The 71,111-nt window shown below is 43.9% G+C and overlaps 3 protein-coding genes across 4 annotated transcripts; 1 reads left to right on the plus strand and 2 right to left on the minus strand.

Annotated features, from left to right (window-relative positions):
- Window positions 1-8,928: 8,928 nt before the first annotated feature.
- On the minus strand, window positions 8,929-26,313 carry Erp27 (endoplasmic reticulum protein 27). The gene is made up of 7 exons (XM_051155507.1): window positions 26,015-26,313; window positions 25,736-25,836; window positions 22,575-22,712; window positions 14,049-14,165; window positions 11,344-11,469; window positions 9,458-9,655; window positions 8,929-9,013 (listed from the first exon to the last, which is right to left on the minus strand). The coding sequence occupies exons 1-7, from the start codon at window positions 26,106-26,108 to the stop codon at window positions 8,969-8,971; spliced, it is 819 nt and encodes a 272-aa protein (XP_051011464.1). The 5' UTR covers window positions 26,109-26,313; the 3' UTR covers window positions 8,929-8,968.
- A 1,552-nt stretch (window positions 26,314-27,865) lies between these two features.
- On the minus strand, window positions 27,866-44,899 carry Arhgdib (Rho GDP dissociation inhibitor beta). 2 transcript variants are annotated; one of them, XM_051155501.1, is made up of 6 exons: window positions 44,762-44,899; window positions 37,155-37,342; window positions 35,866-35,949; window positions 33,139-33,215; window positions 30,259-30,322; window positions 27,866-28,181 (listed from the first exon to the last, which is right to left on the minus strand). In XM_051155501.1, the coding sequence occupies exons 2-6, from the start codon at window positions 37,330-37,332 to the stop codon at window positions 27,982-27,984; spliced, it is 603 nt and encodes a 200-aa protein (XP_051011458.1). In that variant the 5' UTR covers window positions 37,333-37,342; window positions 44,762-44,899; the 3' UTR covers window positions 27,866-27,981. The 2 variants fall into 2 exon arrangements, with proteins under 2 accessions (XP_051011458.1, XP_051011459.1); XM_051155502.1 differs by lacking the exon at window positions 44,762-44,899 and adding an exon at window positions 44,623-44,749.
- A 19,289-nt stretch (window positions 44,900-64,188) lies between these two features.
- Pde6h (phosphodiesterase 6H) lies at window positions 64,189-68,311 on the plus strand. The gene is made up of 3 exons (XM_051154626.1): window positions 64,189-64,492; window positions 66,042-66,082; window positions 68,046-68,311. The coding sequence occupies exons 1-3, from the start codon at window positions 64,359-64,361 to the stop codon at window positions 68,120-68,122; spliced, it is 252 nt and encodes an 83-aa protein (XP_051010583.1). The 5' UTR covers window positions 64,189-64,358; the 3' UTR covers window positions 68,123-68,311.
- The last annotated feature ends 2,800 nt before the right edge of the window (window positions 68,312-71,111 follow it).

The raw sequence follows: 71,111 nt of genomic DNA on the forward strand, positions 1-71,111 counted from the left end.
CCACACACACACACAATAGTCTTTGCTGTGGTTTGGATTCAGCTCTGGTGACTAAGACTATTGTTTACTGATACATGCCCTTTCCCAACCATGGTCCTTCCGGGACCCTGTCTGGTAGTTATCCCAGCTTCTCAAATACAGTCCTCCGGTACCAAGGCACAAACTTCTTTTACTTTTTCTCCTACAACTTCTCTCTCTGCTCAGAAGTTGGAAACACTGTACTTAAACCAGACACTTTGAAAGCTAAGCACTTAGTGACCTAACTTTTTAGAAATGACCGCACGAAGAAGCCAAGCCGTGATTAAAGTCCCTCAGTTTGGAGAGGGACGGCTTTCTCCTTGAGGCATCCCAGGAGAGCTTGAGCGTTCTCTAATTTCATAATTAGAAGATGAAAGGTAGAAGCAGAGAGTTGTAACCTGATGACAGTTCTCAAAAGATAGCTTCAGAAAATGAACATTTAGTGCATGGAGCCTCGCTGTCAGCCATTTTCCCCTAGTTACCAGCTGGATCAGGAAAAACAGCAGTTCCTGATCCTCTGACTCCCACGTTACAAATCAACAACACCTCATTGGCATTTCTTCTTGCATTTCACAAACTTGTAAGAGCCTTACCACAAACCACCGTGCCCTTCCGCAAGCCCCACCCACTTCCACTGTTGACTGACAGCCCCCCTTTCCTTCCCCAGCTCTGCTGTGTCATTAGCGGTCTTCACAAACAGTATGCGAGGTAAAAGAATGGGTCGATACAAGAGAGGCTTCGCCTCTGAAGGATTAGATCACAAGTATCAATGTCTCACTCTCACGGTGACGTGTTGCCCAAGCGTGGTAGAGTGTCTGCTACACACTCCGCACAGGTAGTCCCTTGGGGGCCAGTGTGATTCTAATGACCATGGAAGTTGCAGAACAACCCAGGACCTTTTATGCACTGTTTAGTGTGAGGTATTTCCTTTTGGATATTTTGACTCTTAACTACTCTTCTCTGTGCTCAGCCATGATGCTCTCACTTCACTTACCAGAACCTCTTGGAGCTACTGTGAGGGATGAAGTTATGTTTTAAGTGTAAATTACTGTGTTTAAGAGACCTATGAAACAAATGTCTCTAACCTGTAAGACCCACCTGCCAAGGACAGGTGAACCTGTAAGACCCACCTGCCAAGGACAGGTGAACCTGTAAGACCCACCTGCCAAGGACAGGTGAACCTGTAAGACCCACCTGCCAAGGACAGGTGAACCTGTAAGACCCACCTGCCAAGGACAGGTGAACCTGTAAGACCCACCTGCCAAGGACAGGTGAACCTGTAAGACCCACCTGCCAAGGACAGGTGAACCTGTAAGACCCACCTGCCAAGGACAGGTGAACCTGTAAGACCCACCTGCCAAGGACAGGTGAACCTGTAAGACCCACCTGCCAAGGACAGGTGAACCTGTAAGACCCACCTGCCAAGGACAGGTGAACCTGTAAGACCCACCTGCCAAGGACAGGTGAACCTGTAAGACCCACCTGCCAAGGACAGGTGAACCTGTAAGACCCACCTGCCCAAGGACAGATAACTTCGTAGAATGCTGGGGTCTGTTGTTCATGTAAGATAATAAGCCACATGTGTTCACGTCAGTAAACAAGCTTGGTGGCCCCACCTGCACAGGATGTGCTTGATCGCACATAAGCAGGGATTATATCAGGATGTACGCCTTCCCCCTTTGGACGAAGGCGAGATATAAGTAGCCCTGTGGGATGTGCCTTTATAGACACCTGACTGACACAATTCACAGACATTCTCTGGGAATCAAGCGTAAGCATCTGGCCAGTGTCCATTGTACTGTCAGGCTTTTAATAAAGCTTGACTCAAATTTGGCTCAAAAGCTGTGGTAGTGGTCTTATCCTCACCCAGTGGGATTAACAGCACATCCTAGGGAGAGGAGATGAAGAGAGGCAGAAATAGAGGCTGTGAAATGTTAGGAGAAAGTAGGAAAGGATGAGCTGTGGGTTAGATAACTATCAACAGGACGGGTGACATTTGAGAAGGACCAGGGGCTGGAAGCAGATTCAGGAAGTTGTTATTGTCACCTCTTGATATCCAAGGAAAGCATATTAAGAAATTACAAGAGACTTTCAGATATTTAGTTGGTATACATCAGCGTTATGGGCTGTCTACAGCCAAATCTAACACCAGTGCTTGCTAACTTGCAATTTACTGTCCAAGTCTCTGTTTTCTCCTTATTACCTTTTGTCATTATCAAGACATATGACTGCTTGTTAGGTACATTAGAAATTCAGAGTCCCCCTCAAATTTCAGACGATCAAGGGGAGATGCTGACTTGGATTTTATTTATTTCCTCCTATATCTTTCCCTGTGGTAGCTGTTCAAGAAATGCTTGATGAAGAGGTGAGTGAAAACCCTCATCCTGCCATTAGAGATTTGTTCCAGTTCTTTCCTGCTTGTTTGTTTGCTTTGGGGGAACAGGTCTCATGGTGTCTCAAGGATCCCAGATTGGCCCAGCGCTCCTTAGGCAGCTGGGGATGATCTTGAACTTCTGGATCTTCTGTCTCTACCTCCTGAAGTTACAGGGGTGAGCCACCACACTGAATGTGGGGTTGGTGATCAAACCCAAGGTATTTCATGATGATAAGACATGTACCCTACTGATTAAGCTGCACCCCCGGCCCTATTCCAGTCCTTTCCATCATTATAGCAAAGGCATGTTCTCCTCCAACCACAATCAATGTGGTATTCTATATTCTCTGTTCTTTAAAAGACATAAATAAATTCATCCTGTCCTCAGGAATTGCACGGCACCTACAGGTGATGATCAGTACTGGGGTAGTAAGGCCTGGCTCCATTTTCCAACATGGGACAGTTTTTACAAGACATCAGAGCATAAAGACACCCATGGGACTGTCTAAGACATTATTATGTTTTTTCCTCCTTCTGTCTAGTCCCACTCCCATTTCAGTACAACTCCCAAGAGCTTGCCCCAGTAAACTTCCTGCAAGGGAGTTTAGTCTCTTAACCTTCTCCCTGGGGAATATGAGCTGTTTTATTTATTATTTTTAAAACTCTCACTTACCCACCACTTGAATTACATCAAATGTGTTCTTGCTTCTCTTCCTTAAACCTAGGTTAACACTATGTTGCCATACCAAGACCAGTGGGTCTAATGCAAAAGTTGAATCCAGCCATAAAGACTTGAGTAATTATTTGGACTGTTAAATATTAACATGTTGTTTCCACATGATTTTTTTTTTATATCCTGCAGAGGTAGCCTGGCCCTGCCTAGCTCCTCTCTCACCCACTCCTTCCCACCATGACTCAACTTTTTCATGGTCAAGTTCATAACAATACTAAACTCTAGTTCCATAACAGGAAATGCCTTGTCTTGGAAACAATTTGAAGGGGCTAAGTCTTTCACATTTGCAGGTATGCTTATTAAAATTTGTTAATTTTTTTTGGTTTCTTTCTATAGGTCTTTTTCTCCAGGATTCAGATCCCATTGGACCTTAGCCGCGTCCTTTTGATGTTCTCCATTTCTTCCTCTCTCCATGCAAGTTTGAACTTGGGGCTCAGGCCCACCCCACTTCCTGTCTTACTTCTTTCTCTGCTTTAGAGCCCTGGTATTTTTAGAAAGGTGGAATAAACAGGGTTGGCGCCAAGTTCAGTTTTGAAATATGTTTGGTCCATGGTGAACGTCTTTCCTGTCCTGCTAGACTTTTCATTGTGGCTTCTCCTCCATCTCTGGGGACTCCTCGGTCCATTGCCAGCTTCCTGTTAATTGCTCCCCACAGCCTACCTCTTTTTCTTTCTCCAGCTTATCTGTTCTGCTGATCTCTGTCCATGGCCCAGAGACAGTCTGATGATGTCTGTGTCCCTCTGAAATGGAAAGCTCTGTGCTCTATGGCTGTTCATCTAAGGCCAAGCCTTCAGGAGGCAACCCTGTTTGACACCCTCATAGCCAGTTGATAAGTATTTAAATGAATGATTGAGTATACGAATAAATGATGTGTTCTCACACTGACTAATACATATCCTACCCTTTATCTACCCAAAACATGTTTATTAATACAGGTTTAATAAACACAGTTTTCCTTTGAGCCCTGACCCAATGAGGAGGGATAGGAGCTCCAAGGCAAGTACATGACAGAATAACTGAAAACCATGTGTTTCTGGTGCTTCAACTTCTGAGACATCACTGGTCCTACAAAATCTGCCCTTCCCAGTAACCTGAGCAGGTGGAGAGATCAAGAGCAGTGAGATACAAATGTAGCCTGATTGTTAAGGCTTCGTCTCAGTGTAGGATAATGAGCAATGTAGTGTATCCTAAGCCCTTTACAATGTCCTGCTGGTTCACGCAGCTCTCTCTGGGAGAGGGTGATGGCTATTCTTGCCTGTCAACTTGACTGTATCTGGAAATGGAGGGCATACTTGCAAGAGATATCTTGCTTGATTTGAAGTGGATGAATCCACTCAAGTCCGGATGTTTGAGGTAGGAAGTCACACACCTATGATCTGGATCTTGAGGCAGGAACATGCATGTCTTTGATTCAGATCTTCAGGTGGAAAACAGGCCTTTAAGGTGGGCCATGCCTTCTGCTGGAAGCTGATATAAGGACTTGGGAGAAGGAAGATTTTGCTCTTTGTCTGTTTGCTCTTGCCTTGCTGGCATGTCCATTTCTTCCCTGGCAGGAGAGCCTACTACTTTGGGGGTTCCAGTGTTCCTGAAGACCAGCTGAGACATCCAGCCTTACGAACTGATCAACTTCTAGATTCTTGGACTTTCTGTTCATAGGCTGCCATTGCTGTATTAGTTGGACCATAATCTGTGATTTTAATCATTCTGTGAGTTCTGCTACTCTAGAGAACCCTGACAAGCACAAAGAGTTTCCTCTGGCCTCCAGGGATGGTGAGGTTGATCACCCGTATGACCACAAATTATTGTTTTGCTTTAGAAAGTACCATATTTGGTGAAACCACTCCTTTTCCCCTGGATCCTAGAAATAACCTTTTAGTTTTCAGGGTATTCCACGTTAACGTGCATGAGGTTAACATAAGTTTTCCTTCCACCTGCGAGATCTCTCTATTCCAACCCCAGAGAGCCAGGGACACCTGGCTCCTTGGCAGATGCTCTGTCCTCCTTGAGAGGGCAGCTATTACCTTTGCTCCAACAGGTCAGCTCCTATTAACTCTCGGTGCTGGGATACAAAGGGCACTAGGGCTAGCTAGTTCCTAGAGACAGCAAGCAAATCACCTGCCATTCATGTTTCAGATGCAAACTGACTCATACGGAGTCCTTACTCCACTTACCTTCCTGGTGGGATCTTATGCCTTAGCCGCTGTCCTGTTGTCCTACTCACGCAGGGCCAAGGTCTAGGCAACCAAGGACAGCCCTGACACCTGTGAGCCTGGGCATGTTGTTCAGCTCAGCTTCTCATCCTCCTTCACCCTCACCCCTCCTAGCCAGTTCAGCTCACTCTGCCACATCAACGGCGGAGATGCTTCACCTGTATACCCTGCCGCATGGCATACTGAGCTCTTACTTCTTGCAAATTCTGCATAACCAATATTTTTAACACCAGCAACGGTTTCCCGATCTGTGGACTCACTACGCTGAGTAATGATAAAAGAGGGATAAAGACAGTTATCTACAGAATTTCCCCCTGGGCAGGCTTATGTGTTTAAGGAAGTCAGTAAGCGGGATGGGGTGGTAGGTGGTGGGTGGTGGGTGGGTCTCTGTTTCTACAAGTTGCAACAATTGGAGAAATGACATGATGAGGAGAAGGAATATGGTGTGACGATTTTTAGCCTTCCCTTGATATGTATCATCACCCTGGAATCTCAAAACGTCCTATGTAAACTATTTCATTGTCCTAAATAGGCTTTACATTACTCTTCAGAGACACAAACTGGTTCTAAAGTTTAGAAAGGAAGCGAATCCACATTTTTCTATCATGCCTGGTTCTGCCCATGTACACTCCTTCTATAACAGTCTTCCAAATCTTCCAACATCTTCCTAGTGCTATGGGATAGCAGCACTCATCACAACTTAGAGAAAGGGCGTGGCTTTACCAATGAGAGCTAATGAATGAATCCATGAGCAAAACATCTTACCTGCCCCCAGATATTCTAACAAGAGCATAGCCTCATGGAATGAACATAGAGTCTTAGGAAATAATTAGCCAAAGACAAAGAAGCATCTAGAAATGGCAGAAGTTTTAGCAGGCGGCATCTTTGGCCAACAGAAATCTCTTCTTTTGCCATCTTCGGTTTCACACACTTATAATCCCAGCACTTGGGAGGCAGAGGCAGGACAGTCTTGAGTGTGAGGCCAACTGTTTACATAGAGGGAAACCATAAAGGCCTCATATAAACACACAAGCAACCCTACATCTCTTTTCCCTAAAGAAATTTCATTCTTCGATTTTGAGTCCTCAAAGCTAATTAGCATTGACAAAGACATGGATAATTCCTGGCAGCTTTGAAGAGCCATGAGCTGATAATAAATAATTCAGCTCAACAGTATAAAGATACAAACACAAGCGTACAAGATAATATATGACAAATTTGTTTGTTGTAGCAGGACTTTTCCATGCTCCTGGGGTAATAACTCATGAGATTTAATTATTACTTACAAACACCTAAGCATATAGCTAAGGTCTTCTATGACTACCTCATAACTTAAAATAACCCGTTTATACTAATCCTCATTCTGCTACGTGGATGGTTATCTGAGCTCAGGTACAGTACATCCACTCTCCTCACATCTTGTCAGCTGGAATCACATGAGCCTGGCTCTATCCCAGAATCCCTTCTGCATGCCGGATGTGTCCCGCCTACTTCCTGCCTTAGCCTTTGGCCATAGTTTTTTTTCTTTTTAATTGAAAGGGTGTTGTATCCATAAAATACACAAGAGATTCCTTCTACAATTGCTACAAAATATCATCAGCCAGTTGCTGTTTTGTAGCATCTATGGAGTCTGGGCTGGCCACCAGCATGTGGGGAAGAGTGTATTAGGATAAAATGGTAAAATTAAGCCACTGTTATAAATGACATAATTTGGGGGCGTTACTAAAGTTTAAGGTACTCTCATTTTAAGCAGGAAACAGGGAAAGTTGAGGAAAAAGAAAGAGAGAACATGGTTAAGTGATAAATACATTGGAAATGAAAATAATGAAAGGTTGGATTGTATGGAGGACCAGAAACCATGTAGATGGTTACTTTGAAAAGGGTTTTTTAAAAAAGGGTTACTTTAAAGTAGACAGGAGATGGCTGAGAATGTAGCTAAGTGGTAGAACATTCACCTAGTGTGCCTAAGGCTTCAAGTTCAATTCCTAATAGCACCAAAAAGAAAAACAAACAAAAGCATGGAGTTGAAGCTAGACTTAGGGCAGTTATTCTCAACCTGTGGGTCAGGACCACTTTGGGGGTGTTGAATTACCTTTTCACAGGGGTCACATATCAGATGTCCTGTATATCAAATGTTAGCATCATGATTCATGGTGGTAGCAAAATTGCAGTTATGAATTAGCAATGAAACAATTTTATGATTGGGGTCATTGCAACATGAGGAACTGTATTAAAGGGTCACAGAATTAGGAACGTTGAGAAGCACTAATTTAGGGGATGGTGACAAAGCAGCTTCAGGATTTTCATTCTGGGTTAAGTCATCCTGTGAGGCAGGCACCAGAAAGAATTGAGTCTAAGTGTCAAAAATGTCAAGAAGGCATTCTGGGATTGTGTTGTGTTGGGCTCCTGGGATTGTGTAGCTCTGGGTTGGCCTTGATGACCCCTCGGCTCCTGGTTCCTGTGTCACTGCAGGAGTTGCTTTCCCAGTCTCCTTTCCAGCCACTGACCACGCCCAGGGGTTGTGGGCTTGGCCCACAGAAAGGAACAAGCAAGCCTTTCACTCCTCGTCCCTCACTTGGAGCTGTCCTACAGTACATCTGTGGTTTTTCAGCACTTAGGCACTTTTCTTTAGAGCCAAGGGCCAGGAGGGGGTGGGAGGGCTATGACAAAGTAGCATCTGTGTGTAGATAGTAACAGCCTGTGGGCCAGGGACCCACAGTCAAACTCCCCTGCTACCCGGGTGTGCTGGACCCTGGACCGCACACCTTACTGGCAGTAACCGTGGTTAGGCCCGGTGTGCCCTGGCGCCAAATGCGCCTCTTCAGTCACTTCCCAACCTTTTACCTAATTGACTCCCTGGCTCCTTTGCCACTTTTGTACCAATCCTCACGCAGGATGGTCTTGTCCCACCACCCATCCCACCCACGCAGGGGACAACACATCAATAGGTCATGACCTGAAAGGAAATAGAGCCCTGGGGCATGTACTGCTGAGCTGGGCAGCTGTGCTCCTTCCAAAGGAGTTGGATTGCTGAGGTGTCACTCTTTTCCTTTAATGGCATTGGATTTTATTTATTCCATGGGTCTCTGTTTACATGGGGAGCTGCAATCACTAAATGAACGTAGCCTTTAACATGTTCTGTTTCTGATGTGTTAAGAAAATTGGAGACATCGTTTAACTTTTGAGGGGGGAAAAAAGAAAACCAAAAATATGTTTTTTGTTCTTGGCCCAGAATCAGAGAAGGCTATGTGCTTATGAAGGAGGGTGGGGTTTTTTATCCTTGGATGACCCCAAAGGAACAGGAACTGTTGTGTAAGGGTACCAATTCGATGTCAGTAACATACCAGAACATTCTCTCTCTAGGAACGCTTGTCTTTCACAAAGATGCCTGCTTTTGAAGGCCCTGTCTCCCCAGTACTCACACACAGTAAGAAAGTAGGTTGTGGAGAGAGGGAGGTTGAAAACAGAAGAGTCAAGTTAGATGTTCAGACACAAACGATTAGGATCCTCCTGCCCCATGTTAGAATGCCCTGATGATCCTGTTTAGTGTTGCAGAGATACAAACTGCCGCATTTTATTCAGCACAGAATAGACACGGAGCAGTAAGCGTAAGTTCCAGGGAACAGTCAGAGGTCAGAGCTCCTCCTTCACGGCATCTTCTTCGGCTCTGTGATCTCTCTGAAAAACATAGCAAAGAGTGCATACTTTACCCTTGGAAAAACCTTAAATCCACCTTCCCGTTGAACCGCCGAACTCTTCTGTTGTTGAAGCTGTGTTTGTATTTTTAAGATGTCTCAGTACGCAGCTCTGGCTGAACTTAAACTTACTATATGCCCCAAGCTGGCTTCAAAAGGTGGCCATCAACCTGTGTCAGCCAGCACAGTTCTCGGCCTGAGCCACCACACGCTAACATGTGAGCTCTTTATCTGGGATTTAAGTTATTTCCCGTGGGAGAAACCCCATTAATTATGCATTCACAGTCACTCTGCTCTGGCCACTCCATCTGCACCACCTCTGTCCTTCTGTTCTCACATCCAACAAGGCCAAAGGCCTCTGATACCGCAAGAAAGGAAATGCACAGAGATGAACAACACATGTTTTATCCAAAGGCCCCACACTCACCAGCAATGCCCCCTTTAGGAATTCATTGCAGAAGCCCTGGACTTGCTCCACTGTAACCTCTGTGATGGGCAGTGTGTCCCACTTGTCATCCACAGTTTCATAAATGGCCAAAGCTGGCAGCTGAGACTCCTTGAGTTTAAAATAGGATATCACCTTTCCGTATTCCCTTATGCCGCTGTCCACCAGAACAAAGAGAATCTGTAGTTGGGAAGAGTTGGATGAAAAAGGTTCAGCTAAGATCCTGGGGCACAGAGACACTTGTAATTGTTGTCACTGTGCAGATTGAATTTATGGTTCACGTCACATAATTTGAGTCTGTTAAAGCTGGACATGCTGAAGCACTCTTGTAATTCTAGCACTTGGGAGACAGAGGAAGTAGGGCCACAAGTTCAAGTCATCCATAGTTACAGCAAGTTTGAGGCTAGCCTGGGTGCTCGCTCTCTGTCTCTGTCTCTGTCTCTGTCTCTCTGTCTCTGTCTCTGTGTCTCTGTCTCTGTCTCTCTCTCTCTCCCTCCTCCTTCCCCCTCTGTCACACACCCACACACATCTTGATTGAATTTAAATGAATCTAAAATTTATTTTTGTTGCTTTGGTATTTTGTTCCTTTAGTCAAATTTAACTACAAGAATTTGGCATATGGAGTTAGACCAACGATTCTTAACCTTCCTAATGCAGTGACCCTTTAATACAGTTCCTCATGTTGTGGTGACACCCCCCCACACCATAAAATTATTCTCATTTCTACTTTGTAACTGTAATTTTGCTAGTATTATGAATTATAAAGTAAGTATCTGTACTTTCGGATGGTCTTAGGTAACCTCTGTGAAAGGGTCATTTGACCCTCAAAAGGTTGTGACCCAAAGGCTGAGAAGCACTGGGTTAGAGATGGCTTGGAGGCCAAGAGTTTATGCTGCTCTAGTGAGGACCTGATGTGGCCCTCAGCACACCACACCAGGGAGTTCATAGCTCCCTGTAAGAGCTTCAGCAGATCTGACACTCTTACAGTCTCTCTGGACATCATCACCCACCTCCACAACCTGATTGAAAATAAAAGTAATCTTTCAAAAAAGAATTTGGACTTTGAAGACACTTTGATGATTCCCTGAGCAAGAAAGTATAGCCAGAGGATTAAAGGCAGAGAGTGAGGTAAAGTTGCCCCCATCTTCCTGGCTGTCTCCCGTGGTTTCCTTGAGGTGCAGTTCTCTTATTTGTAAAGTGTACTGGTCAGGGCAGGGATGAAGCAAGATGGTGCATTTAGTAACTGTGGTGTGCAGTGCGTACATGTTGTTTGGTGAATATTATTTTCTTGACCTATCCCATGAACGCCTGCTCTGGTAGCTCCCCAGAGTCATGGGCAGTGCTCTTTCTTGTTGAGCCTACATACTTTGGATATAATAGCTGGTAACAAAACAAAACCACTGAAATAACATGGGGCAGAGAAAGCTCTTTAAAGCATCTGAGTTGCTTATGTCTAGACTTCTCCATTTACTATTTTGAATTAATAGGATAACTGGGGACATGTGAAATGTAGAAACAAAACTAAAAATGAGCTGGGAAGCGGGGTGGATGTTCTGTAGGTACTCCTGTGAGAGGCACACCCTGGCACCTGTATCAGACTTAGAGGTTCTAATGAGAAGTAAACACATTGTGACCAGGTGACTTGGTTTCAGTATATATGCCTATTGTCTCCCCACATGTCAGTGTGATGCAAACAACCACATCACCCCAGTCAGAAGATGGATCACACTGGTTTACAAAACAAAGTATCATTAGTTTTAATTGTTTTCATTTCTTACATCTGACTTTTTACTCCATACCCTCAAAACCATATTATTTTTCTTCTTCTCAGACCCGTCTTCCTTGTGGTGGTGACCACTCCGACTCACCTGTCCCTGGAAGAGCTTAGCTGCCTTCTGGTATCTGCGCATGCTCTCTTCATACTCTGGGGAAGCCTTGCTCATCATCAGGAGAAGATGAACCTGAACCTTGGTGTTAAACAAGCCAGCCGCATTCTGGAAGATGGACATTTGTTTTAAAAGAAGGTAAGGAAGTGGGAGGAGGGAGGCACAGAGAGGCAGACAAACAGAGATTTGCCAGTGCAAGGAACAGGAAAACACACAAAAAAAGAGCCCCTGAGATGGGTCTTAAGAGCTTCACCACCTTGAATGTGCTCCAAACACATTGTATTTGTGTATAGAATTAGTAAGTAATAAATACAAATATACTTGACAAGTAAAATCATCTGGGAATTGAGAAAATGGCTCATGGGTTAAGAGCATATTAATCCTGCTAGTAGCAGACATTGGCTTGGCTCCCAGTACTTGTGTGGTGGCTGACAATTGCCTGTAACTCCAGTTCCAGAGGATCTATTACCCTCTTCTGGCATCCTCTGGTTTGTGCACATATGTAGAGTACACATACATTTACTCAAGCACATACAATAAATAAATAAGTCATTTTAAAAGTACAGTTATCTGGAGGTGGGGCTGGAGAGACAGCCGAGGGGTTAAGATTGTGTGTTACCTTTGCACAGGACCTAAATCTAGCTTCTTCCACCATTCTGGCTGGCTCACAACTGCCCCCAACTCCTCCAGATTGAAGGAATTTGACGCCCTCTTCTGGCCTCTGCAGCACCTGCATACATGTGGCGCCCTTGCTCGCAACCAGACAAACAACTTAGACATAACTAAAAAATAATGAAAATGCATCTTAAAACTAAGCACAACCATTTCAGGCAATTGTGTAGACACCTCCATCCCCCACCCCCAAATAAACACAACCAAACTGAGTAGCTAAGAGGACATTGTGGAGATGATGGCAGTCCAGGGCTAAGCCGTAAAATATCCCACTCTTTGTTATACCAGTTACTGTAGTGGTAGCCAGCCCAGTATGGGGCTGTCAAGCAGCCCTAAGTGTGTGTGTGTGTGTGTGTGTGTGTGTGTGTGTGTGTGTGTGTGTGTGTGTAGACAATGGGAACAGGTTTGCTGACCATATGAGTGGACCTTCTTGCATCTAAATCCTGCAGCACTGGTGGTGCCTGCAGATGTTTTTGGCCTGGCCCATGTCTATATTCAGTCCAGAGACCCTAAAGCAGAAATATCCAACTGTGCCATGCCCACTGGCTGTCCCCTGGAAACTGTGTGAGACTTTCTTCTGCAACTGGTCATGGAAGGACCATGGGCAGGCAAGCATAAGCAGATAAGGGTTTCCTAAAGACTTTCTCTTGGACTTTAGCAACACTTTCAGTTTTCATTGATGATGCTGGGTGGCAAATAATTAATTCTTGTTATAACGATATGTGTAATTAAAGTAACTGATTGATGCTGCCTAAATTCAAAGTGGCGTCCACTCTTCTAAAGCAGAGAGAATTCTTAGGAAGAGTGAAGAGATGAGAGCCAAGGAGCCAAAAGGTGAAGTTATCTTTAGTGCAGAAATAACTGGTTTAATCAACAGACAACAGTCTGGCTTGCACAGCAAAGCCACACACAGAATGTGTACATACAAATGTTTGCACCAGAATGCCCAAGAAATAGCAGCTGTTGAATGGGCAGCTTTTCAAAGGAGAAGGGATTATTTGAGATATGTGAGAGTCCAAGGAAAATTAAACATGCTTCTCTGAAGAGATTCTTTCCTGACTTTCTCTTGGAGTGATTTGCTTTCCCTAATAGTGGGAAATATACATAGGACACACCACTCTTCTGTACAGTGGGAGCTCGGCCAGGCCTAACAGCTCAGGAAGATGTGTCCCTGCCCTGTTTGTCTGGCACCCAGGACACTATGGCACCAGGGTCATGTGCACAGCGTACACTACACAGTCTTTTCTGATCCCACATGTAGTTCTGTGGATTCAGTAGAGACAACAATGATGCTCTAAGTAAGGAAAGCTATAGTGGCCTACTCTTGTGCTCAGCTTGATCGGATTGAGAACCACCGAGGAGGTACACTTCTGGTCACGTCTGGGAGGGTAGTTCTAGAGGAGTTTCAAGAAAGAAGAGCCACCATTAAGGTGGGTAGAGCAATCCAATGGGTTTCAGTCCTGGGCAAAAGAAAAAGAAAAGGAAGGAGACAGTATCTGTCTCTTTGTGCTTCTTGGTTATGGATGCTCTGTGACCAGCCTCACATTCCTACCTCCACACCATGATGGACTGCGTCCCTCAAACAGTGAGCCAAAATAAGCCCTTCCTCCCTTAAGTGGCCTTTGTCACAGCAACAAGAAAAGCAAGGAATAAAAATAAGCCTTGATCACAGTGTGACAAAGGTGGTTTAGTGACTGTCTCAGAGCACACTTACAGCAAAACTCCTGATCCTGCAGGTTTTGATCCAGGTACTTTAACTTTGCATTTTGTTTCTGTTTGTTTGTTTGTTTTCTCTTATGAGTTGTGCCATTTAACTTTTTGAAGTCTGTTTCTCTCTTTGTCCAATGGGGAGGGAGGACCCCATCAAAGGATTAGTAAAGACATTAACATAAACAATATGCTAGGTGTGCAGTGAGGGGCAATTACTAACAGTGGATAGAGCATCTCTGCTGTGGGAGCAAGACTCCTCCAAGACACAGGAGCATAAAAGGCTGATCACAGGGGCCAGTGTTTACCCTGGGGCTGTACTCTGTCACCCAGCGAAGGTTGTTCATCTGAATGAAACGGCTCAGTTTGGCAGCATCTAAATCTTCAATGTCTTTACCATCCAAATGCAGTTGTTCATTATCAACCTGAATAAAGAAAACAAGACACAGTGAAGGATGAAGGACGGAGTGGCCCCTGTTGTGCGGCATCTTTTGATTATGAGGATGAGATGGACTCTGAGCTCGGCTCGATGACAGGAAGTGAGTTTTCGACTCTCAGGGATGCTTTTCTCCACTTGTCTTTTAAGGGCTATTTTTATGTAATATAATCACTGATGTACTGAATTCTGCATTTTCCACTGGTGCAGCTGTTCTGAATTCCATTTTTCTTAACTTCTGGCCTATTTCTCATGCAGTTACTCCCCATTATTCCTTCTTGTCTTCCTTTGGTTGGGAAGTTACTCAAACTTTATTTATCCCTTTAAGGACTGCCAGCATGCATTATGTAACATGTAGCTTTTAATTTACTAGAATCTAGCATCATTTTTCATCTGTCTCTCCCTGTTGAACATTAGAAGATACACACAAAGTTAAAAAACTAAACAAACAAACCAAAAACCAAAAAAAAAAAAAAACTTAAAAGATTATCTTAATAAATTAGATTTAGAAAATAATAAATGGTATAGAAATAAATAAAAGGTGTAGAAAATATAGATCTAAATTAGAATTTTGGGGGAAAAGGCTCTGCCCAATGCATTGGGTATTTTAAAATGTGAAGTGCATGCAGGCTGGCAATGTAGCTCTGTGGGAGAGCGCTTGATTGGCTAGTGTGTTGAGTGCCTAGGTTTAATTCCTTGCAAGAAACACACAGAAATGGGACTGGCGATGTGTGGGTCAGTTAGTTGGATGCTTTCCTGGTATGCAGGAAGGCCTAGGTTTGATCTCCACCGCTATATGGAAGTGACATTTTTTATTCCTGCCATCCCAGCACTCTGGAAGGAGAAGCAGGAGGCTCAGAAATGCAAATTCAAGGTGCCTCTGCTACACAGTGAGTCTGAGCTCAGTGAGCGCCGGGGGAATTCACCTGGTTTACATACAAATGTGTTAAAATCCAAAACACTCTCAGAAGGAACATTGAGAAGAAGATATTTTAAAAAATAGGAAAAGTCTCTGTGGATGCTATTTAGCTTTATATTCCCAATATTTATACCAAACCATTAAAAAAAAAAAAAAAAAAAGGATAGGCTGTTGTGGTACTTCATGTCTTTAATCCCAGCAGGCAGGAGGATTTTCAGGAGTTCAAGGCCAGCCTGGGCTATGTGGGAGTTTCTAGGCCTTCCTGAGGAACTAGAAGAAGACCTTAGCACAAACAAAGAAGCAGACAAAACACAAACAAGGGGTTAGGGAGTGGTTGAGAGAGTCTCCTGCTCTTTCCGAGGTTCCTAATTCAGTTTTTGGTACCTCAGGCTGGGTGGCTCTCAACAGTTTATAACTCCAGCTCCACGGGGACCTGAGGCCTCTGATCTCTGCTAGCACCTGTTCTCATGGGCACATATACAAAGAGACAGACACCCAGACATATTCAGAGAGACAGGGAGGCAGGGAGCCAGCCAGCCAGCCAGACTTGACAGACACACATTCAGAAAGACAGAAACATAAACACAGATGAGGAGGAGGAAAAGGAGGAGGAGGGAGGGAGGGGGAGAGAGAGAGAGAGAGAGAGAGAGAGAGAGAGAGAGAGAGAGAGAGAGAGAGAATATTACTGAAAGTTCTCTGGAATCTTCTCTGCTGCTTAAGGCCTGGCTCGCCAGCTGGCAGAATATCTCATACTTAGGCCTTTGTTACTGCAACTACTCAGGCCATCATCATAATAATCAAGGCCCTCTTAATATTCAGTATGTCCAAATATTTGAAGATTATTTTTCTAGGACATAGAGGTCTGGCACCTGAGTGCAGCTGGGCCTGGCAGCACACGGGTCAGGAGGCCCCACCCTCCTGCCCAGTTTCCAGGCAGCTCCTCAGGTTTCCCAGAACTGGAGAGTTGGAAGCGCCAGGCGCTCCAGGTGTTTCTGGACTCAGACATGCAGAGAAGGGGCAGAGAGTGTGCAATGGGGATAAAGTTCTTTTCCTGGGCAGTGACAGCACTTCAATAAGCCGCCCCCATCCCTTGCTGGCTTTCCCTTTGCTGAGGTCCTTCCAAGGAAACATAGCCGATTATTACATTATTTCCAAAACTAATAAACGGAGGAACGTTCCTGTATTGGGTTCCTGGAGGCAGCCCTTGAACAAGAAGTGTGCTTTCGGTGAAGGGGATCATTTGCATAATGCAAGACAGAGAAATCTGTAGCTCAGAGCAAGGCTTTGGGAACGTTTAAAAAGTTATTTTACCAGTCTTTGGAAAGAGTTTTACTTAAGACATCCTCCCCAGGGACAGAGACACCAAAAGCAGGAAAAGCAGCTGGAAGGGTTATGAGCTCAGAACTGTTTTGTTTTAGATACTGGGTATGCCCGGCCCTTTCTGTTCTTTGAGGAGGTATTCCCTTGCATTCCCGTGAGCTCTCTGACAATGTAGCTTCTCAGAAGATGCATTAAAACTCATTTTAGTTCATTTATTGTCTTTCTTCTTTTATTTTTATTTATTTATTTCAGACAGGATTTCATGAAGTAAGGCTGGTTATTGGTTTTCTATGTAGCCAAGGTGAATCTGAACTCCTCATCGGCCCTGGTCCACCTCCCTGGTGTTAGGAGTACAGGCATGCACCACCATGCCTTACTCATCTTGGTTTGTACTATAGCTATAACATTTTATGACAGCCCAGCCATAAAGTAACTTGAGTAGCAATGAAAAGTGACTTGTTAAGCAATTGACTGCCTCTCTCCTTTCTCTCCCCTCCCCTTCCCCTCTCTCTTTTTCATACATGGAGGGCACTGCAGAGCTCTCGTTCATGCTCTCTCTCGCTCCTCCTCTCTCCTCTCTCTCATCTCTCCTCTCGCTCGTATCTCCACACACACACACACACACACACACACACACACACACACACTTTTGTTTCTTCTGAGACACTATCTCCTGTAGCCCAGGATGCCTTTCAACTCCTGTCCCTCCTGTCAGTCTCCCAAGGGGTAGAACTATAGGTATGCACTACCACACCCAGCTAAATACATACTTTACAAAAGTGCTTTAATAGGTAGACATATATCACTACTCTTATTTACTAATTTGTTTTTACACAATCATTTCTTCTGGCTCTCTTTGTCTGGTAAGGTACATCTCTTATACTAAGCATCCAAAAATAACTGTACAAGGGTCAAGACTGACACACAAGGTTTCTCTTACATCTGTTGGATCAGAATTGGGCTAAGTTTATTTCTCAAAATAGAAGTAAATAAGAAAACCCAATGTAGTGCAAGCATTCAAATAATAGGGCAGGCTCATGGTCCATTAACTCCATTGATTGGAGGCCTGTGAAGAGTGCATCTCTATGGGGGTCACACTCACAGGCTGGGTCCTTGACAGATACTCTGTCCCCTGCAGCTTCTTACTGTTCCCTGCATTTTGTTTAAATGATTCCTGAAGATCGTTATGAGTCAGTCTGCATTAGTTGGGTGGTGGTGGTGGTGTGTGTAAGCTCCTTTCCTAGCTTAATTTCTATTGCTGTGACGCAGACAGTGGCCAGAGCAATCTGAGAAGGAAAGGGTTAATTCAGCTTATGAGTCCCAGTCCATCACCAAGAGATACTCAGTCAGGAACCAGGAGGCAGGGACTGAATCTCAGAAGATGGAGGAATGCTGCTTACTGGCTGGTTCTATCTGGTCTCTGTTTCAGGTTCCTGCCTTGAGTTCCTGCCTTCCCTTCCCTCAGTAATGAACTGTGCCTTTTATGTCAAATAAACCCTTTTCCCTCTAGATTGACGTTGGTGATGTCTTTATCACCTGCACAGAAACTCTAAGACAGAAAGTGGTGCCAGAGTGGACTATTGCTGTGGCACAGATGACTGTGAAGGATTTTTGGGACTTTGGGCTGGAAAAGCCATTGAGTGTTCAGAGCATAATAAACTATTCTGTGGGAGGTTGGAAGAGAAGACTGAGAGCAACGCAGATGTTAGAAGCCTGGCTTGTGAAGTTCGAGGCAAGTATAAGAGTTCTTCAAAGACTCTATCAAAGCTATTCATGTGATATTTTAAAATAAAGACTATGTACTTCTGGTCACCTGGGGCTGATAATCAGCTGTGATGAAAAGAGACCAGTATCACTGAGGTGAAATCTTCCTCAGGGTCATCACACAGAAGTTATGGTTCAGAGGGGCCAAGGCTGCATCTCACGCTGGCAGCCAGGCTCAGTACATGGTACAGTCTTCCTCGTTTTACTGGCTTTGGCAGCAATCAAAGGTCATAGAAAGAAGTTGAACTTTGACAATGTGTTACAAGGTTAAAATCCCTGAAGAGAGGCCATGATAGGCCATTAGTGATGATTCTGTCTCAGCTGCAGTGGAGACCACAGCATGTTTGAGATGCCAGGGCTGTGTGATGACCACCAAGTGCAGTGGGAGGTGTGGAGTGGAGCCAATCTGAGCTACCAGGACAAGCTATACATGCTATATAGAACCATATGCATAAATGACAGATCCAGACTGAACCTTTCCCAAGCCCATTGGATCCCAGAAGATTGTGAGTCCCGGACACTGAGTAATGAGTTACTGATACTGTTGAAGTTTGTTTTTGCTTCAATTTGATTGTGGCTGTGCCCTGATTCTCTCCTCTTGGAGCCAAAAAATATTTAACTTTCAAAATTGTTTTTTTTTTTTTTTTATCTGACTTTCACACAAACTCTGGTGCCCCATATCTGACCATGTCTCCTTGATGGGGAGGCCTGGTGGCACTCAGAGGAAGGATAGCAGGCTACCAAGAAGAGACTTGATACCCTATGAGCACATACATGGGGAGGAGGTCCCCCTCAGTCATAGGGGAGAGGAGTAAGGGGAAAATGGGAGGGAGGGAGGGAGGAATGGGAGGATACAAGGGATAGGCTAACAATTGAGATGTAAAATGAATAAATTAATAAAATATATTAAAATTGTTTTTTACAAGAGCTCATAAGCTGGAATATTAGAGGAACTTTATTTTAGAGAGATTTTAAACTTTTAAAGAGACAGGGTATTTTAAAGAGAGTGGACTTTGGAAGTATTTGAAAATTTAAAAACTGTAAGATTTTTAAAGTTACTTATGCTTTATGCTGTGCTATTAATATTAATAAGGGATTTGGGAGGTGAACAAGAACCGAAAGGCTACAGTTGAAGAGTGATACATTTGTGTGTCAGGTTGACAAGGAGTCAACTGTACTGGCTAACTTGACACAAGCTAGAGTCATTTGGAAAGATGACTTAAGATTGGCCTACAGGCAAGACTGTTAGGCATTTTCTTGATTAATGGTTGATGTAGGAGGGTCTAGCCCACTGTGGGTGGTGCCTTCCTCAGGCTGGTGGTTCCAGGTTATATACGAAAGCAGGCCAAGCAAGCCACGGAGAACAAGCCAGGAAACGGTACTCCTCCATGGGCACTGTTTCAGTTCTGCCTCCATGTTCTTCCCTAGAGCCTACCCAGAATTCCCTCAGTGATGGGCTGCAACCTGAGAGTTGTAAGAAGCCAACAATCATTTGCTCCCCAAGTTATCTTTGCTCATAGTCTTTCAACACAGCAATGGAAACCCCAACCTACACAGTTCCACAAATGTCTGCTGGCCCAATAATAATAATCAATCAGTGCAGCTTTGCATAACCATTATTTCATCTTATCTTTAAATATTATTCTTACTGTTGAGAATCCAGTAACTCTAAACTCTGAAAATTTGCTACCAAACTATGTAGTATCTAAATTAAATTCTGAAACATAATCCTCTGGTTTGGTCAATTACTAGCAGGGGTTTAGGGAAATGGTTTGGGGTAAAGTTTTTGAAATATAGACTTCAGAATAAGGAATGCCAAATAAACACAACCTAGTGCAAATATAGAGATTTTCTTTGGGGGCTAGAGAAATGGTCCAGTGGTTAAGAGTGCTTGGGCCGTTGCAGAGGACCTGAGTTCAAGTTGTAACACCCGTTTCAGGCAGTTCATAACTGCCTACAACTTAGGCTCCAGGGGATCTGGTACTCTCTTCTGGTCTCTGCATCACCCAAAATAACATACAGATATATATATATATATATATATATATATATATATATATATATATATATATATATATATATATATACACACACACACACACACACACACACACACACACACAGACACACATATGTAAATATAAAATAATCTTTAAAAGAGCTTAGAAAAGATTTTCCTTAAGTGCTTTAGAGAGCCATTCTAGTGCAGAGGAGTATGGAGGTTGAGTGTGGAACCAGGCAGTACGTGACAACTGTGAAACTTGGGAGAATTGGTTCAAGCTAGTAGAACTTTATTTTCCTTATTGAAAAATCATGGATAATATTCCTTTTTCATATTTTTGTGAGAATTACAATAGTGCCTATCATAGATCAGATGCACACAGAGGCACATACAGACAGATGGACAGACAGACACACATACTAAAAATTAATCAAACTATGAAAAATTGCAAATAATAACATAATAAATTGTGAGTATGAGTTGATAGAAGTTCAACTTATTAGAGTTATTCTGAAATCCTGAACAATAATCCTATTAAAATTTGTACCAAGCCTTTGAAAATGTAAACCAAGAAGAAGTGTTTATGTAACAGTTGGCCTGAAGAGGTGGCACAAAACCAGCCTGTTTGCTTTCTGGCCACTGAGGTTCTAAGCCTCACCCAGAGTAGGGCTGTCACTAGTGGTCATCATAAAACAGATGCCAAGGGAGGGTGCAGAGCTCAGAAGAGCCACCAACAGGGCTTGATAAAGAGTACATTGTGAGCAAAGTTCACACTTCTGTCAGGATTGCTCAGCTCCTTTTGGGGGGGGCTGGTCTTGAACTTGTGATCCTTCTACCTTGGACTCCCGAGTGCTGTGCTGCAGGCCTGCATCACCAACTTGGCAAATTCCCATTTCTTTAATTTCTATTGCTGCTTCTCTACTGTACACCCTGTGTGCTTTATTAAAAAAATATAGATGTGGGTATTTTGCTTGCACATATGTCTGTGCCCCACATGTGTGCTTGGTATATGAGGAGGCCAGGAAAAGGAGTCAGATGCCCTGGAACTGGAGGTGAGAGGTCCTCTGTAAGACCATCCCGTGCTCTTAACCTCTGGGCCATCTCTCCAGGCCCTACAGACACTCAGTAAGTTTCCCATAGTCTATTTTGCTAAGCTAGGAAGACTCTTGCCTCTCCCATCTCTGCCTAACAGTCCATCTTGTTCTTTGTTCTCAAAATAATGTTGCTAAATCTCATCTCTGCCTGCATTACGCTCCTGATCCAAGGCTTTTGTGGGCTTTCTAATGCCCATCAAATTAACTATGTTCCCAGGCTACTGGTGCTGTGGTTTCAGCACAAATATGCTTCTAATTAAACCTCCCTGTCTTATATTCCTTTTCCTGTAATATGTGCCTTGGGATCTAGTCAAGTTGGCATCACAGATTCCTAACCGCATTCAGTTTTTCTCCTTTGGCCATGATTCTTCAGGAAGCCCAACTTTATCCAACATACACTTCCCAGTTTAATTGTCACTTTTGTATTATTTTTCTAAATGTCCACACTATTTCTTATTCCTGTGACACTTTGCCTATAGTGATGTCCTCTATTAATGTATTGATTGTAATCTTTGCTACATTTTAAGATCTATGAGAATAGAGAGTATATTCAATATGTTATTATTATCAATGCTGTATGCACGAGAGTTGTCTAATACGATAAACATAAGTCAACTGATCAGCACATAAAAATATAAAATTGTGGGACTGGGCATGTAGCTCAGTTGATAGTGTGCCCGCCTAATACTCATGAAGCCCTGAGTTTGATTCCCCTGTGCTGTGTAAATGGGGCATGACGGTGCTTGCCTGTAATCTCAGTACTTGGGAGGTGGAGGATCAAAAATTTAAGGCATTCTTCACCTATGTACCAAGTAGCCATCCTGAGCTACATGAAAATTTATCTCATATATATAATTATAATGCCAGCTATCATAAAACTCCTGCTCTGTCTGTCTGTCTGTCTGTCCGTCCGTCCGTCCATCGTCTGTCTGTCTCTCCCATGCACCCTCGGTGTGTCTGTGTGTAAGTTCAGGGCTTAACATGACCTTAGAGATAATACAGCCTTTTCTTCTACAGCTGTAAGAACTGAAGCTAATAAGGACTAAGAGGCCCACACATTCTTTCCGTCTCTCAGGGGACCAAACCTTTACGGTTCCCTCCACATGCTGGCTCTCAGTTTCTGTCCTCTGTACACCTCATTCCAGCACCTATTTTGCTAGCCTGAGTTTGGTCACTGTTCTTGTCAACAATGTCCCTGAACTTGGCACCAGCATCAGTGTCAAAGACATGAGTTCCTTCCTGCTTCACAAGGAAAACCTAGGAGGAGGCAGTGAGGGCGGGGCAGCCTCCGCAGCTTACCAATCGAAAGAGGCAGATGCTGTTGCCGGTGACGTTGTAGTGGGCCAGGACCTCAGAGCTGTTGCTGATTCCAAAAGATATGTCTTTGAACTGTCGTGCCATGCTGCGGAACAAGGGCACTACCGGTGTTTCCAAATCCTAAAAACAGAGCAAAACATGACAAAACAAACAAACAAACAAGAGAAAAACCAACCCACAGGTCAGTTGTTGAGAGAAGAGACAGAGAGAAGAAAAAATATGCTCATGCCAGAAGTTACAGGTTTGACTTAGTGTAGTAAAGTGAAAGTCACTCTTATACACGCAGGCTCTTATCTGCAGTTGTTTTTTGAGTGTCCCAGGCTGTGTGAGTATATAGGTTATTATCAAAATTGTGTCTAAGCCTTGAATTATACTTTGGTTGAGGGAAGCCTTGGTGTCCAGAGGTCTGTGAAGTCAGGCTATACAGCCATCCATATGCCCAGGGAGGCAAATGCTTTAGACACAATTTGTGGAGGAACAGGGCAATGCAAAATTAAGGAGCAGGTGTTTATCATGGTCATTGGGAGATGTTGTACAGGAAGCTGAGGACCAGGTGTCTCCTTCCAAGGATCCTTCAGGCTTGTGCATGAAGGTAGTTATCGGCCCGTGCATCTGTTGCATCCCAGGCCTGCAAGTAGGAGGCTGGGAAGCCACTCATCAGTCATCTGTGTCTGTCCTCCCACACCGGTACTGCCATCCTGGCTGTGTTACAATGGTTGTCCACAGATGCTCTGGGAGGTACATGAGAGTCCGCCTATCTTCCTTGCATCTCACTGAGCTAAAGAGCCTGTGCAAGGAGAAGGGAAGATTGCTAGTCTTGCATCTGAGATCACAAGACAGAACTGGCAACTTCTTTGTTTTTTGAAAGGAAGAGGATTACTCACTCAGAGGCTATGGACATTTGTCAATTGGCTTGCTGGTTTGTTTATTTATTTTTAATTAAAAATATTTTATTAATTTATTCATATTACATCTCAATTGTTATCCCATCCCTTGTATCCTCACATTCCTCCCTCCCTCCCGCTTTCCCCCTACTCCCCTCCCCTATGTCTGTGACTGAGGGGGACCTCCTCCCCCTGTATATGCTCATAGGGTATCAAGTCTCTTCTTGGTAGCCTGCTATCCTTCCTCTGAGTGCCACCAGGCCTCCCCATCAAGGGGACATGGTCAAAAATGGGGCACCAGAGTTTGCATGAATGTCAGACCCTAATCTCCACTCAACGGTGGAGAATGTCCTATCCATTGGCTAGATCTGGGTAGGGGTTCAAAGTTTACTGCCTAAACGGTCCTTGGCTGGTGCCATAGTTTGAGCAGGACCCCTGGACCCAGATCTGCACATCATAATGTTCTTCTTGTAGGTTTTTAGGACCCTCTGGATCCTTTTACTTTACCATTCTCACATGTTTCTCTCACCTAAAGCCCCAATAGGATGTCCTTTCCTCTGACCCACTTTCCTGGTACGTGAAGACTTTCATGGGACATGCCCTTTGGGCCAGTGTCTCGATATAAGTGAGTATATACCATTTGACTCTTTTTGCTTCTGGGTGAACTCACTCATTATGATAATTTCTAGTTCAATCCATTTGTCCACAAATTTCAAGAATTCCTTGTTTTTAATAGCTGAGTAGTATTCCATAGTGTAAACGTACCACACACAGTTTCTTTTTCCATTCTTCTACTGAGGGATACTTAGGCTGTTTCCATGTTCTGGCTATTATGAATAAGGTTGCTATGAACATGGTTGAGCATATGTCCCTGTTGTGTGGTGGAACATTTTCTGGGTATATTCCAAGGAGTGGAATAGCTGGGTCTTGAGGAAGCCCTATTCCCCTTTTTCTGAGAAAGCGCCAGATAGATTTTCAAAGTGGTTGTACTAGTTTGCATTCCCACCAGCACTGAAGGAGTGTTCCTCTTTCTCCACATCCTCACCAGCATGTGATGCCACTTGAATTCTTGATCTTAGCCATTCTGAAGGGTGTAAGATGGAATCTCAGTGTCGTTTTGATTTGCATTTCTCTGATGACTAAGGAGGTTGATCATTTCTTTAAGTGTTTCTCAGCCATTTGCTATTCCTCTGTTGAGAATTCTCTGTTTAGTTCTGAGTCCCATTTCTCAATTGGGTTATTTGGTTTGGTGGTGTTTAATTTGGCTTGCTGGTTTGTCATCTGGGCTTTTGAATAGAATTGCTCAGGGACACAGTGGCACCATCTGGTGATTATATTTGTTACTGCGCCCTTTCAGGTTTTTGCTCTTTCCTCTCTGCAACTCCAACCCCTTATTCCACATATCTGACTCCCACTGGCACCACATAGCAGCCATTACCAGCTGTGTACACAGAATGGACAGGGTGACTGTGAATTAGCATCCAGGAGTGGAAGAAGACAAGAAGGTCTGAGGTAAGAGAACAGGGGCTGGGTTAGCGGTAAGGATTACAGGTGCCAATACCAGAGCGAGAGATAAAGGCTAGAGGGAAACCCTCTTGTTAATGGCCGTCTACATTAGCCAACAGCCAATATGGAAGCTGTCCGTGATCCATTCTTCTTCTTCAATTTTCAGAGAAGGCAAGAAAGGTGGGTGGAGGCCTACCTATTGGCTTATCACAACCTGTGAAAAGTGCTTCCAGGTCATAAAAGATGGGTTTAGCCTGGGTGTGAGGCATTGTCACATTATCCCACTACTCAGGATGCTGCAGCAGGAGGATTACTGGTTTGAGAGAAGCATGGGCTGCACAGCAAGTTCGAGGCCAGCCTGAATGATGAGAGCCTATCTTGAATAAATAATAGATAAATATGTTTTTTAAGTGCCCTTACTTTCACTTCTGCCTATTGATGGGGCCCTGTGGGTTCAGACTGAGGCTACTTAGGACAGTGGTGAGGTACGACTGCCTTCCTGCAGACACCCACTTTCTCTCAAATTGTCCAGAGATAAGAAGACCCAGCCACGAGACTCGGAGATCCAGAAGCAAGTGCAAGGAAGACCTGCTCCAGAGGGCAGACTGTTTTGAAATGAAGGGCTGAAGTCAGAGTCTACACCCACTCACTTCCATATCACTGTCACTAGCCCAACAGGCCACCAGCGTGACTACCATAAGGCAGAACATGCCCGGTTGTGGGCATACAGGTGGGGGGTGGCATAGCACAAACCTGGAAGAAGCCTATGATGGCCACTTCGGCAGCATCGATGAGTTCCACGGTAGCTGGGACGTCTGGGAGCCATACGGGTTCCTGGGCGGTGCTAAGACCATCTGCGGTAAGAGGGGTGGAGGTGCTCGGCCATACACATCTTTACTCAGAAACGTCTGGAAAATGTTCTAGGTTTGGAATGAAAACCCAGAGTATTTTCATATTCCCCTGCCTTTTCCTTAAGGCATGCTTTCTTATGGCCACCCAGCTGCCCCCTCCCCGCTTTTTTGTTGTTGTTACCCGAAGCTTCTTCACCGCCTGCTGTAACTTCTGGAACCAGGCCACACATGAGGACAAACGAGAGGATTAGATATCTGGACCTGGTGACATTCATTTTTCTTCCCGGGTTCCGAGCCTTGATGTTGAGTTTCCGCCGATGCTGTGAAAAGGCTGGTGAGCTATGAGGGCCCTGGGAATTTTGCAGCTGGTTCCAGGGACGTTTCACTTGCTGTGATAAGTAGCTCACAGCGGCAGGGCTTTGGACCACGCCCAACCAGAGGAAAGTCAGGTGTGCTCATTTAAATAATGAACAATATCTAAGACTCAGTGCCACGTGCTGATTTAAGCAGGTTATAGATTATAGCTGTGAGCTGTGAACCAGTGCCTCTCAGCTTAGCTTGTTGATGGGAGAGGTGGCCACAAAGACAGATGATTTACGTATGAAACAGTGGTGGTAAGACATGGAAAAAATCCGCAGGCTGTTGTGAGAGAGACAGAACATTTGGCGTGCTGTAGGGTTGGATGGAGAATGTCTGCCTGTCTGTAAGTACAAACGGAGTTCTGGATGAACACGATTGCTTTAGGCATCAAAACGAAAGGACTTGCACTGCTTTTCTCTGCTGTGACAAGATGTTATAAACCGACAAAAGCAAGGCAGGATTTATTTTGGTTCCCACTTGGAGGGTACAGTCAGTCATGGCAAGGCAGGCACGGAGGCAGGAGCGCGGGACAGCTGGTCTCACACTGCGTCCGCGGTCAGGAAGCGGAGAGGAATGACGGTGATCAGCTTCTTTTCTCCAGTCTTTTATTCTTTTATTCAGTCTGGGATTCCCAGCAAGGCACGATGCTGCCCATCGAAGGGGCGGGTCTTCTCATCTCAAAGACCCACTCCTCTTGAGCACGTGTCTAGAAGCTCCTCCCAGGCACGCTTGGGGGCGGGGCTTTTCTCCTAGGGGGCTCTTGAGTCTGTCAGGCTGACAATCAATATTAACCACTACAAGAGATTGCATGGGAAGAGCTAAAAGCTAGGCTTGAGAACAGAATGAGGGAGAGCATTAGTCACTAAGAACAGGAAGAGAATGGGAGATAACAAGCCTTTGTGTAACGTAATAAGCTAAACTAACATTGATTCTTCTTCTTTCAGTAGAAACTGGGAGCCCGTGGAAGAATCACAAGCAGGAGATAGAGTTTGATTTGACCACAGATCAATTCTAAGATGAGAGTTCTACAGGGAGTGGGGAGTACACCTCAATCTTACATGGAGCCTTCCTACGAAACTAATATACAATAAATGAAACTTAGAATGTTTGCTCTGTATTACTAGCATCCACGGACCGTTATATTGTAACAGCCTTTCGGTAAGGACATAAATATCCCCTGTACTGTGGCTCTCGCCACATTCCCACCCGTAAGACAGCTTAAATGTGAGCCTTCTGGTACCATATTTGAAGGAAAAAAGGAAAGGAAAGGAGGTTCTCAGTCACACACACACACACACAGCTATTTTATTCTTTTCCTTCTGTGTTGTTTACAGTCTCCCATAAAAGAGCTCCCACTGGCAGGGAAGGTGATGAGGGGATTAACTGAGCCAGAAGAACAGGTAGCAAGAGTGCATTTCTGAACAGAAGGCAAAGGAGCCATTAGTGACAACTTGCCCACTCCTTGGCCTTTGGTACTCAGGTTGGAGGAAGAGAGGGCAATGCTATATGAGACAGAGAACTTCAGAACTCTGGTCCGGTTTAGGAGGAGAAGGGTTGAGGGAGCGTGTCGGATTAAAGCTTAGGTTTGAAATCTCTAGTGCGGGGAACACTTTGAGAGCCAGGGTGAAATAAAACATATCGACTAGAAGATGTGTGTGTGGGGGTGGAGTGTGGAGGGGGATGGACCCAGCAATGAGCAGGGAGGGAGGAGGGAGAACGTGATCAACATGGCTGGGAGGAGTCTTCCTGTGGGGAAGGTGGTGGGGTGGGAGGGATGGACAGACGCATTCACTCTGTCCAATCCTTCTTAATGGCCAGGTTCCAATCCCAGGTGAGGTGGTCCTGCTTGTCATCATCAGTGAAGACGGACTTGTTGTGGTAACTGCCTCGGGCCCACACTCCCTTGGGAGACTCTTCTGGTGGAGTGAGGAATTCGTACTCCTCTTTCCGAGGCCCGTAGCTGCCAACCATGAATGTAGCTTTATCCACTAGGAAGAAAAGAGAGTTCATTAGTGTGAGAGTCTGCTGTCAGAAAAGCATACTAAAAAAGTAGGAGAGCCTGGACTGCAGCGTACATGGGAGGAAGCCCAAAGCAACAGTGTCCAAGTGTGACCATATATCAGTTTTACCTGGGACAATTTTTTCTTCTTTCTCTTTTTCTCCCCTCCTATACTAAGCTCGGTATGCACACTTCCCTTTCCAGGACTGGGGAAGCCGAGTTTAAGACCAGGTTGGGCTACACACACAGGAGACCTTGTCTCAAAGACCAAATAATTCCTCTAGATGGATACATTAAAGCGTTTTAAAACCCCAAATTCTTTAGAAAAAATGTGATTTGCTTTGCTACCGCCCCCATACTTGTAGACCAATATAAAATAACCTGTTGATGTCCCAAATCAGCCTTTAAAAAAAGTGTCTGAGTTGATTCTGATTACTAAGCCACAGTGTTAGCAGCATAAGTTAGTAGAGCGGACACCTCTTTACAGAAATGCAGCCAGTGTCCCATTAAACACTGACAGGCAACAGTGGGGTAGACAAGTTGAACTTTGTTTTTTGGCCTCAGTCTCAAAGCTACTGAAGCTCAGCAGCACGCAGCACTTTCTTTTTTCTTTTCTTTTCTTTTTTTCTTCTCTCTACATAATGGACTTCAAGGATCTCTGTCTACAGTCGCTCTGTGAACATCTTAGTTGGAGAAGGTTACTGTAGCCTCTGGTGATCAAGACATATAGAGTTTAGTCGTTCACGGGAGGGGAAATCAGCAAACTGGTCAAAAGTTTTAAAATGGAGAATTGGTACAAGTGGTGAAACTGCTGAGCAACCTTACTTATTGAGGGGGCTGTGAGTTCAGAATGGCTGGGGTTCAAATGGCATGCAGTTAGCTGGGAGAGAGGGGACAGGTGGCCTTTTAACTGTTGCACACTTTGGAGAAACAGCTGCACACATGCCACTGGCTGCTTGCTGATGTGAGTCGGCAGAGCCTCTGGGCTTCAAGGAAGTAGGAAATTGAGCTGGGCTTTCACGAAACCAGCCATTCATTAGCCAGGCCAAGCCCGTGTTTCAGGTCAACAGTCTCCTCTGGACTGTGCTAGATTAGTTCTTATGTCCTGAAGGCATGTCGAATAATAATTTCTCCTGGCTCCTCTGTCAAATTGAGGGATGGGTTATGTCATACTGTTCCCACGTCTGGCACAGAAAGTAAGAAGTGCCTGGAAGGAGTGCGGAAGGAACGGGGCCACCTTCCTGTCCGTGGTACATCCTGAATGACAGCAGATGGAACACACACGTGGTTACATGTCCCGATTACACTGCCCCTCCTCCATACTGTGCCCCTGATGCTCACCCCAACACATTGCCTCTCTGCCCACCAACCCCCATGGGCTCTTGATTCTCACCCCTAAGACACAAACCCTGGGAAGGTCTTTTTGTCTTTCTGTCATGGTGTTTACACTGGGAACTGCTTTCACTTTTGAAATACATATTTGGTATACGTAGTATATGCATGTGTGTATGTGTGTGTGTGTGTGTGTGTGTGTGTGTAAGCCAGAAATTGACCTCAGGTGTTCTTCCCAGGTAATATTTGCCCACCCCCCACCTTTTTGAGACAGGATCTTTTCACTGGCCTGGAACTCACCAATTAGTTTACATTGGCTACCCAGATGCTCTAAGATCCTCCTGTCTCTGCCTTTCCAGGCAGGAATTAGAAATATGTGCCACCATGCTGGCTAGCTTTTGGGTCTTCACGCAAGCACTTTACCAACTGGGCTATTTCTTCCATGTCTCCACTTTTGATGGATATTTTAAGAACCCTCGCTCCTACTTCTCTTGGTTAATCTCCCCCTATGTGAGTGAATAACCCGCTTGAATTCCAGATTCTCAGTGACAAAGGACATTGGCTTGCCTTTTTTCTGAAGTGAGCATTCTGAGCGATGGTCTCCATGTCTGGGCCTGCTGCGCCTGTCTATCTTCTAGTCAAACAGACAGGCCATCCAGCTCTACCTTTTATCCAACTGTTAAAAAGCCTGGGGCGGAAATATCAATGAGAAGTAATTGGGGACAGTCTCATACCTTTCATCCCAGTCCGGTATGTGTGCTGAACATACTTCAGGCCGGACACAATATCCCTGTTCACCTGTAGGTGAGAAGGCCACAAGAAACTCAAAGACTTTTTCATTTAAAAAAAAAAAATTTCCTTCCCATCCCATCTAGCTAAACAGAAATTGGAGAGACCCAACAACAGGACTTCATGCTGCCAGTACAGGTTTAATCATTGTCTGCTGTAATATTTCTCAATTTAACTGCTTTCAGGGAGGGCGTCGATCAAAACAATGTCTCAATATTCTTCACCATATTTCTCCTTCCTTAGTGGCTTGGGCAATAATCTCTAGCCCCCTTTCTCTCCTTAATGCTACTAGTGAAAACACTGTCCCCATCTCAGAGAAGGTTATAAAAATACCAATGGAAAATTTTATGTAAGTCTGTGAACACCATATCCTCAGAAATGATCCACCTAGCCTATGAAAAACAAACAGCAGGGAGAGGCATGGTAATGGAAAATCAGGCTTAGGAGCGGGCTGTGTAACTGAGAACTGAGCCTGGAGGCAAGGCCATGGGTCACACCAACACACCCTTTCCCATAAGCAATGGGTGAAGCCCACTGGCTCCGGCAAGCATTTCTAGATTCTCTGACCATTGGATGTTATCTGAGCTCCTTTCCCTAGACACTCAATGAAAAGCCACCAGATGGAATGGAATTGTAGGGAGCCCAGCGTTTTGTTTTCCATGACTCACTGAACCTGGGCCTGAAGTGGGCTGTCAGTTTTTCACAGTGGTCATGTCTACATAAACAAGTTAAAGAGGACATTGAGTCATTAGAGCTTGGGGAATTTTCAGCAGCAGGAGAAGTAAAGCATCTTTAATAATTTTCCCCCATCAGCAATTAAGGCTTTCCGTACATGTGATGGGTACCAAACTGCTAGAGCTGTCCTTCATCCTTCTCATGGCAAAGTAGCCCAACAGTGAGCATTGTCAGCTTAGACTCTAAACTGCCTAGGTTAGAATGTGTGATAAAGCAACCCAAAGCAGCTAGAAGGAAAACAGCTTTATTGAAGAGATGGTGATAAAATAGAAGCCCACGCTTCCTAGTTACCCTGATGTTCATAAGCTCATAGGAATGGGAGAGTTGAATGTCTATTTATACAAGTCTGCACCCTAACACTTGTTACCCTGGACATGTATTCAGTTCAGATGGAAAGAGACTGAATAGCAGGAAAGGCAGTCCAGCAGTAACTAGAATTTTAAAATGAGGCGTCTTCTGTATGAGGAGTGTTCCACAGAGGAACCATTTAATAGAAACATATTTAGGGTGAAAAAAGATGAATATTCACATGCTCTTCCATCCACGCTCTCTCTCCACTGGATCTCCTGCCCCCCCCCCCCCCAAAGCAAGAAGCTTTGGTGACAGGAATGAAATTGAAGGCTGTGGGAGTCAGAGAGACTTAAGAGGCAAAAGTAAAGGGGATGGGGACCCAAAGAATCACCTTGAGCATAAGAAAAAGAACCCTGAGAGAAACAGGATGCTGGAGAGTTGTAGGTAATTGGTGTTATGAAGGCAGCTTCCTTGAATGTTTGCCAAGAAATGTCAGTAAGGATTTAGGCTGCTTTTTAATTACTCTTTACTGTGATCCGGGTTCCTTCTAAACTGTGGCTCCAAGCTGGGACAAGCTACAGGCTGATTCAGCTTTACTTGGTGACAGAGTGGCCTTAACCTTGGTGGAGAACAGGGCAAACCTCAGAAGTGGATTTGACTTGGCAGTCCCTTGGTGCCTTGATGCACAACCCGAGCAGCCCTACACTCGCCTATATTCATAGACCTCCCTTGGTCTTCTTATTAAATCAAAACCTCCTGGTTGGGTTTCATTTGTAAACATGAGTTTTCTAAACTGACAGCACGGTAGTGTACATGATTACGTTCTAGACAGAGGTGAAGTCGTTCTATGCATTTTCGATATGAGCCTTTCCCAAAACCCCAGGTGCAGTAAACAGCATGTCAGGAAGCAAAGCCATCCACAGTTCAAGGGATGGTTGTGTAGGTGTCGATAAATATTTACAGGATGGCAAGACTTTAGGTGTTTTAGTATGTGGTAGAGAGTGGCTGTCTAGCCACCTTGAATCATATCCTGCACCCAGGAGAAATATGGGCCATTGTGCAAACAGGGAGAGCAGATGGAGTCCCCCCCCCCAATCCCCGGTGGAGCCCTGGAGAACATGACCAAGAGGGAGGGAGTGACAGCCAAGGCAAACAAATCCTGAAATGCAAAACAGTGTGTCTCTCTCACTTATTTGCTTTCAAATTTGAGGTTATTTTTCTGGGAACTCTAGCTACTCATCAGGATGTATGTCTATTCATGAGCTGTGAGCTTACGTCTCATTTGATTTTGCTAGTATCTAGTCACCTGCTCCATAAATGTCACTGAAATTCCTAGCCACTTTGTAACCACCGCTCCTCTTCTGAATGATAATTGAGCAGCTGGAGTATCCCATTTCCTTTTTCTATTTGTTGAATCATTTATTTGTGCATTTCTTAACATATATCCATAAAGACCTATCATTCACAAAGTTGTGTGGGATAGTGGGAGGAAGGGCACACAATTTTAGGCTGCTTCTGTGTCCTTAGGTTGTGAAGGGTCAACACATAGTGTATGCCTCATCCTGATGTAAGCGTCAGGAATTCTGAGAGAGAGTGCTGATGGATGGAGAAGCTGAGGTGTCCTGGATGGGGGAAAGTAAGGGTGGGTCTCCACAGGAAGAGCTCAGAAGTGGGAAAAAGTGGGAAAAGGAAGACAGCAAAAACCACCACCCAAAAGAACAGGGACAACAGGACACCAGCAAAACCAAAGCAATATGTGGATTATAGAGAAGTTAAGAGCACACGTGGGAGATGCTTACTTTGAAGTTAATTTTGACCCTATATTCCACACCTTCCTTTAGCACAAATACTTCTTTTTTGAGGGCTTCGAGGTCGCCTGTAGAAGAGGATTTAGAAAGTTAATATCCCTGCGAGCTGCTACATAAGGAGTGACAGGTAAGGCTCAAGTCTTCTGCTGGGCTCGTCTGGGTCGCTTGATTCACAAGGATGTTAACTCAGATAGCATGTGAGATTAGTGTTCACACTGACTTGCATTTGCACATGCATACACACACACACACACACACACACACCTACAATTGTTGAAATATTACAGCTCTGTCATTAAAGAAACATAGTAACATAGTAAACAGTTTTTCTACAAGTTTGGTGTCGATGCCAAACATATACAGACTTGTAATTAGTTGTGGAGACAAATCTCTTTTTTCCATGACTTCCAATCAGTACTCCTGAAACTGTATTTTACTTTGTCAACAGCGAAAAAGTGTCAATCAATCAGTCAACCTAAAAGAAAGTGAGTTAATATTCTTTCTATTGAAAACTTCATGCACACGCATAGCTAGATGAAGACATGATGTTTTCTCTCAAAGAAATACGAGAAAAAAATATAAATGCATCAGCCACAGGCTTCCAAAGAATTGATAGGCATTCCACAAATTTTCCCTCCATCAATTTATGATTGATATTATCAATTAATAATTGATAATATATGGTGTTTTCTAGCTTTAAAACTGCTTTTAATTTTTATAATTATTTAAACAAGTGCTCACTTTGAACCTACTGGTCTCGCATTTACAATACAATACTATTTTTCTTAAGGAAGAGAATTCCAATTGTAACAGTTTTAGGGTTCATAATCCTGAGATCTGCATTTTATTTCTTGTGCCATGCTTAGAGAGGCTATAATGCTTTAGTTTTTCCTCTATATACTCCTGTATAGCTGTTTGTGTGTGTGTGTGTGTGTGTGTGTGTGTGTGTGTGTGTGTGTGTGCACGCACACAGCTTTGGGTGTTTTACTTCATAAACTTAGGAACTTCCCTAGGACAGAAAACCAAACTGAGGTTTTTCCTGCTGAGAAGAGGGTAACAAGACCAAGCTTTCCTGCAGTGTCCTCATTTCCTTCTGGACATGCCCTCAGTATCCTCATAGCCATTTTCGCAAACTGACAGTTCTACCTGGTCACATGACTCAACTGAATGCAGGGAGAGGGCTGAATCTGGGTGAGAGCCAGCTGGTTTCTGTCCTGGAGAGATGCTTCAATGTGGGTCCTTGTGTGTGTGTGTGTGTGTGTGTGTGTGTGTGTGTGTGTGTGTGTGTGTGTGTGTGCACGTGCGTGTATGCATGCATGCGAGAGAGAGAGAGAGAGAGAGAGAGAGAGTGTGTGTGTGTGTGTGTGTGTGTGTATGTGTGTGTGTGTGGTGTCTGCTCTGCTGATTTCAGTTGAACAGGAAGCCTATCTTCTCAGCCTCTGATTTCCTCCACTTGACAGAAAGATCCATATAAGGTAACGTGTATATGTCCTGTGAGAGGAAGCTCCTGCCTCTAACCTCACTGCTCCAGAGCTGTGCTTCTCCTCTGCTTTGGTGCTTTAGTGAAGCTTTAAATTTGGTGACATATTTCCCCTTCCCAATTTACCTTTGATGCCCCTGATTTGGATTCAAGACCCTTTCCTCACCCTCAACGGGGGAATATTTTCCCACCTTCCGAGTCTGCCCATCTCCTCAAGACCCTCCTAAGGAAAGCACTTGGCTATTAGTCACAAAAGAGGGCGGGGAGTAAACACATTTTTTAAATAGGAGAGACTGTTTAGGAACACAGCTTTAAGCTTTGAATGTGCAGAGTAGGAAGTGTCCATCATTATGCAGGAGGTGTTGGGTTTCCTCCTCCTCCTCTGCTAAGGCCATAGCTGCGACAAAGTTAGCATTTCACTGGGGTTCAGACCATATAAACAGCACAAGTCTAGCAGCACGCAGCGTGGTTCTCAAGAATAGCTGTTCCTTCTGTTGCCCTGTGAAACACAGAGCTGAAGCAGATATCAGACGGTGAGTACAATGCTTGCCCAGTGAGCATGAGGACCGGAGTTTGACCTCCTGAACTCACATTTTAAAAATTCAGACGTAAACAATCCTCCCGAATAAATAATGCTGGGCATGGCTGCTCTGGAGAGGTGGGGACAGGTGGATCCCTGGCGGGGGGGGGGGGGGTCACTGGCCAGGCAGAGTAGCCCAAGTGACAGACCCACAGGGGCATTTTTTGATTGATGCTTCTTGTGGGAAGACCCAGATCATGATGGATGGTGTTTTTTCCCTGGGCTAGTGGTCCTGTGTGCTGTAAGAAAACAGGCTGAACAAGCCATGGGGGAGCAAGCCAGTAAGCAGATACCTGAGGTTAATTTCTGGTCTCCACATGCATGTACATACATGCACTCTTACATATAAATGAATACAGAATCAGAATAATGTGTAAATACACACACACACACACACACACACACAAACACACACACACACAGAATGTGTATAACTTTTAACTGTTCTGTTACACTGAGCCAAGAGCTGGGTTTTTCATTAAACACAGCAAGCAGTGGACACTTGGATGTGCAATTGTTTAGGAGCTGGTCCCAGCACATACATCACCAAGGGCAACCTTACTAGTTTTCTCCAGTGGGGATTGGAGACAAAGACCAAGTTTTCCCAGAGACTTCTTAGACCCCCCGCCACCTAAACAGTAAAAATATGTCCACTTACCAGTAAGGTCCATGGTGATTGGTCCTGGTGCACTGTCACAAATAAGGCTAAGCCGGGTAACAGTCACATTGGGAACCGTTGGGTCTGCAGGGTTCAAAAGACAAGATAAGCACATGGGAAGGGTGTGTGTGTGTGTGTGTGTGTGTGTGTGTGTGTGTGTGTGTACGAGCACCAGCACATAAACACATGTGCATGTGTTTTAAGTTGTGGATGAGGGAAGAGAATATAAAGAGAAATGGTGGCTCTGTGCGGTATAGCAATAGAAACAGAATGGCAGATTCACTGCTTGGTATTGGCCCCTATAGAAATGGCAGAGTTGTTATTTTCTAATTTGGGCATATGCAGACTGTTGTAGCTACTTTTGTGTCAAATTGACTCAAGCTAGAGTCCTTTTCTTTTCTTTTCTTTTCTTTTCTTTTCTTTTCTTTTCTTTTCTTTTCTTTTCCTAGAGTCATTTTCAAAGTGTACCCTTCGCTTGAGAACATGCCCTCACCAGACTGGCCTATGGGCAAGCCTGTGGTTCATTTTCTTGATTGATGATGTTAAGGAAGGGCCTGGCTCATTATATTTACCCTGGTCTAGTGGTTCTGGGTGCTATAAGCAAGCAGGCTGAACAAGATATCGGAAGCAAGCCAGTAAGCAGCATCCCTCATGGCCTGGGCTTCAGTTTGTGTCTCCAGGTTCTTGTCCTTAGTTCCTGGCCTGGCTTCCTTCAGTCATGGGCTGATGGTGGAGACATAAGTCCAATAAACCCTTTCCCCTCAAGTTGCTAACTAAGATACAGGCTCATCTAAATTATAAGTCTCAAATATGGAGACATCGTCTATCCAGGTCTCGTAGCCATGTCTTGTTCTGGCACAGTGTGTGTGTGTGTGTGTGTGTGTGTGTGTGTGTGTGTGTGTGTGACAGAGGGAGAAAAAGAGAGAGAGAGAGAGAGAGAGAGAGAGAGAGAGAGAGAGAGAGAGAGAGAGAGAGGAATAGTTTAAAAATATCCAAGAAAGAAAGAGAAAACAAAACAAAACAAAACGTAGGGACTGGTGAAGAGCATAGTACATTGTAGTTGTGGTCTGAAATTCTAAGTGCTCCGTGTGGGTAATTTTTGTCTGCCTCACCTCCTACTCTTACACAGTCTCCAAAGAAGACTTAATTACACTGTCCATGACCTAAGGCAGCATGTACAAATGGTGCCTCACCCACCTAACCATGTAGCCCATCACTTTTGACAGTGAGTGACAGTGGGGTGTGCCTCACTGGAGGCCTTCCCCCCGGCCCGCCCCATACACACACACCTGCTATCACGGGACCATCTCCCAGCAGTGTTTTCTTGTATTTGGCTAGACTCTCGTCATCTTTATCCATCTCCTGCAGCTCCTTCAGGGACTTCTGTGGGGGTGGCTTGTAATTGAGCTTGCTGTCCAGGTCATCGTCTCCCTCCTCCAGCTGTGGCTGTGTGTCCTTCTCAGTCATCTTGATATCTCTTTATTTTAGAGAGAAGATGATGGTGCATTAGCCAGTTTGGTTGCTATTGGTACCACCCTTGCCTTATGAGATGAGATTTGTACTCATCAGTGATTTTCAAATTGTTCCTAAACACGTTTCATGAAATATATAGTATTTCCAGACATTCCTCTGACTTGTCTTAATTTTTCTTTATAGAAATAAAACTATAAGAAGAATAGCTCACTTAAATAATCCCAATGGCCTACCATTCTAGCTTTGCTCCATTGCTGTCCCCAGTGTGCACAGTGTGAGTTATGATGACGTATGGACACAGGTTTCTTCTCATTAACTAATTATTTCCTTGAATATATGTAAGACCTTAAAGAGGTAAGGCTGGGGAAAGCAGACCCCTGACATCTGCCTGGCATGTATGAATGCTTTCCACTCCACACTGTTAATCATGGCTTGAAGGCAGGCACTGGGCCCTAGGTTCTTCTTGAGTGCCCACCCCCACCCTATAACACCTGTGTAACTTGTGTTTGATAGCTGTCATTGATTGGTTTATTTCACTCCGTTTCTTGTGTTCTTTTGACATGCTATCAAATTGCAAAGAGCTCAACTTCCTCTAGGCAAAATCACAAGTGCAAATTTGTTATTAGGGGCCTTGTGCCAACCTCTCTTTTTCATTGAGTCTTTGATGTATTTTCCCATATTTCTAGTGTCCTTACCCTCTCTACATGCTGTAGGTTAACTATGAATGCGACCTAATATAAAATCATAACCTTAAAGGATTATGAGATATTTTTTGGAAAAAAATTTTTGCATGACTCTTGAGCATGAAGTTTATACATAAGAGCATTGTGGGACAGCATCCAAAGGCTAGACACACGCACGAAGACTCATCTGGGCGGACCATGGAACATTTCTTCTCTAATCAGTGTGTACATTTACTTGACATATATAAACAAAATTGAGAAGGAAATCTAGTAAAATTATCCTCATGTGAATATTGACAAGAATCTGTAGATATGGATTTTCAGAGCACAAACAAACTTAAGAGGTAAATAGTCCAACTTCTCATTGAATCACCAGGCAAGCTGAGTTCTGAAGGTTAAGAGACTGGTTCCTTGTCACCTAACTGTGACCTTCATAGCTTGTGGCTAGAGGCAATGGGAGAGGCAGCCTAGGAGATGCCTAGGAAAAGACGTCAACTTCTTATGTCTTCCTGCCCGTAGGTAAAGCCTCCATTTCTCACTTCATAAGTCTAGAAGATAGTCTCTATCACATCATAGTGACACTGTGAACCTCTGTGAATTTTCTGGGGACAAGGACATTTATGACCCAATTTGATTGTAGTTCTGTGTTTTCATGTTATTAATGTGATAGGAAGAAAAAATAATTTGGAAATGAAGATGAGAAAAAGGAAAATTAATGGAATGAAAGAAAGAGAAATGGCAAGTTGTGGAGGGGGGATGAAGGAAAGGTTGAAATAGAGGAAGAAGAGACATTGATCCTTTCATTCATCTTCCAACAAAACAGGTCAAACACCAAAGCCCTTAAGTAGCGATGAAAGACACATTGCAATGCCCAGGTCTACTTCCTACACAGAAAGGAAGCACATAGATTAGGTCCCATGATAACCCTTGTCTCACGTGAGCCACTGGCACCAAGTTTCCGGAGACGAGCAGGAAAAGCCTAGTGAGAGCCCAGGTCATATTCCAAACACCACACAGAGAAAAAATAGGATGAACTGGTAGGAAAAATACAGAGGGATGCAGCAGATGGATGTTGTAATTTGGGAGCCATTTAAGGACAATCTTTAAGGGGCTGATGAGGAGCAAGCCGGATAAGATGAATTGGATGAGGCAGATTCCCATCCAGTGGACATAGTGCCCTGACAGACAACAGAAGTAGAGAGTCCATCACCAACCCAACAGAGAATCAAGCTGTTTGCATGGATAAGTGCAGCTCAGTTCACAGAAAAGAGTCTTTCAGAACATAACCCTGTGTTCTAACAGTTCCCCATTGAAAGCCTGCCTGTTAGATGGTGTCATTACACCCAGTCATTAGTTTAAAATGATCTTGTTAGCTTGCAAGAGCTGTACTTCTTCAGCCTTAGATTCCAATTCTTGAAAAGAATAAGAGAGAGAGGAAAAGAAGGAGAGGGAGGGGAAGAGAGAAAAAGAGAGAGGCTGACATAAGACTTGCAAACTTCTGTGTGAGCATTGCCAAATCCGAGTTTTAACCTTATTATTACATATGAGATATTATTTAAGTTTTCATAATCAATTTGCAACTTATAAATATTGCATAAAACTGAGACAACATTTTAAAGAAGTTGAAGAGTAGAAGACAATGTATGGCATATGGAATTGACTCAATAAGAGCAGATAATTAAGAGCCATATTACAATAACTTGACATAATTGTAGCAAAAGAAAAAGATAAGAGACCACATGATCCGAAGTCATCCATTGTGGAAAGATGATTATTGTGGCAATAAACGCAAAATAACTGAAAAGGCAATTCTCTGTCGAAGCCTTTTAAGCAACAAGAAAGTCACAGCTTGTTGGTGAGCTCCTATTGTTTTCAAACTTTCACTGCAAAACATACTGACATTTAAGTTGCTGGTCAGAGCCATGGAGGGAATATAAGTTGGTAATTTCAGCCACACTAAAAGGGTCTGGCTGGTTTCATTGGTGGTCCTTCATGGTTTGGAGATGACAGGACTCTTAGATATCCAATAAGCAGGGCCTGGGGAGATGATTCAGGGCTTAAAAGCATCATCTGTTTTTCCAGAGGACCCAGTTTTGATTCCCAGCACCACAGGGCAGCTCACAACCATCTGTAACTCTAGTTTCAGAGATCCATCACCCTCTCCACACTTCTGTGTCATACACATAAAATAAATAACTCTTTAAAAGTATGACAAACATCGTGGTGTCTAGTCCAAAAAGAAAAGGAGTAAGATTCATTGGGTGATAGCTATGTCTTGTGAGTGTGGGCACACGGCTAGTGGTTAGAACTGTCTGATTTGGGGGTGATTATCTTCTTACTGAACAGCCCCCATCACACATGGAGGTTGGATCTGGCTCTCTGGCAGTGAGCTCTTGGGCACATGTTTCAGGCACGAGGACCCTACTTTCTTTATCTTGAGAGATGGAGGACTAGGACACACAGTTTAGATGAGTCACTGTCCCCAGTCCCTCTCTCTGCATGTATTTCATTGCCTGTAGTTGTGTGGTGGCTACAGTTCAGTTACTGTATTTCTCAGACCATAAGATGCACTTTCTCTGGTTATGGGCGGTGGGGGGCGGGCGGGGGCGGGCAGTATTAAGGTGTGCCTTATGGTCTGGTTTCTGTTTTTACTGTTTTTCTTGTTTTACTGCTTGCTCTAAAAACTGGGTGTGTCTTATGGTCAGGTATGTCTTAAAGTCTGAGAAATACAGTACCTTATCTCATTTGTACATCGGAGAGAAGAATGTCAGTGTTTAATTATTTAAATTTCATATCACTTTCCCAAAGGTGCTACATTTTACATCACTTACTTCTCTGCCTCAGATGTAAATCATGTTTCTTTTACCTAGACCCTTTCACATCACAAAGATATCATTAAAACATCTGCAAATAGTTACTGAACTGTTCTGAGTCAGCACATAGCAATTACACACTGGGTGAACCCCCTGAATTACTGAAAGGAATGACCAGACACTGTGAGGGAGACAATGTGGGCTATGTGTTAGAGGAACTGAAAAAAATCAGAAGAAAATAGTAAATACAACTTAACCTTAGGCCAGTACTCATATGTCTGGCTATTAATACAGCTTCATATGAGATGATAGCCATAAAAAATGAGAGCCTACATTTCTAGGAAATAAATCCCATCCCAGGTTAATTTAGCAAAGTTTGATAAAACATGGGCCTTGATCAAGGTGGACCAGGGGCTCAACGCCTGGCTGTGCCATCAAGTTATAGGACTAAACAAGCCATTCACATCCACCAGAGACACAGGGAAAGTGAGACTTCCTCATGGCACTGAAGGCTGTAGAAAACATGAGTTGTAAGCTGCACTGGCCAGTCAATGCTCAATAAATATTAATGCCTTTTCTTGTATCCCTCTTTGGCCCAAATACTATGTGTTTTAAGGGACATAACTGCCTACATAGCAAACGCTTCTGCATATAAACTGATCTGTCCCATTCTTCCTCAATATTTCTCAGTCTGCTTCTCTGAGGAGTAAGGACGAGACTCGAAGTTTAGAAACTTGTGAGAATTCTTTATCAATGGGATTGAGTGGAAAAAAAAAAAGGACAACAACTAATACATTTATTTTGAATATATTAGTCTCTCACTAACAATTTAATTTTAGATTTTATCTATTGAACCTTGGCCTGACTATCCAGGGCTCATTCTGGATAGTCAGTGGATGTAGAGGACAGGTGATGGAGGAATTGCCTCTGGCTCTGGAGGAACAGGCAGATTTAACTAGATTGAAAGGGTGGGTCAGTTGGGGTCTTATCCCACACATTTGAGTCACTACATGGAAAAGTTTTTGCATTGCATTGCATTGCATTACATTACATTACTACACAGAGAGCTGTGTGGGGTGGGGGCAGGGTAGGAATAGGGGATTTCCGACAGTAGGGCACAGAGCAGAGAGCTGAGTTCTCTTTGAAGACTGCACATTTCACAGTTAATCAAGGATGTGCTGGCTTTGCTGCAGCCTGGTCTCAGGAGACTCCAGTTTTTCTCCTAGGACATCCGCAAGGCCTCTTGATTGCTCCTGGAGTCACCCTTGGTCCTGCAGTATTTCTAGCCACATGAAAGATTTGGCCATTTCCGGACATCTCAAGGCTATTTTCTATCAAGTCAGCTGCATGGGCATCCCAAACTCCAAAATACTCATATTTTCTCTCTCCTCGAGCGCCTCTCTCTACTATCTCTCTCTCTCTCTTCCTCTCTCTCTCTCTCTCTCTCTCTCTCACCCACCACACACACACACACACACTCAATTTTACCCCTGACCCCCACCCCCCTTTTTTTTTTAAAAAGACAGGATTTCACTATGTACTCCTGGCTGACCTGAAACTCACAAAGATTCCCTGTCTCTGCCTCCCAAATGCTGGGATTAAAGGCATCGCCACCACTCCCACCAAGAAACAGTTTCACCTTTCCTTTCCTGAGAGAAACAGCCTATTATTTCCTGCCTATGCATTCCGAGTGGGCTCTTCCAGCATTGTATGTATGGTTTTTTGTTTTGGGGTTTTTGTTTGTTTGTTTGTGGATTTGTTTTTTTGTTTTGTTTTGTGTTTTTTTGTTAAGAAGGAGAAAAGACTAAGAATTACTACACTTCTCCAACTGCCCGTAGGATACTCTTCACTCACAAATACCACTTTAACTAATCTTCAAAGACAGCTACACTCCTGGAACCATGACTAAGCAAACAACTAGACTCGAGTAACTCAACATATTCACCAAGGTTCTAAATGAACAAAACATGAGCAATGAAAGACAATGCCATGGACACATGAACTTAGATTATCAGAGCCCTGAGGAAGTCCCGGTGGAGTTTTAGCTAGCTTTGGCTGAGGAAACCAGAGTGTTATCAAGAGAGAACAACTTGGTAAGGGCTTATTGAGTAGATGGAAGTGTCGATGATGTTTCAGGAGGCGGCAAGCCACCATCCACCAGCAGTCTCCATCAGAGCAGCGGTGCTGCTCAGAAACAAAAGAGAGCTTCTGCCATGGACATTTTCCAAAGCTACCGATTCCTTTATTGTGCCAGCACATGACTTCAGTCAAACTACTGACCACTTTCTTAATAGAATTCTCTATTCTCTCAGTATGAAAACCTTGACTTTCCTTAATACCAGGCTTGGCACACAGAGCACCCAGAGCCGGTGCTGGCTGTCTTTTCTCTCTGTTTTATTTTCACCCCACCAGGCTTCTCCCTTCCTGAAGTTTGTCACATATTGTATTCCCATAAGACCCCCTCAAACTAACTCTGCTATTCTGAGCTTCCAGTGAAAACTAAATTGTGAAACTGTGCAAAGCATGTCTCCCTAGGGACAGAGTTTTGCGCTCTCCAAAATGGTGAAGGAGCAAATTCCAAGGGCTGGAAGATGCCGTTGAGGTTTAGGCCAGCTAGCCATGGTTGTTCCTCACTGCCTGAGTGAGGGCAATGCGGATGGAGAGAGAATGACTGTTCTATCAGAAACACACAGGGCCCACAAAAGAGTAAAGTGAGTTTGTTACTAAACCTGTGCTGTGTTTAAAACCGGCAGGGATACACTCTTAGAAATGCCACAGAAAGAAATGACGAGATGAATGACACCTGGTGGTGACAAATTCCCAGCCAACGGGTCACCACTGGTCTCTTCTTGAGTTCTCACTCCAGTATCTTTGTCCCAACCCTGACTTTGGAAGACTCTTGGTGTCATGGTGAAGTGATGGTTAGGGGGCCTTTCCCATGAGGGCAGTCTACCTCCCTCACATGGAGTGAAAAACGGCTAGGGGTTTCTCAGACCGGAGATGAGGAGTTTAGTCTGATAAAGTCTGATAACGAGAGGAAAGCCTATGAAGTGACGTCTAAAGCATTTCTAACGAGGCCAAAGTTCAGGCCATGACAGCTGGAAGGCCCACTGACCACGTTTACAGCTGGGCCCAGTTAGACCCTCCTAGGGGCTCTCTCCAACACTTTTCTCTGCTTCTTCCGGGCCTGCTTTAGCTTTTCTTGACGTGAAGGGCTGTTTTTGGCAGTAACAGTGAATATCTTTCTGCCCATCCCACTACAGGAATTTAATCCTCCAGTTTTTTGCTAATGGCTTAGTATTTGACAGCTCTGAACCATATTTTTTTCTCTTTTCAAATAGTCTCTTTAAAGTGTGTTTAAAAACAGGAAACCGCACATCTCCACCCCAACACAAGCCGCCCTCCACCAACACCAACAGAGTCCGTATCAGCGCTGAGGTACAGTTTTCCTGTTCCCAAGATTGGGCAAATCCCAGCTCCTGCCTAGCAAGGAAACTGCTCGCTGGCCCCCTATTCCAGGTATCTCCAGAGACCTTTTCTAGAACATTCTGGTAACAAGGTAGTCTGCCCTGACTCCTTCATCTTGTCCACCATTTCCAGCTATGACTTCCCCTTTTCTGCCCCAGCAATCTCTTTAGCACTTTCTTATCGTGAAGTTTGGTTTAAAGGGCCGCCCTTCTTAAAAAAGCAGCAACACCTCCACTGTAAGGACAGTACCGTGGTTCTGAGATTTCCTGAAGGGCTCTGTGCCCACCTGCAGCCTCCCCCACCTCAGGCATTCAACTTACATTTTGCGCTTCTTCGAGTCTCTGCAGTCTCTGTCAGGGTACCTCTGTCTCTCAACGCTGACTTCTGAGTACTGGCAGTTAGAACAGGAAGGAAGTTAGTGAGAGAGAGAGAGAGAGAGAGAGAGAGGTTTAAACCTACTTGAAGAGGAAACGCTGGGCTGTCTCCAATCCTGTCCCTTTGCACTGCCTATCTCTCCATCAGCTAACTCCGAGCAGCATTCTTGACAATTAATGACACATGTGGAGCAAGCCAGCCCATGTGACATGAGATGCATGAGTGTGCATGCTGGGGGATGGTCCCATAGCCATGCGTGTTTTGAATAATTGTGTGTACATGTTTAAAATCCATAAACTTGGGGAGAGAAGTGGAGCCCCCAAACTGTAGTAATAAATTCATATAGGTTTTAATGTGTACCACTACCTCCTGCTGCTGTAGAGCCCTATCACCTTTCTTTTTTTCTTTTTTCTTTTCTTTTTTTTTCCTGGTAAGACAATTTGTTGGCAGGAATTTAGGAGTAGAAAGTATGAATGTTAAAAGTATATACTGGGTGTTAATTTAAATAATTTGTCTTCAGATATATTTTTAGAGCTTTATTTATTGGTTCTAATTTGAAGATGTTGCTGTGTATCGTATCACAAACCTTCAAATGAAACAAACAAAAGTAAAACAAAAACAACTGCCATTGGGTATATCTAGGAACGCAGATTGCAAAAGAAAATTCATCTTCATTAATTCATCATCTAACGCAGCAATCTGTGACAATCACATATATGCTAAAATAGACTTTACAGCTATTTGAGGAATGGTTTGTGAATAAATTTAAAGGAGAGCAAGCTGCCAAGGCCATATGTGAACCCTTTGAAGAAAGAGTTTCAGACTTCCGCATTTCATGTACTCTTAATACATTCCTCCGACTGCACCAACAACCCATGATCATTTACACTGGTAGTTCAATAATCAGTATTTATATCAATGCACTTGGTGATTGTGAAGGTCATACAATTGCTTGGAGAAAATGGTGTCTCTTCTCTCTTCATCCAAGTACCTTGCATGTCCTTCGGTTGTTTTGAAGATCACTGTCCTTAGGGCAAGCAGAACTGGGGTGACCAAGGGGATGCTAGGCATCTGGTGTGAGAAAAGAGACCACCTTAGAAAAGCGTAAGTGGGAAAACAGCGGGGCTGTGGGGTGTGTGCTGGCTAGTTTTATGTCAACCTGACACAAGCTATAGTCATCTGAGGGGAAGGAACTTCAATTGAGAAAAAAACCACCTCCATAAGGCTGAGCTAAAGGCAAGCCTGTGGGGCATTTTCTTAATTACTGATTGATGTAGGAGGGCCCAGGCCATTGTGGGTGGTACCAACTCTGGGTTGGTTGTTTTGGGTTGTATAAGAAAGCAGGCTGAGTGAGCTCTGAAGAGCAAGCGAATAAGCAGCACCCCTCCACAGCCTATATATCAGCCCTTCCCTCCATTTTTTTTTGAGTGTGTGTGTGGTGGCATGGGGAGGGTGGTTTGCCTTGTTTTGAGTTCCTGCTGTTGCTTCCCTTGATGGGCTATGATACATATGTAAGCCATATAAACCTTTTCCCTTCCAAGTTGTTTTGGCCATGGGGTCTCATCACAGTAATAGCAACCGTAACTAAGATAGGGTTCATGTCTGAAATCCATCACTCATGAGTCGGAGGCAAGAGGATTTTATAGTCAAGGTCAGGCTGGGCTACATGGCTATATAGTAAGGCCCTCTCACGAGTCATAAACAAATACACAAATGGATAAGCAATCAAAGAGGAGAGCAGGACATAATTACACTTAGCAAAGTTAATAAAACCTTAAGCAGAACTATTGTGTAAATCACTAGGTAATACACAGGTGGATATACCCGTTAGATACAGTAGAGAGACTTGAACTCAGGACCTTTGAAAGAGCAGGAAGTACTCTTAACCTCTGAGCCATCTCTCCAGCCCAACATTTGTTCTTATACCCACAGACAAGTCTAGTCCTCACCCCTCATCAAGAAAACTCGTTGCCACAGACAGAGACCACTACGGAAATCCACCACCAATCCAAATGCAGAGTCGTGGAGCTCAGTCCCCGTGAGTACCTCTACTAACATTCCTACATCTAAGGCCCAGGGCACATTGCAGAGGAGGGCTTGGAAAGATTGTAAAAGCCAAGAGGTCTGGGAGTTTGATGTGAGATTGTGTCTCCTAGTAATGTAAGAACCTGCACCCATAAAGTGTCACAAACATGGCTGCTTAAATGTGAGCTGAACAAGGACAAAATCAATGCGCATGCCAAAGTGAACTGGGAGAAGTCCATGAGGCCTCAACCCTACACAAGGAACTATGGGCAACTGAGGAAAGCTGGGAGTGGGAGAGGTGATCTTTCCTGGGAAGGAGCCACTGACAGGTTGTCCAATGGCAAAACAGTTCTGAAAACATAATACGAGTAATACACAGATTGAGATGTCTATATTTAGGAATATATATGCATGCCATAACAATTAATGGGGAAAAGGCCATGAATTTGAAGGACAGAGAATGTGTGTGTGTGTGTGTGTGTGTGTGTGTGTGTGTGTGTGTGTCTTTGTGTCTGTGTCTGTGTCTGTGAAGGGGACATGTAGAGTTTGGAGGGAAGAAAGTTAAGAGAGAAATGTAATTGAATTATAATATAAAAAATAAAAATACATATGATTTATATAGAAAAAAATGAGGGACACATTTATTCACTTCATACTATTTGTTGAGTCCTTCTCTGCTAGATGGTGTTAACATGAAAGTCAGACCCCTGCCATCCAGGGAGACAATTAAAAAACAACCCATGGAATACATTAATAGAATGATACATGCTTAAAACTTTGATGCGGATGCTGGAGAGATGGCTCAGTGGTTAAGAGCACTGGCTGCTCTTCCAGACGACCGGAGTTTAATTCCTGGCATCCACATGATGGCTCAAACCCGTCTGCTACTCCAGTTCTAGGTGATCTGGAGCTCTGTTCCGGCCTCCTCAGACACCGGGCATGCATGTGGTATACAGATATACATGCAGACAGAACACCTATACACAGACACACACACACACACACACACACACACACACACACACACACACACACACACACACCCATTGGCTCCTGACACTGCTGTGTTTTTCTAAGAACATGTTTCTTAAAGGATATAACACACACTTGGATAAATCTTTCTGCACTAACCTCTGCATGTTCTGAAATGTGTCCATATGCAACTGTCTTGGGAAAGGGAGAGAAAATCTGGCTCTGACTCCCCACTTGTTGGCATCCTTGGGTAAGGGGCCTTGCTTCTCCGAGTCTCGTTTTTCTCATCTGCAGAAGAGAGATGTGTATTTTATATTTCCTTCTCAACTTTTTGTTACAAACGACCGCACAAGCATACAAATCAGACCAAGCCAGGCAGGGTGATGACCACCTGCCCCATCCTGTCTCGGAGTCTTCAAGGGATTAGCACTCTCAGAGCTGTGGTCTCCTGGAAAAAACCATCTGGAATCCTCCTAAGGGCCTGACTGAGGTTGTCTGATTTTTAATTTAAAAATTTTCTCTTTTGAATAGACAGATTGTGCTCTAAAATAATAGAGAAGAGACCCACTTGCCGTGGATGTACAGACTAGTAACATATGCATTTATGGTCACATTCAAGTATAATGTGCTGCATCATTTATTTTCTCCAACATTACACACATAAACTCACTGGATGGGCTGGGTGGGGTCGATGGTGCTGCAGGTTATAGAAAGTCCTGCATGCAGCAAGAGATAAGTACATCATAATCTTTGTCCCCCCCCAACTTGATCAACTATGACCTGACCCCTAGATTGATAATAATATAAAGGGGGAGACAGAAACAAACAAATTTGTGACTGTTTATAGGATAGAAGGGGGAAAACGAGTTTTCATGGAGTATTCTGAGACACAGCGAGGATCTAGGGAAGGCTTCTTGAGGGGGAGGTGACTGCAGTACTCAGTTTGGAGAACAGCTGCTGCAAGGTCACTGTGAGAAGGGGGCGGGGCGTAGGGATGCACTGCTGTGTTGCCAGTGGCATGGCTTCTTAACATGGCAGCATCTCCTGTAGGCACTTTCTAAGGAGCTTACTGGCTCTTTGGGTAACTCAGCATTGCTGGTGTGGCTGGGCACATGGTTGGATGTCAGGAATCCCAGCAATTACGTGGCAGAGGAAGGAGGGCAGAGGAAGGAGGGTTCTGAGTTTCAGGCTACCCTGTGGTACATAACCAGTACCAGACAAGCTTGGGCAAGACTCTCTCAGAAAGGAAAGGGCAGGGCAGCTGGAGTGGATAGGAAGGAAGCACAGGGTGATGGAATGTAAACGGTTTGAAACACAAGGATGGGAAATGCATTTGAGAGGGACAGCCTCGGAGTCCAGAGCACACTAGACACACCGAACATTAAGCCGCATTCATGGGAGCTTGGACTTGATGCCTTCAGTGGCGACGACCCTGAATATGATGGAGGGACACGATACACTTTGGATTTTCCACAGTTCGTTCATAGTTAAGCTTCTGTGTGTACAAGATTAATTTAATTCATTTTGTTAGGCATGGACTAGAACATTCAGCACAGAGGAAGTCAGGTCTCGGGAATATGTAGAAGAAACTGGCAAGATTTGGTGATTGGCGGAGGAGTCATGGATATCAGGCAGCTTCCAGACCACCTAGTAGGGTCCTTGGTGCCCCACCCACTGAACCAGAACCCTGGGAAGGAGCGGCAGGTATGTAGGTTGAAAAGATGGCTTGCCTTTGGATCTTCTGAGTACTAGTCGTAACTCGGATGTTTGCTCGTAAGGTTATTTCTCAGACAAGAAGATGCACAGAGTCTGGGTTCCAATACCTGGGCTCCGGATGGGGCTTTAAAGCAGGTTATCCGCAGCATTCTGGTAGATCGTCGTCACTTGTTAGAAATGCAACCTCTGGGCCGGCAGAGCTTCAGCATGCGCCAGGCAGCTCCAGGCAGGAATCTGTTTCCGACAACATCCTAGCTTCCGTGGACTATGAAGCTGGTGAAACACTGGCTTAAGTCACAGAAACAGACACAATCTATCAGAAGAATTGAAGAAAGAAGCTACCAAAGCTTGTAGAAATTCTTCTAGCTCCCTATCAGATCCGTAACCCGATGAGCACTGTATCTATTGCTGGCACCCGGGCCATCTCGTTAATACACCTCAGCTGAACCTTCAGAATGCCTCTGTAGAATTCCTGTTGTCACCATGGGCGCTAGCAGTAGTTCTACAGTACCCAGAGCAGACTCGGGACCATGCATCTTTCAAACTGCTGGGGACCAGTTATCCATTTAGAATAAATGGGGCTTGTGGGCTGGGCTCAGGTGGCGGTGTTTGTCCGTTAGCATAGAGCCCTGAGTTTGATTCCCAGTACTGTCCAAGCAAGGTGTGGCCACAAATGACTCTAACCCCAGACCTCAGGAGGGGGAGGCAAGAGGATCAGAAGGACACGAGATCTTGTCTCAAGACAAAAAGGATTGGTGGGTGTGGTGGCTCATGCCTTTAATCCCAGCACTTGGAAGGCAGAGGCAGGTGGATCACTGTGAGTTCGAGCCCAGCCTGGTCTACAAAGCAAGTCCAGGGCAGTGAAGGCTACACAGAGAAACCCTGTCTCGAAAAGCCAAACCAAACCAAAACAAAAAACCAAAAAGGATGGGTAAATGGAACCTTTCCTGCAACCCACAAGTTGTTTTGCTGTTGCAGCCAACCACCAAGATGATATTGATATTTTAGATATGGTGTTGGTCTGTGTGACACCATGTCTAGTCTCCTGACCCCTCTTCTGTGACATAGTGGTACTTAAGACCCCGTGGGGTGGTCCACATGGGAACCACAAGAATGAATTCTGGAAGCGAATGTCCTCACTACAGATGAATATAATCCCTGGCTGATATCCTGATACCATCTAAGACCCTGGGCAGCAGCTACCCAGCTGGGACCTGACGGGACCCTTAGACATCCTCAGAAGAGACAACACAATTATTTCTGGAAGCTGTTTTGCCCTTTCAAGTTGGGGCTTATTTGTTACATGTCACTAGCTAACTAATACACTCATCTCTGGCTCCGTAAATACTCAAACTCATTCCCTACACTTGGTCACTGTTTATTCCTTTGCAGGCTCCTACTTCTTGTCTCTTCATCAGAAATTGTTTCCTAGTGTGGAGAGTGATTCTTTCTGTAGGGGTGTGTGTGTGCGCGCCCGCGCTCAGATGTCCTAGATTATTGTACAGAATTTTTCCTGTCTTTCTATAGGTTTCTATTCGAATATTAAGGCACCAAAGACCCCTTAACCACACATCTAAAGAAAGACTTGGAGGGCTGGCCTAGCAAGTAAAGGAAGGTACCTGCTGCCAAGCCTGACCATCTGAGGTCTATCCTTGGGCTCCACATGGCAAGGGAAGAGAATTGACTCACACAGGTTGTCCACACACACATGCCACAGCATGCATGCTCTCCCCCAAAATAAATAAATGTCATAATTAAAACTGTGCCATCTAATTATTCAGATTTATTTTCACGTATAACATGAAATATCTAAGCATTTTTAATACATATTCCTCTTTATTATCCATTTCAACACTCATCACAGGCTATCTTGGCAGAATAAGTGTTATACACTGGGGAACAGGATCTATGAAAGAGGAAGCTGTAGTAGCTGCCTAGGGGAGGAGGAAGTGGGCCTGGAGAGGGCAGGGTGGTTTCAGGGGAGTGGAGGGAGAAGTGAGGTGGAACAGCCAGGCCAGCTGACCCAGACCACCTACATGCAAGCTTCAATTTGAATGCCTCTGTGTTTATGTTTCTTTTTCTCCTTGTTAAATACTTTAAGGCAGGACTTAAAAAAAAAGTCATGTTTTTAAATAATGATAGGTTTATAGCAGGTTGTAAAGAAACACACAGCCTTGTCTTTGGCTGCGTCTGCCATCCAGTGTCAACATCTTTGTTAGCTATGTCCAGATTCAAGGCTGGGCATTGACACTGGTACAGCTTGGAGAACTTATTCAGATCCCCGCCTCCATGTATGTGCCTGAGTATGCATGTATATGTATCTGTATGCGATGTGTATGCATGTGTGTGTATGTGTATATTCATCCATGATTGGGATATAAACCATCATCACCCAAACGTTACCTCTTCGTTATTTTTCCCTGCTTCACTTCCACATGGTCATGCCCACCTCCCTCTATACTCATCTCTAATCGGCAACCACTGACCTATTCATTGCATTTATAATTTTTGCAAGAGTGCTACATAAATAGAATGGTGTACATTTTCAAAATTGGCTTCTTTTATTTGGCATAATTCCTTCAAGGTTTATCTAAGTTAGACTGTGTGCACGCGCGCGCGCGTGTGTGTGTGTTCTATGCTTGTTTCAGGGCTGGGAAATATTGCATAGGACAAGCATACCACTGGTTTTTTGTTTTTTGGTTTTTTTTTGTCAGAACACTGGATAGGTTCCAGTTTCGGAGCAAGAATGAATAAAGCCACCAGAACATTTGTGCACAAGTTTTTAAAGTGAAACTAAAATTTCACTTGTATGGAGAAATTTCCTAGGGATACAATTTGTATAGCAAATTCATATTTAACTTTAGAAAGCTATAAATCATCCGACAACTGTTTGGCAGTACCAAACAGTGGTTGGGACATTTTCCATTCCACTTGCAGTGCATAGGCAGTCCAGTTTCTCCACATCCTTGCCATCATGTAATGTCTCGTTATTTTATTTTATTTTATTTTTTTAAGGTTTGCCGTTGGTCATATCTTACTGTGCTTCAATGTGTACTTCCTTAGTGTGTGACTACAGTAAGCATCTTAAGCAGTTGTCAGTTATGAAACCTCTTCTGTAAAGTGTCTGTTTTGTTGTTCATTTTCTAATTGGGTTGTTTGCCTTTTTTAATGCTACTTTCAACTGACGTGTATTCCTTGTACATGGTACTGGATTTGCTAAGGACATTTTCATGACATGTATAATGTGCCTTGCGTATATTCCATCCCCACCAGCTGGCCTTCCTCTTCCTTCCCCTTCTGGCTAGTCTTCTCTGTTCTTGTTTACCTCTCCTTCTACGTCATTTTCACACACTTGATTTTATGCACATATATAAGATCAAGGATCTACAGTGCAAGGCTTGCCCTTTCAAGGCTGCATGAACTTGCTTAATGTAGTAATTTCCATTTGTATCCATTTTGCTGCAAATGACAAAGCTTATTCTTTTTCATGGCTGAAACAATCCTCGGGTGTGCTTACCCCATTTTCCTCATCCATCCCTCTGTGGCTGGATACTTAGATTGTTTCCATGGCAACTGCTGTGAACTACACTACAGGGAACACGGAGGTACAGGTATCTCTGTGTTGATTTAACTTGGAGTACTTTGGCTAATACCCCGGAGATGGACAATGTGGTCATGTGTTCTAGTGTATTGAGAAGCCTCCTTGCTGACTTCCATAATGGCTGGTCTCTTGTACATTCTTGACCAGCAACGTACAAGGGTCCCTTCCTTTTCTCTGCATCCTTAACAGCATTTGGGGTTATTTTCTTGGGTGAGATAAAAATCCCAGTGTAGGTTTAATTTGCATTTCTATGATAGCTACTGAGACTGAACATTTAAAATGTTTTTTTTTTTTTTTACAATATTTGTCTTTTTAAAAAAGACAAGATAAAAAAAAAAAAAAAAAAAAAAAAAAAAAAAAAAAAAAGACAAGACCATGCACTATAGCCAGATTGGCCTTGTATTTCCATCCTGTCTCAGCCTCCTATGTGCTGTGATTTAAAGGCTCTGTTTAGTTATCTAATATTGAATCTTCAAGAGGTTGTTGTTGTTGTTGTTGTTGTTTGGGACAAGGTCTCTTTTCACTGAGGCTGACCTCACACATGCTACATAGTCAAAGACCTTAAACGCCATGTCATCCTGCTTCCAGTTCCCAGGAGCTGGACCTAAAGCTGTATGCCATCTCATCTAAGAGTTCTTTATATTTTCCAGAGACCAGTCCTCTGCTGAGCATGTGATGGGCATGCTCAAAACAGAGTGGCCACTTGTAACTTTAATGAGGTCAAACAGATCACTGTCTGTGGCTATGGATGGCTTGTTAACTGGCAGACCCAATAGCACTTCACTAAGTTCAATGTCCTGAAGATCTGCTATATTTCTTTATAAAAGGTATGTGTGTGTGCGTGTGTGTGTGTGTTCAACAATGGTTAATGAAAAGAGAAGCCATGAATTTGAAAAAGAGAAAGGAGAGGATTTGGAGGGAAGAAAGGTAAGAGGGGAATGATATAATTATATCATAGATAAAAAAATAAAATAAACAATTTAATAAAGTTTCATAGCTGTACATTCGTATCTGTGAAATATTTTGAGCAGATTCTTGTACAGGATGTGAGGGGTTTTTTGAGTGCAGAAAGTGTGTGAAGCTTAGGCTAAGATGTTTTTAACAGTGCCTTTGCTTAATGTATGTCTGTAGACATGGTGTTGATGCTCCAGCATAATTTGGTAGATAAGCTGCCTCCCTCTGTTGCCTTACTTCTGCACTTTCGACAAAACCTAATTCTTTACATTTGTGTGAGAGTGTATGCACACCTGGATTCTCCAGTGTTCACTGAGGGCTTTGGGATTTTTTGCCAACTATTTTTAATATATTAATTTGTTATCAGACTCTTTCACACATGTACATATGTATTCAGAGTACTCTTACCTCCACCCTCTTTTATCTCCCACCCATCCCTGATAGCCTTTCATCCTCTCTAAAAGTATATTTATGATATTCATACTTTTTGTTTTATGTTGTGAGCCACTGAGTTTAATTATGGATATTTGGGTGACTAGAGATATAGAACTATCCCACAGGGCCTGCTATTCACCAGTGGGTTACACATCTGAAGATAATGACTCCCTCGAATAGCACAGTTTAGTGGAGAAGGGAAGGGCCCCATGAACTCTCTCTCTCTAATGCACAGGGCTGTTGATAGTGCCTGCCATGTGCAGGACCAGTGCACTCAGCTGTGGTCATACCCAGAAGATAGTGTTTCATAGCTTATTTCCCTATGTTCAAGCTTTTAAATACTTTTTATACTTTCTTTCATGTTAGTCCTTTAACCTTTACAGGGTGGTATACATTTCCTGTTTAGGGCTGAATATTCGGCTGTTCCTTGTGTTTAGCACTGTGTACAGACAAGAGTCACTGTATTAACTGCTGTTTATTGGAAACAGAAATTTCTCCCATTAAGGCTGAAAGTATCATTTGCCTAACATATAGATGTAGGTGCTTAGAAGGCAGTTTGATGCCATATCCATTTAGTAAAACAGTAATGAGTTTCCTCTTGGACCTATGAACTCCCAGCCATGAGATTTTTAAATTGGGTTTACAGAACCAAGCATGAATTTCTTCCTGTGAAGTGGGCCTGGAGTCCAATGAGAAAGCTGTTACTTGTTTCCATAAGAGTTGTGCCACTATTACAGCACACTTGGGGTGAGGGTTCTGGGTTACTGGGGATGATTGATTGATTGAGGAGAGAGACACTGCAGGATGAATTTAGGCTTCTCAAGCAGCAGTGGGATCAGCCTCTCAAGGACTAAACCCAAACAAAGTCTCTTGGCAGAGCCTATTTATTGTCACATACAAGGCACTTTAACAAGTCAGTTTCCACAAACCAAAACTTTTTTTTTTTTAATCTGATCTAGGAGGTGCCTCAGAAGGCTGTCACCTTAAGTTATACGAGACTTCCTGGTTTGTCAGATATATCTTGAGATAAAGTTATGCAAAGGCTCTGAGAATCCTTCAAAGGAACCACCCCATAAACTCAGATAACAGCCACTGGCAAAAGGTTACCTCAAACCCTAGGGGCCATCGCTCTGAAATTCATGCCGGATACAATGGTTCTGCTAAAATTTTGCTACACCTAGCCTCTTGGTATTGTAAGTTTTAGGGTTTATAACTAGGTAAAACCACAGATGCCTTTTCTTCCCCAGCAGCCTCCACAGCCTCTTCAGATATTATAAAAAATAACTAGCAGGGAGGAAGCTGCTAGCTCAGCTCTAGTTGATTTCTCTGTATCTTACAACCAAGGCACATTGTCTCTTCAGCTTTAGGATCTTAGCATATACTTCTGGTGGTAACCAAGAGCAGTAGCAAGAGCTACTCTTGTTTTGGGAGCCTCTGGACCTCCTGATAAGCAATGCATGAGGGTTCAGATGGCCTTTCCCACACACCCATTGTTTTTGTTAACTGCCCCCAAGGTGTTTTCTTTGTCAATTGATGGATCACATGAAGTTTTGTCTTTAGTCTGTTGATATGATGATTTTATATTAATTTATTTCAATCAATCTATCTGTTTATAGTGTATTATTCTTTACATATTTTGGTATATTTGATGTATTAAACATTTTTTTTTTCTATAAATGCATTGACGATATTGGTTTGTACATTTCAGGGGGTTTTGCCATCTGTTTTGATTTTGATGCTTTAGGAAATCAAACCTCATGAAAGGACTTGGGATGTGCTCTCTACTCTCTCTTTTCCAGAAGGGAATATTACATTTAAAGTGACAAGTCATCCATTTCCAAGGTCCAGATTCTATTCTGGTTAGTCAAAATGTGGTACACCCAGAAAGAGGGTCCCAGGCTGTCGCTTCTCTTTTGCGTTTAGAGTGCTGTATGTGCATTAGTGGGAAACCCTGGCTAGGGCATTCCAAACAGCGAGGAAACATGGACTGAACTTGCGTTTTCCTGCTCACGGTTATTTCCAGAAACACCAAAGAAGGCTTAGAGACTAACTCTGAAGTTAAGCAGCTTACAGTGCAGCTAAGCGGTTAATGACTTGATACCTGTCCTGTAATGACTTCCCCATGCTGAATCACCCCGTCTGTAAGAAAGGATAAAAAGTTAAAGGTTATAAATGCACAGAGCATAGGTTAAAACTCTGGCTTATTACATTTAATTCTGAAAAACAATTTTTTTGTGTGTGTGGGGGGGGTACTTGAGTTTTGACATATTCATCAGCTGTACATCAGGTCATCTGTCCCTCAAAATATCTCTCTTCTTTTCCATTTGCATTGATGATGGTCTTGTTCAGGCTCTGGCTTACTCTCTAGCACTGCAGTTCTGAGTTACTAGAACATTACCATTGAAACCAGAGGGAACAGATTTTTAATACAGTGTGAATCATATGCCGTTGTAACTATCAGTAGTCTCCACCCTCTCACACTTTTCCTTTCTACGTGTGTATGTGTGTGTGTGTGTTGGTCAGTGAGATTCTTGGTGGTTTTACTTCTTGATACAAAATCTCAGAATGTTGCCATCCAAAAGTCTCTTACAGGAATTCTGTGCTGATGATCACCTTGCTGGTTGATAGATCACACATAATGTTGCCTGACATCTTCTAAAATGACACTAGCCGACGACCAATGATATAATCTGTAGAATGATTCTGTCCAGTGGAGGAAGTACTCATGGCTGTCAGTGGGCCAGTCTCCTCCAACAGCCAAGACTCAGTGGGCAGAGGCTCATTAGAACAGCCCTTTGAACAGACAACAGTGGGTGCCTTACTTATAAACTTGAGAGCAAGCAGCTCCTCAGACAATCGCAGTGTCCTAGCCATGGCTTTCCTCCCAGCCCAGCTGGAGGAAGCAGAGGGCTTTGCCTGTCACAATTCCCTTTGCGTTTGTTTTTGTTGTTCCTTTCTTTCTGGGTGTTCCAAAATTCCTTCCATTGTCATTTCCTTTTTGTTTTGATGAGTGACTTCAGTTGTGCCTTTAGTCCACATTTTTCTGGTTATACACACTGAATCTTCCTTCTCCTCACAGTGTCTTTACTCCCAGGATACAGAAGGATCCATTTATTCCAGGTAGAGTTTAAGGCTGCCAGTCTTCTCTTTAAAAGATTCAAAAGGCTATGACCTTCTGGTCCTCATGGCTTCCAATGAGCGTCTCACTGCCAATCCAGGCATTTACCCCCAAAAGGGGAAGGTGGGTTTGCTTCTGCCACTTTTCAGTTTTGAAAGACAGCCTTCTGAAGCTTGACTGTGACCTCCTTTGGCATAGATTTATTTGAGTTTAATCCTTTAAGGTTGGCAAGGTTCTTGGTTCCAAATAATGTACTGGCTTTTGGCAAATGTGGGAAGTTGTCATCCAGTGCTTCAGTCCCTTTCCCTGTCCTTCCCTGTCCTTCACAGATGCTGATGGTGTTGTGTCCTTTCGTCTCATGGAGTTTTTGTCCAACTGTCCAGTTTTGTTCACACGAACTCATTTCTTTCTACAACCCCATTGTTAACCTGATTTGTTCTTTGCTGTGTTCTCTGTTCTGTAGCTGAGTTCACACATTAGATATATTTCATATTAGTTATGTTTTCTAGTCTAAAATATGCATCAGATTTTAAAATGTTTTCTTTAGATGCTTTATTATTTCTTAATGGAGGTAAAAAAAAAAATCAAGATTTTCTCTTGAGCTTCTCTGACTCTGTTTAGGTAAAGGAAAGAAGGGAGCCCATTACAAGCTGCTAGGCGGGACAGGCGCTGAGCCAGGACAGAAGTGTGTGTCCCCCTCTCTGTCTTCATTATGTTTAGTCATGCATTTATTGATGTTTACTGACAGGAGAGTGTTTTTATCTAAATATTTTCTTTTATGGACTGCACCTTTCCTCGTCATTTGTCTAGAGAGTCAGGCTATTGGAGAGGCATGTTCACTTCTTTGGGAGTTTTTCACTTGTTGCACTTTCCCAAACATGAGTCAGGATCCATAAAGCAAAAAAGAAATACAGGATCTTGACGACTACGTTCCTGGGGTCCCAAGGCTCGACTCTGGTCTGCCAGCTTTCAAAATTTTATTAACATTGGTGTTTGTCAATTTAAAAAATCACAGGCAACTTCACATTGGGTTTTAGAGTTTCACTATTGCATATATGTTTATGTGCTTACCCACCACTGCAAAGGGAAAAGTTCATGACAAAGTTAAAGCTAGGAAAAAATACTAACTTTATATCCTCTTCCATGATCATGAACTTTCTTAAGAATGCTGTATGGAACAGGGCACAGTGGCTTGGGCCTGTAAACCCAGCACTTGGGAGGCAGAGGCAGGCGGATCTCTGTGAGTTCAAGGTCACCCTGGTCTACAAAGTGAGTCCAGGACAGCCAAGGCTACACAGAGAAACCCTGTCTTGAAAAAAACAAAACCAAAAACCAAACAGACAAAGAAAGAATGCTGGATAAACAATCCTAGCACTGTCAGTCATTTCTTTTACATATGGAAGATGGTAGTCTTCACACAGAGCAAATGAATGATGAACCTGACCTTGTACACAGGCCTGGGGGAGCACTTCTCAAATGCTCATGTGCAAACAGATCAGTGCAGACCTTGATATAATGAAGGTTGGTCCAATAAGTCTGCAGCAGGCACCAAAAGCCCACCCTATAGTCTGGGAAGTGTGTGTGTGTTGTAAGCACACACATGTTTGTGTGTGACCATGCACACCTATGGACATGGAGACCAGAACAGGATGGATGTCCAGCACCCTCCTCTGTCATTTTCTGCTTCATTCACTTGAGTGAGGGTTTCTCACTGAACCTGGAGTTGGCTATTGGCCATCAAACCTAAGCATTCCTCCGGTCTGCTCCCCACAGCACTGTGCTTTATAGGCACACACTTGAACGTGCCTGTCTTTTTATCCAGATTTGGATATTTGCACTCAGGTCCTCATGCACAGTCAGCAAGCACTTTTACCTGCTTACTCATCTCTCCGGGCGCTGCCCTTTGATTGACAACATTCTGGAAGACACACTCATCTTACAGCTCTTTGCACTGCCTTTGGGAATTCGTTTCAGTCCTGTGAGGAAGTGGAAAACAGCATTTGAGTCCCCAGTGAGTAACCACCTGGTGTGATGGACGATCTGAAGATCTGAATGGTCATGAAGTCACCAAGGAGAGAGGACGGACCAGCCGGGACTAAACACTCTGTTGGTTCTACTTAAAATGTGTTGCTTTCAAAATGGGTTTAATGTTGGTTAAAAAAAAAAAAAAAAGAGAGAGAGAGAGCACAGAAGCAGCCTCTAAGCTTCTTAGCTTCTCTTGTAATCTGCTTGGGGCTGTGGGTTAAGAATCTTTCTTTGCCTTGTGAGGACAAACAGCAGTCTGCCTTTATGGTCTTAAGGAGTGCAGTTCTCTAACAAGTAGAAATCCGAGCAAGGTGGCTGAAGTTCTAAAGCAAAGTGTAGAAGTGAACAGAAAGTATGCACTTTGTTCCTTATCTGCGTTACCATGACATAGTCAAGAGACCCCTGAATAGTCAAAATGTTACAAGTGTCCACCTTGCTCTAGATCCTGCTACCAACTTTCTAAGCAATTTTGAATGTGTCACTGACTTTCTCTATGATAAAACTATCAAAAAGCTTGAATGGCCTGTGAGCCAAGGTCTATTTAAGATTCATGTAAGGGAACATATAAATTAATGCTGGTAGCTAAATGCCATTTGAAGACTGAGCCAAGAGGTGTAGTAATTGGGCGGTAGCCTACAAGTCAGGAAAATGGAGGATCTCACTTTACGTTTCCAGACTTTACCTGCTCTAAGGTCCTGGCAATCTCTCGGCCTCATTCTCTACCCAGTGTCACTGAGCTTGCAATGACTTGCCGTTGAGTTTCATCTCCATGAGGAAGTGTAAACAATGCCAACTAGCCAGAGCTTCCATTTCACTGTTTCCACGGTCAGAGTCCTTACAGTGGCAAAGGACACAGGAGCTGCCTCTGTTCTCCAGTCACGCACAGACTTATAAGAATCATGGTGTGTGTGTGTGTGTGTGTGTGTGTGTGTGTGTGTGTGTGTGTGTGTGTCTGCCCGCGCAAGCACATATGTGTAGAAGCAAGAGGAAAAATAGGTTTAGTAAAAACAAAAAACAAACAAAATGGCAATGGAGAAACACAAATAGTATTGCATCAAAAACTGAGCATCTGCCCAGTTTATCAACATTGTGTGTGTGTGTGTGTGTGTTTAATGTCTCTTCACCGCTGGAAGATGCTGTTGTCATTTGGTAAGAGTGTCGCTGTCAGAAAACTCCTGAGTCTGGCTGTCTCACCCCGTCATCTCCTTCCACCTTCTTTGCATCTGGTTTTGCGTTCTAAGCCTATGACGCTGGGCTTAAGTGGCAGGAGGGATAAATCAGGATGCAAAGGTCCTTTAAATCAGGACTCAAAAGTCCTTCCCCCTGTTCCGGAAAAGGCAGCTAATCAACTTACGGGAACGCGTTCGGCTCCGTGAGTTACTGACTCGTGGTAAGTCTGAGCGCAATGCTGAGTAACTAAATGGCGTTGGAGGGTTGATCTGGCTATAAACAAAGACATGCAAGAAGAACACTCTGGACTTGTGGATCTGACCTGAAGTTGGAGTTGGCAGGGGGCAGAACACACTCAAGCCTTTTCACGACGTCATGTGATGAACTATTGCATGCAACGTGGTTATTACCAGTTCACTGCAAACCTTGGTCGCTGAATTTGTTCACAAGGAACCTAGGGGGACCCTCCCTGTTTGTGGCTTCCTGGCAAACAGTTTTCTGGAAAAGGATGGATCCGGGGCATTACACAACCATAGCACAAATAGTTCTTTACTCCCAGCATGAACCTGAGGCTAATGGGACAGTGTGAGGATAAGGAGAAAGCAAGTATGGGGTGACCGCAGGGCGGTGTGGGTGGCGTTGCTTTCTCCCTCTGAGGCCAAAATGTCTGCTTGTTCTATTCTGAAGCCAGGTACATGCTGGATTGTCTTTTAGTGGCTTCAGTTTGGTTCTTGCTTGGATCTTTAACCTATTTGATTTTTCTTTTCTCAGAGAAACCCTGGTAACATTTATGGACCTAACCTATCACTGCAAGAAATGGTAGTGCCCATGTCTACCCCCCCCCACTTTATTTCAGTTTGTTAACCATGAATCTGTCCACCTTTCTATAGATCTTTGCTGAGGAGGGAGGGGGGATCGAGAGGTCTTGGGTGGTGAAGCACCATGAAGGAGCCTGTATCAATCCTTCCACATCTGCTTTTTCTTGGTGAGGTCTAGCCAAAGATTGCCCTCTGTAATTCTGCACAGCTGGCCATAGCTGTGTTGGGTTCTATATGCCCTGTCCTGGGGTACCCAACACACTGTGCCTCAATACCCCACTACTTTCCATGGAAGAGCATTTTGTAATCTCCAAAGCAGGAAGGATGAGTATGGCATTAAACGCAGGAAAACAGGTCCTCACACAAGAAATGGGTCTTTGACCCTTGGCGAGGCACAGATGTGAACGAGAGCTAAGGTAGATGTTCAGTGTAGGTGCATTCAGCTTTAAGACGGAAAGGAAGCACGCATGTCAGATGAGCTTAGCCTTTGGTGATGTCTGTAATCAATGGGACTGTCTTCTGAGGGGAAAAAAAAGGGGTCCTATTTGTCCTGATCTTCCCAAAGCTTTGCAGAGACCTATGCAAGTAAATCTGTGACAGAAACTCAGAAGGATCAGTTGGGGTTTTCAGCCACGTTTATAGCTGTAGCATCCATGTGAAGCTCACAGACCAAGAGTCATTCACAGAGCAAACAACCAGGTTCAGCCTGATGACTACTGTGTACATCTGTGGGGAGTCCTCTTCTTTACTTTTTATTATTTTACAGTGTGTGTGTACATGCAAGTATGGGCAGGTTGGTGCATGTATCCATGGAGGCTGGAGGCCATGGATGCATAGGGCCAGAAACTTTGGATATCCCTGGAGCTGGTGGTACAGGCAGTCGTGAGCCGCCAGATGTGGGTGTTGGAAACTGAACTCTGGTCTTCTGGAAGATCACTATAGGCTCTTACGCATTGACCCATCTTTCCAGCCCAAAGTCCTATTTACAAAATGTATTAAACATAAAAGTAGAAATATGTACTGTCCAAGCGTAAAGCCTTCAAAACTACGTAAACAGGCAGAAGGAGTTATGCCAACGGAGGAAGTATGAGAAGAAGATGCTAACATTAAGATTTTTAATTTCTGGGGCTTGCTATGAGAAGTCAAGGAGATTCAATGAAGGCATCTTGAAGCAGAACTTTGAAACCAGATAAGTTAATTGTTGGGGCTTTGAAGGAGCCACCAGTAAGGGCTGATGACAGTCTCCATTCCGTGCAGAGCGAGGACTCCTCAGGACTCGGCTGGGGAAGGGGGGACCCCAGAGGTGAATACATGTTGCGACCATAGGTCTGTTTGCATGGCTGTGTTGGCTTCTCAGGGATCTAGTCCTGATGTTGAACACTTCATATCAAATACAATACTTCTATCAGACCTTACCTTTCTTTGATTGATCTTATGGAATGGGGCCTAAAGAGGAGTGTGAAACTTGTTAAGGACTCATAGTCAGCTTTGTGGATCAGAAATTTAAAACGACACGTGTGGTTAGTCCTAAAGAACTCACTCTTTCCGATGCTATGACTTCCAGATGGTAATTTGATCAGTGAAAGTCACCTCAATCCTTTGTATTTTGAACTCTTTTTCCATACAATAGTTTCCAGATAAAATATAAAATGCTCGGCTACTTTTGAATTTCTGAAAAACAAAATGTTAAATATATTTTTACTAAAACATTGTTATTTAACTGGCAATCTCAATTCTAGTAAGTTCTCCATGTTTGGGGGCAGTGGGAAAGGGAAATTTATGATGTATTACCATTTTGAAACAGCTGGAAAGTTCAAAATTGTAGCCTGAGAGCAATTCTTTGGTTGGTGCTGTGACTCTGGCACAACTATGCATGCCAGTTACTGGGAGCACATGCTGAGAGCGAGGTGCCCTTGGCTGCCCACCACCAGCTCCTGTATTCCCAGCCACACTCTGGAGAGACACAGATCTTGCCTGTTGACAGGGGCAGAAAGGCCCACTTCACAAGAATTTGATTCAGTGATCAGAGGAGCTGGCAATGCTCTCCCTGAAGCCACTGAAGGCATTGTGAGGTGGAGCCAGCTACTGCTTTCTCTGTGGCCTGATGGAAAAGTCTTGAGGTCGGAGCTCATTACTCACAGTCACGGGCATTGCCTGAATCCCTTCACTTATGTATTCACCCGCTCAACAAACACAGTACTTATAGCAAACTCACTTAACTGCCAATACATAGTGAGACTATAGAAATGTCTCTCAGCTAAAAACAGGGACACATGAAGGACAGTTCAGTAGGAAAAAAGACAAAAAAGGATCAACTGCGAGAGCCGCCAAGTTCATTACATGGCATCATAATTAAATACAATTGAATTTTTTTTCGAACATATACCTAGATTTTTTTTTTTTTTGAGACAAGGTCTCATGTATCTGAAGCTGACCTCAGGTTGTAAATATAGCCAATGATGACTCTGAACTTGAGAATCTCCTGTCAGAGAACTTTGATTACAGGTACACACCATCAGGTCAGGTTTTTCAGTGCTGGGAATCGAACCCAGGTGTTCGTGTGTGCGAAGCAGAACACTCTACCATGTAAGCTATGTCTCAATTCTCATATCTATTTTTTTATTAAAAAAAATTTCTTAGTTTACTGAATACCTACATTGATTTATAGTGTGTTTTCTAGAAATAGTTTCTCTGGTTTGCTTGTGCCAACACAACATGTCAAAGCTTCTGTGTCAAAGTGCTCAAGGGTCTAATAGCTGACAGTCTTTTTGATTCCAAGGGTCTTCACTTCCTTCCACACTCCAGAGAGCCTTAAAGCAAAACACCAGCCATCCAAGGTCAGCCAGGATGAGTGACAACACTTCTCTGGGTCCCCCAGCACCAAGCCAGGGCCCTACTACTTCACGCAAAGGACCCCCTAAGTTCAAGCAGAGGCAGACTCGACAGTTCAAGAGCAAGCCCCCTAAGAAAGGAGTGAAAGGGTAAGTGTAACGTGAAAAGGAAGGGGCTGTCATCTATGGATTGTGCTACCACCACAGCCTCAGAGCCTTCCGCCTCCCCCTCCATCTTCCTCTTAAGCCCATCCTTTCCGAGTCCTGTCCTGTATCCCTGGTATCCTTTTCTTCGTAAGCTCCTGGGAGGATTGGAAGTTTTAAAAGGAAATTGGAGCTTTTTGCAATGACCTTTAACTTGAACTTCTAGGTGTTTTCTTATCTAGCCTTGAAAAAAAATTAATTTTAAAATTTTACTTTATTTTAATTATGTGTATGTATGGTATGTCTGTATGGGGCATGTGCACTTGAGTGCAGGTACCAGAAGCAGCCAGAGGAGGGTGCAATGGACCCTCTGGAACAGGAATTACAGGCTATTGTGAGCTGCCCAAAGTGTGTGATGGTAACCGGACTCAGGTCCTCTGAAAAGGGCAGTGAGCTGGCTCAGCAGCCCCACTCTCTGCTCTCTTATGCGGACATACCCTGTGCTTTAACATGGAATTCTGAATAATCAGTCATTTCCAGAAAACACTGGGTTTTGCTGTTGATGATTTTTTTTTAATCTTCATGTCTTGTTTCTTCAGTTCTTCATTTTGTTTTCTGGGGAAAATTTTTCTATTTTCAACACATAATTTCTCTTTTATTGCCACTTAAATTTTATAATCATTTCTGTGTTTATATTATGATACGTTCAGCCATCATAACTTGTGCTGTTTTATATTATATCGGTTTATTTATTTATGTCTTTTCACCAGGGCTGAGGTCACTCAGAGAAAATTTTGTTTTTCCTTAGTTCTTCATTCCTAACATGATGAAGGGAATTCAGTAGATTCATTAACTAATGTAAATGCCTTACATTACTTTTAAAAAGCCTCCATATTTTAAAAAGCGAAGACTGAGGGCTAGCAGGATAGTTCTGTGGGTAAAGGCGCTTGTGCGCTTATTAGGCAATCCAGGTGTATAAAAGTTTAAACCCTAGAGCTCACCCACATAAAGGTGGAAAGACAGATCTGACACCACACACACACACACACACACACACACACACATACACACACACACACACACAGAGAGAGAGAGAGAGAGAGAGAGAGAGAGAGAGAGAGAGAGAGAGAACTGGGGGTAGGTGGATAAGTTTTTCAATAAAACTTGGGGTCACTTGGCAGGGTGCTAGCCTGGCCTCTAGGGAGCCCTCTGCTCAGCTTCCAGCGCTGTGTAAACTGGGTGTCGGAGCACACGCCTATAATCCCAGAGCTATGGAGATGTTGAAGAATCCGAACTCATGTTCAGGGTTATTCTCCTGTCTCCTGCCATGTCTCTGGAGGAAAAGGCATCCAAATTCCCACCCAGGGTGCACTGAACCCCCAGCAGTGTGACAACATGGACTTGGTTCAATGGATAAAGTTTCTCAAATAAAACACTTGGGACTTCTCCTCTGGGTGAGGGAATCTTCCCGGGAGTAGTAGTTTCCAGGTCCCTTACCTCTGGTCTCAGCTAACATCTGTTCTATTCATCTGTTTTTGTTTTGTTTTTTACTTAGGTTTGGAGATGACATACCGGGCATGGAGGGGCTAGGAACAGGTGAGCTACACCCCTTGTAAGTGAGCAAGTTGCCTTTCAGGTTTCCTCTTTGTGGAAACTTTAAGCTTCAAGGGACAACTTAAAGTTACAGCACCAACAACATGTGATTCTTTGGAGACAGAAAGATGGCAACTTAACGTAATGTTTCCCAGATGTAGCTAGATGCCTAAATGCTGAAAGAAATGAGAGTAAGCCTGGCGCTTAGAGATACCTGGTGTTGTATGAAGCAACCTTGAGAGCACTCCTGCAGCTGTAGGCTTGTGACGTGTGAGATGCTTACACCTGATCCATCCCAACTTCAGTTTTCAGAAGAGAACTCTGAGGCAGACTGGGGGCCAGTGTGAAGCCACAGCCCGAGGAACTGCAAGAAAAGACAGGGTCTAGAGAGCCCTTTCTACTCTGCCCAGCAACTGGCTCCTCACCAACTTCCTCTTCTTCACATCCCATCGTGCCAGGAGCAGGGGTGCACACAGCACTGGGAGCAGGGGTACACATAGCACTGGGAGCAGCGGTGCACACAGCACTGGGAGCAGGGGTGCACACAGCACTGGGAGCAGGGGTGCACACAGCACTGGGAACACGGGTGCACATAGCACTGGGAGCAGGGGTGCACACAGCACTGGGAGCAGGGGTGCACATAGCACTGGGAACACGGGTGCACATAGCACTGGGAGCAGGGGTGAACGTAACACCAGGAACAGGGGTGAACAGAGTGCAAGAAACAGAGGTCCACAGAGCACCAGGAACACATCTAGTACCAGAAAAAGAGGTGCACATGGTAGCAGGACAGAGGTGCACACAGAAAAGGGGGCAGACTTAGCACCAGGAATGGGGCGCACACAGCACCAGGAACAGGGATATACACATTAAGTGCATCTGATACATTCTTTTTAGTTGGCTGGGATGTTTTGCTTCAGTAGATAATGATTATAATTGATATAGGTGGCTTAAAAAATTTACAGACTTTTTAAAAAATTCCAGAGGAATTTGGCAGAAGGTCTAGAGAACACAAATAACTATGGCGTCTGCTTTTACACAGTTCCCAGTAATTAGCATAATGTATGAGTCTGGCACATCTGTCAAGTGTGGTGAGCCTCTATTTATCATTCTTTCTGTCTTAACAAAAGTCCAGAGCACATACGGTTGGAGGCTCAGTGGTGCCATAAGTGTCTAAGGGTTTTAGTGAGCCTGTAAGGTTGTGCAACTGTCATTGTGTCATCTAGACTGGTTTCATAGCCCTAAACACTCCCTCACCTCCACTTGGCAACGTCTTCCTTCCCCAGCTGCACACCCCTGGACACCACAAGACTTTTTACTGGGTTTTAGAGTCACATTTTTCTGAAAATTTTATCGAGTTAGAATAATACAATATTTAGCTTTCTTACCCTGGCTGCTTCCATGCAATAATGTTTATTCAAGTGTCTCCTGTCTTGTTAGGGTTCAATAGCACATTTTTTTCATTTCTTTTCATTTTACGTATATGCTCATTTACCTACATTTATGCCTGGTGTCAGTGGAAGCCAAAAGAGGCAATTGGGTGACCTGAAACTGGAATTACAGATGGTTGTGAGCTACCATATGGGTGGGCGCTGGGACCTGAACCTGGGTCCTCTGAAAGAGCAGCTCTTAACCACTATAATATCTCTCCAAACCCAAATAACTCATTTATTTTTATTACTAAATAATAATCCATTTTACGTGTATTCTATTAAAGCACATATTTGTTTCTTTCAAATATTAACATTAATTAATAAAATTGCTCTCTCTCTCTCTCTCTCTCTCTCTCTCTCTCTCTCTCTCTCTCTCTCTCTGTGTGTGTGTGTGTGTGTGTGTGTGTGTGTGTGTGTGTGTGTGTGTGTGTGCAACAGTGGGAGAGGAATGAGGTGAAACTGGTCATCTTCTTGCCAGAGAGGCTCCTCCTCCTGGTGAGAGGTTGCCTGAGGCCTTCTTCTATCTCTTGCAGACATCACGGTGATCTGTCCCTGGGAAGCATTCAGCCACCTGGAACTGCATGAGCTTGCTCAGTTCGGGATCATATGAGGAGTCCAGAGGCTCCCACGCTTTCAACAGGATCTGTTGTTAATGCCACTGCTTTTACCCAATTGGTCTTTCTGAGTCTTGAAATCCAGTATTTAGAATGAATTTCTTTGACATATATGGTCCTTACCCATGAATTATAGTATGTGTTCTTTCCTGCAGGGTGGCTCAACTTCAACGGTGAATAAAAAGGCACCTATATTGGGGATATTTTGAACTCTACACCTTTTCCTATCTGATGCTTTGTAGTCATCCACACGTCTCCATATTCTGTTCAAATCTATGCTGGGCACTCATTATGTTAGTAGTAAAATTATAGAGTGACGTCAGTACATTTGAAAGACTCTGGTAAGAGGAACATTATAGGTCAGCTTGGGCTGCATAGTGAGTTCCAGGCTAGCTAGATGTGAGACTATCCCAGAACAACAAACAAACAAACAAACAAACAAACCCTGTAGTGTAGTGTGTCTGGGGCAATCTGATAAACATCTCAGAATCAACCAGGACATCAGTGACATGTAAGAAACAATCCCACTCATGTTGAATTCATTTAATTGGTGACTTTAATTGTGATTACTTCCAGGACCCTGAGTAAGGGGCTACTTCCAGGAGCAGGGACAACTTCCAGGCAGTTACACCACTGAAGAGGGGTGTCACCTTCTCCCCTTGAAATTGTTAACTGCTTATAGATCCTGGGGAGGGGTGAGGCCTCATGTGCTCCTTTCTGATTCTTCTCCCATCTCCATAAAAAGATGCTATTAGGGCCAGTCTTTTGATGACAGATGTCATCACACCTGGTCTGATTTCAAGATGACAATGGTCATGTCATGCCCAGAGAACAGCATTCTATACCAGTTTATGCCACAGTCCTCCCTTCTCATTTATAGAGAAGTTAGGAACCTTGACATTTCTAGTGAAGTTATATAAAGCACTGTATGCAAATATCTAAAGGAGACACGGCCACATAGGAAGTAGGCGCAGGACTTACAGAAGAGCCTAGTGTCAAGACTCAAGCGATGATTCTACTTTGCACATGAGAAAGCCACATATGTGAATCGAACCAGGTTACCTCAGAGGTTGTCAGCTGCCCTAACTCAGTTTGAAAGGCTGAAGACTTGAACGCATAACCCTGATATGTGAGCTTCCTTCCCACTGCTCTGGCTCTAGAAAGTTCCCTTTCATTCCTTCATTCATTAAAGTTATTCTGCCCAGTAGCTCAAGCTGAGAGTGGCCAGCTATTAGAATATCTATTGTAACCCATAGCATTGCAATCTTTCTGTAATCTATAGCAAACCATTTTCAGATCATCAGTGAGAAAACCCCACAGGCTGTGAAGGTCATAAAGGATGGTCAGGACCTCTAAAGAAAGTGGGGGTTTACTTCACTCCAGACGTTGTGTCAAATGCAATGTGCACATAGCTGTCTTTCCACAATGCTTTCAAGGCAGTTGCACAATGCAAGCGCAGCCTCTGGCTTTAGGCTTTGGTATTTAGAATGTGAATTTCCTCATTTCAGTTTTGTAATCTGTGGTAAAAGAATGGACTAAACTAACCCAAAAGAGAAGCAAAGGCGGGCGATAAACAGGCAAGGCTCAGATCTCCATCCTGACAGTGACTTTGTGCCCCTTAGCACCTAGGCAGGAAAACGGAGAGAGAGTCGGCACTCAAGAGGTTGCCCTCTGCCACAGGCACCATGTTGATTGTTTTGTAACGGCCAGATTATCTTCTAACCGTAAAGCTAGAAACAGATTTAAAAAAAAAGTGTAAACTGGAAAGTAGAAGTGTTTCATAGAGGAGAGAGCACGGGAATGTGGGCGTCTTCCCTCCACACACCTTGACTCAGTTGTGGCACCTAACAGTCGCCCCCTCCCCCATCTACCTGTCCTGCTGTGCTGTCTCTGAGGCAGGGAGGTCCAGTTCTCCAGCTAGGCAAGGCCCTGGGCCACACTTGGTTCACTTTATAGATGGGATTGTTTTTTTTTTTTTTTTCTAAAGATGAAACACTAGTGTCAACAAAGCAGACTGTAGCAAAGGGTCTATATTAGTTGCTTCTCTTACAGCTGTGAGAAAATCCCCGAGGAAACAACCTGAAGGGATTATGTATCTTGGCCCCCATTTTTAAGAGGATCCAGTCCCCTGGTGGGACAGTTCACATCACCATGGCAGTTGGGAAGCAGGGTGAGAGGTGGGGTACTACAATCTGGAGACCCCAGGGGCACTTCCAGTGATTTACTTTCTCCCACTAGATCCCACCCCCACCATCATCACCTCTAAATCTACTATCCAAGTCTAATTTGATCATGGGTCTACTCTGTTCATGACCTCAGATCTTCACGATCTGATTGTTTCAGGAAACAGTCACAGACACATGCCTTCCTTATCCACTAACGATCCCTCAATCTAGTCAAGTTGACAACCAAGACCAACCATCACACAAACATATCCAATGGCCAGGGGAGAGGAGGCTCAAAGATCAAGACACAATGCTACAGGAGGGACTGTAGAAGGAGCCAATGACAGGAAGCCTAAACAGAAACTGGTAACTAACTGCCAGTCTTCGCAACGTTGTAACGAGGAAGAAGCTGGACAGCATAGTTCGCACAGGAAGCCCTCACTGAGTGGTGAACTCGAGTTTGTGTCATCTTAAGTCAAGGTTGGCCTTGAACTCACAGACGTCTATCTGCCTCTGCCTCAGAGCGCTGGCATTAAAGGTGTGCTTTCTTATAGAACCCAGGACCACAAAAAATGGCACCCTCCTGGATGGGCTCTCCTCATCAGTCTCTAATTTAAACATGGCCTGAAGGCTCGCCTACAGCCTGATCTTAAGGAGGCAGCTTCCTAACTGTAGCTGTATCAAGTTGACACAAAAGTGTCCAGCACAACATCCAAACACCAGTTCCTTTGTTTCTATGGCGAACTTCTATCGTTTTCATTGTTGCTAATGAGAAATAAGTAACACTTTATTGGAAAAAGAAACACACATGAAAGCAATA

This window comes from Acomys russatus, chromosome 13, assembly GCF_903995435.1.
Source record: "Acomys russatus chromosome 13, mAcoRus1.1, whole genome shotgun sequence".
Taxonomy (NCBI): Eukaryota; Metazoa; Chordata; class Mammalia; order Rodentia; family Muridae; genus Acomys; species Acomys russatus.

Excerpts from the sequence above, each read along its gene's own strand:
- Erp27 (XM_051155507.1), bottom strand. The coding sequence starts at position 26,108 with ATGAATGTCACCAGGTCCAGATATCTAATCCTCTCGTTTGTCCTCATG. Across the intron at positions 25,837-26,014 it reads AGGCGGTGAAGAAGCTTCGG|ATGGTCTTAGCACCGCCCAG; the intron begins GTAACAACAACA and ends CTCTTACCGCAG. Across the intron at positions 22,713-25,735 it reads CCATCATAGGCTTCTTCCAG|GATTTGGAAACACCGGTAGT; the intron begins GTTTGTGCTATG and ends CTCTGTTTTTAG.
- Arhgdib (XM_051155501.1), bottom strand. The coding sequence starts at position 37,332 with ATGACTGAGAAGGACACACAGCCACAGCTGGAGGAGGGAGACGATGAC. Across the intron at positions 33,216-35,865 it reads AATCACCATGGACCTTACTG|GCGACCTCGAAGCCCTCAAA; the intron begins GTAAGTGGACAT and ends CCTCTTCTACAG. Across the intron at positions 28,182-30,258 it reads ATACCGGACTGGGATGAAAG|TGGATAAAGCTACATTCATG; the intron begins GTATGAGACTGT and ends TTTTCTTCCTAG.
- Pde6h (XM_051154626.1), top strand. The coding sequence starts at position 64,359 with ATGAGTGACAACACTTCTCTGGGTCCCCCAGCACCAAGCCAGGGCCCT. Across the intron at positions 64,493-66,041 it reads CCTAAGAAAGGAGTGAAAGG|GTTTGGAGATGACATACCGG; the intron begins GTAAGTGTAACG and ends TTTTTTACTTAG. Across the intron at positions 66,083-68,045 it reads CATGGAGGGGCTAGGAACAG|ACATCACGGTGATCTGTCCC; the intron begins GTGAGCTACACC and ends TATCTCTTGCAG.